The 70,710-nt window shown below is 47.1% G+C and overlaps 2 protein-coding genes and 1 pseudogene across 3 annotated transcripts; 2 read left to right on the plus strand and 1 right to left on the minus strand.

Annotated features, from left to right (window-relative positions):
- The first annotated feature begins 15,580 nt into the window (after window positions 1-15,580).
- On the plus strand, window positions 15,581-30,479 carry Erlin2 (ER lipid raft associated 2). Its single transcript, XM_051169605.1, has 12 exons — window positions 15,581-15,613; window positions 16,752-16,873; window positions 19,174-19,255; window positions 20,946-20,992; window positions 21,417-21,478; window positions 21,614-21,739; window positions 25,249-25,322; window positions 25,468-25,526; window positions 26,104-26,195; window positions 27,327-27,416; window positions 29,831-29,910; window positions 30,264-30,479. Exons 2-12 carry the CDS (start codon window positions 16,767-16,769, stop codon window positions 30,462-30,464), a joined length of 1,020 nt encoding a protein of 339 aa, XP_051025562.1. The 5' UTR covers window positions 15,581-15,613; window positions 16,752-16,766; the 3' UTR covers window positions 30,465-30,479.
- An 8,370-nt stretch (window positions 30,480-38,849) lies between these two features.
- Window positions 38,850-51,685, plus strand: Plpbp (pyridoxal phosphate binding protein). Of its 2 annotated transcripts, none has more exons than XM_051169597.1 (8): window positions 38,850-39,017; window positions 41,450-41,557; window positions 41,636-41,671; window positions 42,171-42,246; window positions 46,058-46,192; window positions 48,308-48,450; window positions 48,858-48,956; window positions 50,995-51,685. In XM_051169597.1, the coding sequence occupies exons 1-8, from the start codon at window positions 38,919-38,921 to the stop codon at window positions 51,124-51,126; spliced, it is 828 nt and encodes a 275-aa protein (XP_051025554.1). In that variant the 5' UTR covers window positions 38,850-38,918; the 3' UTR covers window positions 51,127-51,685. The 2 variants fall into 2 exon arrangements, with proteins under 2 accessions (XP_051025554.1, XP_051025555.1); XM_051169598.1 differs by lacking the exon at window positions 38,850-39,017 and adding an exon at window positions 39,519-39,708.
- A 15,820-nt stretch (window positions 51,686-67,505) lies between these two features.
- LOC127209826 (cofilin-1-like) lies at window positions 67,506-67,972 on the minus strand (annotated as a pseudogene).
- Between the last annotated feature and the right edge of the window lie 2,738 nt (window positions 67,973-70,710).

Consider the following 70,710-nt stretch of genomic DNA (forward strand, 5'->3'; position numbering starts at 1 on the left):
AAATCTAAATGAAGGGCCAGAGAGATGGCTCAGTAGGTAAGAGCTCCATGTCTGTCAAACAGCTTACAACAGCCTCTTCAGGACTCTACTGGCTACCTGCATACACATGGTGCAGATGCACTTACAGAGATGTGCACACACACACACACACACACACACACACACACACACACGATGAGCCTTTTATAAAAATCTAGTGACAATGTATCAGGAAGCCCGATGAACATGCAGTTCACACCTATAACCTCAATACTGAGGAAGCTGAGGCAGGAGCATTCCCCAGAGTTCTAGGCCAGCCTGTGCTATACAGTGAGCTCCAGGTAAGCCTGAGCTACCTCAAGGAGGGGAAAAAAAAAAAAAGAATGTGAGTACTCCAAAAGTCAGATTTCATTAAGTTACCGAAGTTCTGCATGCTTGCAAAAAAAAAAAAAAAAAATGTTAGGGTGTTAGGGACTGGGATTCAACTCAGAGGTAGGGCACTTGCTTAGCATGCATGAGTCCCTGGCAACAGTCTGTAGCATGAGTGTGCATGCATGTACACATGTTCACACACACACACACACACACACACACACACACACACACACACACACACACATAGAGCCTCCCTCACCTATCCTCAATTTAACAGCCAAGGAGAGCATACCACTCACTGGTTAGAAACCTCAGAGTAAAGGCCACAGTCCCCACCGTGGCTTGTGAAGCGATGCTCGAACCAACACCCTGTCCCTTCTCTAACTCCTCTCTCACCATGGTCTCCTTCATTGACTTGGCTCCTGGCTACATGGTCTCCTTACTGCTCCTCAAGCATGCTGGGCATGTTCAGACTTGGGGCCCTTCGCTCTAGCTCCCCCTTCTGGGAAACTTCTCTTCTGAGTCTCCACTTGGCAAATTCTTTATTCCCTTCAAGTCTTTCTTCTCAGCGAGAGCTAGCCTGGCCTCCTATTTGCTCCATCTAGGAATGACCCATTCTACTCCATATGTTCCATTAGCCAGTATGCAGCCACACATCCTCACCTACGTGCTCACGTTACACTACAAAACTTATCCCACTGCTAGCCATTGTGTTACTGTTGCCTCTGTCTCCCTATAAGGATCTATAGGGAGGGCCAGTATCTTGTTCATCTAGTCGACTCACAGAAGCCTAGAATTGGCACATAATGGGCACTAAACAAATATATGCTAAATTGGATTGGCTTGGATTAAATCGGATTCATTTGCACTATATCGAATTGTGTAACACAGTGTATGGTCCCTGCTTTTTAGTTCTTACGCCGCTTATTAAGAGACTAAGGGGCACCTAGTAGTTTCAAGCCCTGTAGGGGCTCCTGAACAGCCTACAACACCTGGCGATGGGGAGTCAGAGTGCTGCTGTGGGCATCCAGGAAGAACTGGTTCAGGATGCAGGAGGAGAAAGGATGTAAGCTGCTCTCAGCCTCATCAACCATACCATCTCCTTGTCCCTAGCATAAGGCCAAACATTCCAGCCTCTGCTCACTTACCATTGCAGTCCCATGGGCTGTGGCACCCTTGCCTGGTTTTGCTCCCTTACCCCAGCTCTACCCACCCACCAGTGCTCAGCCCCACCCCCTCCCTCCACTTAACAGTCCTGGTTTGTTCACTGTTTCTTTTCCCCTCTCAGCTCTGTAGAATCTACACCATTTCAAACTAAGCCTTAAAGTAAAAACACATGGGGAACAAAGGAGGCTATGGGGCTGGAGAGATGGCTCCCTGTAACTCCTGCTCCAAAGGGATTTGACACTTCAGGTCTCTATGGCCACTGGCCCTCACGTACATAATCCCACACACCGACCCTCACACATATGCATTATTAAAAATAATAAAACATAGCTTCTTAATGTGTTTTACTTCCCCAGATAAGATCTATACTTTTTGTTTCTTCTTCTACTATGTAAAGAGAAACAAGCATGCTGTAGACAGTGGCATTGATGAGAAAGAAAAAAAGGAGATATTTCAGATGAGGTGATCCCTAGCATGAGAGAGAGGGAAAGCAGGGAAGGTAAGAGAGAGAGAATTAAATTATGTATGTATGTATGTATGTATGTATGTATGTATGTATGTATGTATGCAGTATGTATGCATGATGGATGTATACATGCATGATGGATGGATGTAGTGTATATGGTGTGTGGATATAGGTGTATATCAGGGGATGGAAATATGGCGAAGGCATTAAGTAGTAAATTTTCAAAGTTCCCCAAAGTGCTTGTGATGTACATCTAGGGTTAAGCACAACCATGGGATTAGGGAAAATGTTAGGGGCAAGAAAAAGGAGACTGTGCAAGGAATTGGGAAATTGGTCTAAGTACTATAGTCTGCCTCACCTTCCTCTCAATTTTTTTTTTTTTTTCTTGTCAGGGGAAGCTGTGGACAGAAGCTACTGGCCTCTTCCAAATGCTCACAGTAGCAAGAAATAAGTTCACAAAGAGAGCAGACAACAGCCTTGTGTGGTGGTGCACGCCTGTAATCCTAGCACTCAGGGAGGCAGAAGCAAGCAGATCACTGTGAGTTCGAGGCCAGCCTGGTCTACAAAGTAAGTGCAGGACAGCCGAGGCTACACAGAGAAACCTTGTCTCAAAAAACCAGGAGAGAGAGAGACAGAGACAGAGAAAGAGAGACAAAGAGAAGAAAGAGACAGAAGAGTAGACAGCACAGACAAACCCAGCCAAGGTCTAGGTCAGTATGAAACTCCAGGACTTGGGAAGGTGTGGGGAAGTGGAGGGCTATTTCCAGCCACTGGAAACTGTATGTTGCAACTTCTCCCCATCCCTGGCATTAGCGGTCAGCTTACTCCTCAATGCCTGCCAGCAGGTCCAGAGCTTGGTTACTACATGAGGTCACTGTTTCAGAACTTGTTGCCCAACCCTCACAGCCCCTCTTCTCTCTACCTGCCATGAGACTGAGCAGAAATCCAGTGTCCGCCTTCCAAGTGCCAACTTGGTCCAAGTGCTCTGAAGCGCCTCCAAGCACCCTGAAGCAGCAGGCAGTCTCCTAGATGGCCTGTGAGGCACCCCACTTTCCTCCTCTGGTGCCTTTCTGTGCATATAACCCAGAGGGATGGAGCAGGCAGCCAAGTTGTGGGTTGACCTGGGGGGCTCCTACACACCTCTATCGCTATCACACACACACCCATTTTCCATCTCACATACCTGACGTCACTCCTCACCATATGCCTCTGAACTAGGCATGAGGCAGGGAACAAAAGGGCCTCTGGAAATGGAAAAGATATGATGGAAAAGATAGAGATAAGGTATTTTCCTGAGAACAGATTCTGCTTATTCAGGAGTGGAGGGTAGGGGCCAAGAAAGGAAGATAAAAGTAAGTATGCTGGCATTCAGTGGCTGAGGAAGAGGAGATGGTGTGCCAGGGAACCAGGGGAAGGTGTGGAAAGGTGGCATAGAGAACTGATGACAAAACGTCCAGATCTCATGGCTGCCAAGGCCACGCCCTGCGTCCACAGTGCACAAGGCAGGCTCTGCAGGCCAACTCCTTTCAATGCTCTCATGCCCTCTGACTCCTGTGTGTAGACTCACTGTCACACATTCAGGCTCTGACCATCCTGTGGCCTCTCTACACCGAAAAAGGCCCTGGAAACGCCATGGGAGAAGAGAGCAGGGCATAGCAGGGGACCGCACATCTACTGGGAGGTAACTCTAAACTCCAGTGGGCCAGGCGAGGGGGGCAAGGCGGCGGTGGGGGGGGGGTGAAGTTTTTCCACTTCCATTCGCAACTGTCAGGCGGGTGATTAATGACCAACAGGTTTGGAATCGCCTTTTATTGCCAGATCAGTATTGTTGCCCGTGACAGCTAATGAGGTTAGACAGGCTTCTCTAGGCTGAGCATTATGGAGACTGCTCCCTCCCCTGCAGAGCTCACAAGCCTTGCCAGCTTTTGTGCACAGGAATGTTCAGGCCCTACACGCCCCCCCCCCTCCTGCCTTCATTCCTTCAGCACCACCTCCCCCAGCTCCCCAACCACCATCTCACCCAGAACCTCGCCCATCCACAAAGGAAGCTGGGTAGTAGAGCGCTGGCTTGCCCCCCCACCCCACCCACTGGAGATACCCATCTGTGACACCTGAGTCTCTTAGGCCTCTCCTCACCCACCCTGGAGCTTGACTAAAAGAAGGAGGAGGAATGGGGACAAGCATCACAGCCTAGGGGACGGAGGCAAGGCAGACATCATCTGAAGGCTTACTTCAGACAGCTGCATCCTGGTCCAACAGCCTTGACAGCAACCCCCCCCACACACCCACTCACCCCTCGTCAGCTGTAAATCTCAGGACTGATTTTACATCCACGCCATGACAGTCTGCGATATGTTAAGGGGGTTGGGATGTAGAAGCAAATATGAGTCAAAAAGAAAGCTTACCACCATCAATAAAGACCGCTGAAGCTGGGGGCCCAGCTCAGCAATTGAGCACTGGCACATGAATAAGTCCTTGAACTGAAGGGGGGGGGGGGACTATTTTAACCCTTACCTTACTCTAGATCTACAAAGCCAGGTTAAGTCCAGAAAGCAGGATGGGCCCTTGTCTGCTGGTTAACATGTTAAGGAACCGCTGGCCTTGTTTTCTCCCCTCTTACAAATAATATTTACCTTCGTGCTAGGCCACATCTTGATACGGTTAAGCACGTGCTTGCCTGTGGTTTAATATTTGAAGGAGTTGGAACAATGTAATAAGCAAACAGCTTAAAAGGCCCAGAAAGACCCCCTCAGCTTAAAAATCTATTACTTTTCGGTGTGATACAAATGCATTTTGCTTCTGCTTAGAGCGATTTCCTAGTTTGCTCTTATTAAACCAGGAGACGGTTTAGCAGAGTTCTTGATTTATGAAACACATACTAGATTCATTAAAACCTTAAAAGATTTAATACATTTTATCAGGACATTAAATCTGTGCAGGCTTTTTAAATCAAATACCTGCCATATTTCATTCCCCACGCCCTCTACACTTACTTAAGAACACTGAAATGTGGACTGACAAACATTATGGGTATTTCAGGCCTGATTTCCAAGTACATTAAAGTCTCCCCTTCCAGGATTTACAGCCCAGCCTCACCCCAGGCTTGATCTTCTCAAGGAACAAGTGATTCCTCTCTTTGGAATTTGGTCCAGCAGAATGGTCTGAGATATGTACTTCCTACATCACATAAATGCCCCGTCTCTCCCATCCCCTGGACCAGCACTTCTCAACCTTCCTAATGCTGTGACCCTTTAATGCAGCTCCTCCCACAGGTCAGAACCCACTGCCTCGACTGGGTTACTGTTCTCCTAGGTTCTATAGAACCTCATGATCCCCATCATCCATCTTCCTCTAGATCTCCTTTGTGGGCTCTGTGGCTTTGGATCTTCAACACACCCCAAAGGCCAGTCACCAGCTTGTGGTGCTACGGGGAGTGAGGAACCCTTTCAGGCATGGGGCCTCGCAGGAATTAGGTCACTAGAGAAGGGATCGTGGAGTGTGTCCTAGAGCCAGGCCCCTCTCCTCTCTCCTCTCTGGCTCCTTCCTAGCCAGCATGAGATACAACAATCTCCTCCCACCACACATCCATCCACGCCATGACATACTATACCTACCAGGCCAAAGGCAATATGGTCCAGACTGAAACCAGAATAACCCTTCACTCTTCGGAGCTCTGTATCTTAGGTGTTTTTACCACAGTGATGGAAAGCAAACGCACTCCTTCCATGAACCCATGGCCACATCTCAGCCATTCTCTTGTGGTATAGCCTGTGCACAGCCACTTCAGCACAACATTTCACACTCGGGGAGCCTGCAAGAAGATGCTGTCTTCTTTTCTTCATTCCTCGCTTCTAAAACTCCCCCAGTGGTGTTTCTCAGCTGGGAAACGCTTGTGACAATACACAGGGGTTGAGATGAACATTTGGCAACACCAGAGACATGCTTGTTGTCACAACTGGTTGAGGCAGAGTGCTACTGGCCCCTAGGGACAGACACCAGAGGTACTGTCCATCTTACATCGCTTAGGACAGCTCCCTCCTCTATACTTGTCAGGATGAGGGTGGGGGGGGATAAAAAGTACCCAGCGTGAAATGCCAACAGTGTGGAGACTAAAAAACTCTACAGTGTTCATCAGATTTCCATTGCTGTGACAAAAAACAAAACAAAACAAACAAACAACAAAAAAAAAAAACACCTGAGATGATCAACTCATAAGGAAGAAAGAATTCTTTATGATCTTGGAGGTTTCCACCCATGGTCACCAGCTCCATGGATCCTAAGCCTCTGCGAAGGTAAAACATCATGGCAAGGAGCAAGCACATGGCGGAGCAAAGCTGCTCAGCTCAGCTCATCACAGTGGTCTGGAAGCAGCAGGTGCTTATAGCAAAGCCAACTCATCTATGACTCTACCAGTGAGCTGAGCCATCGCTTATATCAGAGCCTACATGATCCATTCACCTCCCAAAGGTCCCCACCTCCAAACACATAAACATGGGAGGATGTGAAAGAGCCAAAGACTCGCAGCAGGTATGAGGGGGCTCCTCACTCAACTTAATGTGCTTTCATCGCTTGTTTCAGAACCCATGGGCTCTTTTCCTACACAGTACCATTCACAAATAACCAAACAGTTCTGGAGTAGCCTGGGAACTTTACTCACTGGTCAATGGATAGAGGACTCAGACTCTAAACACAAGCTCTTTCAGAAGTCTAGGACTGGATTTTTGCTAGGAGTAAATTACGAGGGGTGTGGTGCCTATGTTGTTCTCAGAGATTTTCATGGAGAAAAAAAGATTTCCAGGGATCAGGGAACCGCTTCTTCTCTTCCCCAATTCTGAGCATGGTCAAATCTGTTATGCCAATGGCTACGGTATATATGTATATGCATATATATGTGTGTGTATATAGTTATAATTATAGTTATAGTGAAACTACAGTGAGCACAAGATTATGTGCAACAGCATCATGGTACCCAAATCAGATAAAAGCCCTCTGGCTTCACCTGGGCAGTTGGACTAAGTGGTAACTTGCTGGTCATTGGTCTGCGTGGGTGGCTGTTCGCATCCGGCTTTAGCTTTTTCAAGCAAGCAGTATAGCTGACACAGTACCAGGCCATCAGTGGTTTCGAGGCTCAGTCTAGTGTCACAGTCAAATTGTGGCTTGTAGCCAGTGCTTGTTTCAATGAATGTTGGTTGAATTAAACCAGATTTCTATCCCGATGCTGTGACATGTTTCCAAGTTACACGTGTACAGGAGAAAGTATTGGATTTAGGATCGAGTGACTCTGCTCAAAACCCCCCAAGTGTGCCTAAGATGCTTCAGGCATAGAGGAATGTTAGGAAGTGCCATTACAGACAAATAAGAGTCGGCGTAGACACACACAGACACACACACACACACACACACTCACACAGTCACACACTCACACACAAATGTATTGCAAAGGCTGGAGGTGTGGAGAGGGGATCACATTTAAAAGTCTATGTATGAGATAAAAGATTTGGAGCTGTTTTATGGGGAATTTATTATTGCATGTTTAAGCACTAATATATACAGCCAAAGATTAGTTGAGGGCCAGCCTGGTCTAAAGAGTGAGTTCCTGGACAGCCAGGGCACCATAAATACACCCTGTATCAAAATAGAAAAAACAAGCCAGGTAAGGAGGCACACGCCTATAATCCAGCACTCGGGAGGCAGAGGCAGGTGGATCTCTGTGAGTTCGAGGTCAGCCTGGTCTACAGAGTGAATCCAGGACAGCTAAGGCTGCACAGAGAAATCCTGTCTTGAAACCCCAAAAGCAAACAAGCAAGAAAGCAAACAAAAAGATTCTCTGAGGGTCTGGTCTGCAGGTGGAGCTGATGGTAGAATATGTGCCTTACATATGCAGAGCTCTGGGTTGAACTACCTGCACTACAGAAAGCAGCATGAGGTGCAGAGTGAAAGATGATGCGCTGACTTAAACGTGAGAGAACTCTGTCTGTACAAGTGTCTTAGTTTGGGTTTCTATTGCTGCTGCTGCTGCTGCTGCTGCTGCTGCAACAAAAAGAGCATGATCAAAAGGCAGGTTGGGGAGGAAAGGGTTTATTTGGCTTACACTTCCAAGTTGTAGTCTACCATAGATAGAAGCAAGGACAAGAACCCCAACAGGGCAGAAACCTGGAGGCAGAAGCTGATGCAAAGGCCTGATTCCTGGCTTACTCCCTCCTGGCTTGCTCAGCCTGCTTTCCTACAGAACCCAGGACCACCAGCCCAGGGATGGCACCACCCACAATAGACTGGGCCCTCCCCCATTGATCACTAATTGAGAAAATGCCCTACAGCTGGATCTCATGGAGGCATTTCCTCAACCAAGGCTCTTTTGTCTCTGATGACTCCAACTTGTGTCAAGTTCACACACACACACACACACAAACACACAAAGCAGCCAGTACAACAGGTGATTGCAATAACCCAAGGCATGAAGCCTCGGGCTGAAGAGAATCAAAAGCAATTAGAACTCTGTGACTAATTAGAGCAGATTAAGAGAGAGGCTAATAGCTTGGGATGTAGCCCAATGACAGGATGCTTGCTTAGCCCCCATGAAGATCCGGGTTCAAGACCACAGGAAAAAAAAAAACAAAATAAAATAGAGGATGAACATACCTTAGATGTTTGGGCGAACAGTGATGTCTTTCTTGACATGAGTATGGCTGAAGAAAACAAAAGTGAAGTTTTAGATAGGATTCATTAATTTCTGTCCAGCATCCAAATAGCTGTTATTCTAGTCTATGCCTTGTGGGTATCAATATTCCCCCTGGTAAGGCCCTAGATTTAATGCCTACCGCCACCATTTTTTTTTTCTACCATCACTATAGACTCAGAGTTGGGAGTTGGGATGGCTAGAGATGTCAAAGGCCAAGCCAGATTGCTAACTTCCAGGCTCATTAGCATAGAACTTCAGGCTAACAGGATATTGTTTCTCACCAGCTTCAAACTACATTATAGACCATGGCCAAGTCTGATTTCTAGATACTTCTTTTCCTTGTCTGTCTGACTCTCCCTGAATAAAATAAATGGACTAGATTGATATCATGGCAACAGCCTCTAAGCCTAGATAAAATTCTACCCAGCAGTGCTGCCCAAAGGCAGAACAACAAGCCTGTCTCTCAGAATAATTATTCTAGACAAAAGAAATACAAGAATGCCAAGAAATGCAGGAGTGTAGACTGTACAGATTCATTTCTATAAAACTCTAGAAAATACAAGCTAAGATGCAATGAAAGGAGCGATGCAATACACTCTGTGAGTGGCTGGGAGATGAACCAAGCTAACACAGAGAAAAGTAGAGGGAGAGATTGAGAGGCGGCATGAAGAATTACAAGGCACCATGCATATTTTCCTTATCTTGATCACGGTGCTATTCCACAGGCATTCACATGCCAAAGCTGAAATGATACACTTCATGGGCAGCTTATTGTGTGGAAGCAATACCCCAGCATGACCGCAAGAACACATCAGAGTGATCTTAGGTCTTTAGTGATCTTTATCATTTTTTCTTGATACTCTGTGATCCCTTTTCATAAGTAACTTGAAGAAAAGTCACAGTCCCGTGCAAACACCTGTTTGTTCTTGGAACTCACCAATCATGGGTTTTGTAACAAAATGTGGAGAAAAGCAATGCAGTCCAAGAAAGCATCTTCATAATTAGGAATAGCATTTTGCAGTGCCGGGAGGGGACCCAGGGTCTTGTGCACACTAAGCATAGAAACACCCATCTCCAGGCATCCAGATTTTCAGCAACGCTCACCCAAGCCTTGATTTGGAGATCAAATATTCTGAAAAGTGACTTCTACCCTATCTTTTAGAGCCTACAGAATTGAACATGGGTCCTCTGGAAGAGCAGTCAGTGCTCTTAAGTGCTGAGCCATCTCTCCAGCCCCTAGGCATACATTTTAAAGTCAGTTCTTGTTAATGTGAACAGCACAGCAAACTATCACCTTAAGAACAGTAATGGCCTGGCCTCAAGACATCCTCTGTAGACCTTGTAGAACTTATCAGGACATTTTGTGGGTAGGCTTTAAACTTTTATGGGTTTTTTGTGTGTGTGTGTGTGTGTGTGTGTGTTGCTTTGTTTTTGTTTGTTTTTTGTTGGTTTTTTTGTTTTGTTTTTTGTTGTTTTGGGGGGGGTGTTTTGTTTTGCTTTTTTGGTTTCATAGATCCTGAGTGAATGAGTTTACATCGTAGCAAGGGTTTTAGACATATTGATGGCTTTGGATGAGGAGCATCCTTTGTAAACAAAAAATAGCAGGGGAATGTCCTCAGAACTAGAGATCTTTAATGCTGACCTGTGACTGTCGCCTCAGATGGCAAGCCATGCCGTTCATGGTTTTTTTCTCATTAGACATCACTGGGGACTGCCACCTAGTTTGTTTTTCACCATTTTTTAAAAAACATTCAAATGTCTTAACCTTTTTTAATAATGTGAGACCTGATTAACGAACTTGCTATCTGTTGTGAGAAACTTTCCCTCGAGGAAAATTAAACAGTATCTATTTATGAACAATGGCTTTTCTGTACCTGCATAAGTGGAGGCCCCCTTTTGAGTCATGTGTGTGTGTGTGTGTGTGTGTGTGTTTGTATGTATGTGTGTGTGTTTATGTGTTTGTGTGTGCATGTGTGTGTGCGTGTGTGTGTGTGTGTGTGTGTGTGTGTGTGTGTGTATTCATTCCCCCCCCCCAAACTGTGTGGCCCTATGTAACTATACGATTGCCTGAGGTGGCCTTGCTCATTTCTTTCTCCTTCGGAGGATTAATAATATATAACAAATCCAGCTGTGTTCACTTGAGGCAAGCACAGATAAAGGCATGAAGATGGTAGTTGTTAAGCTGAGAAGATACTGTGAAACATCACCTTATTAAAAGAAAGTTGGGCCTGAGTTATATAGGGAAATACAATAAAATAACTTTGCCTGTGAGGAAACTTTGAGTAAGACATGTTTTTGTCTGCAGTGAGTGGGTCAACCCCCATCTCCAGAGGGAGCTTTTTTTCAGCATATGACAACTTAATGACATCATCTAAGACAAAAAGACATTTTTAATAAAACTGAACCCAGTAGTTTATATTGGACAGGATCCTCAGTGTTGAGTCCTGGGACAACTAAAAGGCCCCTCAGCATCTGCCTTCATTGTACTCTGTGTAGCCCAAATGACAATTATGAGTTGGGTCTGATGGAGGTATTGGTGATTTCAGGGTCACCTCTTCCTTCATACTCCTCAGATGAAATCTATTAGGGGGTCCTTTGTGGAAGGCTTCAACCACCTGTGCAAGGGGCAAGCAGTATACAGAAGCTGTTTCTCCCAATGGTCTTTTCTTTCCTTTGGGCAGGTTGAAAGGTTTAATTATAATTCATCCTTTAGTTCCTCAGGCAGGAGGCAGAAGATGTGTTACAGATCGGACATGAAGTCCACTTCCTTCCACTCCTTCTGGTTCTCAGGGTGCTGTTGGAGTCACTCGTCCTGATGGAAACAAAAGGTAGCTACCCTGGCAGTGTGGCTCACTGATTTCTTTATGGGTTGCCCACTCCTTGTAGAGAAAGGTTCTTTTTGTTTGTTTGTTTGTTTGTTTTTTGTTTTTCAAGACAGGGTTTCTTTATGTAACACTGGCTGTCCTGGACTCACTTTGTAGAACAGGCTGGCCTCGAACTCACAGCGATCCGCCTCCTCCGCCTCCTGAGTGCTGGGATTAAAGGCGTGCACCACCACACTTGGTTTCATAAACTCTTCATTCTTTCCCCACCTCCACCACCCCTGATGCATTTTCACTGTCTTCTCCGACTCTTGCTCCTAAGTACTTTTTAGAAAGCGTGGCCTGGCAGGTGGTTGCACCAGGCTCAGGGCCTAACCATGAGTCTGCATTTTCAATATCTTCCTCAGCATTCATAGATGAAAATTTGATGAAACCGGTAGAGGCAACAAGAAAATATTTTGGGACTATGTTTTGGGAATGAGATTCCCCAGACTCTCATACGGCAAACCAAACAGCCAGCAAGGCCTGTGGCTTGAAGACATACAACAAAAAAGAAGGCCAAGGAACCACAACAATACAAGGTCAAAGCATCAGGGCTGGATCCCAGAAGTCTTAAACTTGAGCCGTTCTTGCCCAAGAATCCACCCGCAAAACCGCCCATTCAGCCTGTTGGCTTTGATTTGGTAATTGACAAATAAATGGAGATATAAGAGTCAAGGAAGAAATCAGAGGATGAATATTTGGAATTTCATTCTAGTTGTGGCCCTACTCAGACCTTGGGAGATGTTGTGGGTATTCCATTAAAGAAAGTACCTCTATCTCTGCTGTGTGCAAGCCACCTGCTTTTGTACCAAACGGCATGCTCGCCAGAGAAGAGGACAGCGCACTGGCTGATGGGAGAACTGAAAGAGCAGAAAGCAGCTGCTTGCTTCAGGGCTCACCATCTTTTTCTAGGAGACCTTTGTTCCCCAGAAAGAGAAAAAAAAAAAAAAAAACCAGTTGCTGTTCAGAACCTTTTCAGCTATCCACTGAGAAAAGAACCAGGGAGCAACCAAAGTTCCAAATGAAAATGACTGAGACGGTAGCCCAGAAAATGCAGATAACAGGAAGAAGAGGAAGGGCTATCTGGGCTATGGAAAGAACTAAAGTGCAAAGAAAATCCAATACATGTCTGTGCACCATGTGTATGCAGTGCCTGTGGTGGCCAGAAAAGGACATTAAAGGCCCTGAAACAGGAATTACAGATGTTGGTGACATGCCATGTGGATGCTGGAAATCAAACCATGGTCCTCTGCTAGAGCAGCTGGTGCTCTTAACTGCTGAGCCATCTCTCCACCCCACCTATTTGATGTCTTTAAATCAGTAAAACCACTTCTCTTTAGAAATCTTACAGGGAAATGGTGAATGTGAGGAAGGCCCAGAAACTTTCCAAAGCAAGGCTGTCCTCAAAGGCTTGCTGTGTGACTCTTTGCATCAGAATAGCCTTCCACATTTTGTTAACTTCTCCAGATGCCATCCAAACGTAAATGTTGTATCTTCAGTTGGAGTATTTTTTCCCCCAAAACCTCAGGTAAATTCTTCCTTCCACACAATAATGAGCTTCACATAAAATCCCTTTCAGAGATCTTTATTTAAGGACCAATGAGATGGCTGGGGTTGGGGGATGGGAGTGGGACTTGCTACCTAAGTCTGACAACCTGAGTGTGATCCCCTGAACCTATAGTGGAAGGAGAAGACATAAGGACCCTCTGGCCATTTGCCATTTCATGGCAGACATTTTTGTCGAGGTCTTTCGGGATGTTTGATTGGAACATGACGAATTTAGGCCAGCAATTTTGGTTGCCAAGGGGCTATTAGGGCCAGATCAACATCTAACTTGAGGCCCAATTGTTTGAGAGAAAAAAAAAAAATTTTTTTTTTTTAAAGCAAGCCAAGATTGTCTTTGGGAACAGAAGAGCTATTGCCCATGTTTGTAGGTCTAAACATGGGCCAAGGCCAGTTTCCTGCTCTGGAATGTCCTCCAGAGAGAGAGGTTTCACTGGAATGAAATCCCCAAGAGTGTCCAGAGAGAATAAAAGACTCCTGAAACAGAGTCTAATTCCCAGGGACACTGCTGCAAACAAATGGGCCCTCACCCACTTGCCCGCTGAGCGGGGAACTGGCTGCTGTTGGGTGTAGCTCAGAAATAGCAACAGATGGCCTCATGGGTACTGGAGGTCCCATCGGAGGGTAAGAGCGAGAAAGCTTACCAATTCTGCCAACAAGGACTCCTGACTAAAACCTCCGTTCCACTCATATCAGCGAGGCTGCTGGGAACTGTGGCCCCAGACTGGGTGGAGTCTCCAGCCACGGGGACCTGCGTGCTGCTCAGCATTAAAGATAGAATGGTGCTTGTAAGGCAAAGAAAGCTGAAAGACTAGAGAGAGGGGATAGGGGCCCAATATGTAAAAACAGTTAAGAATTGTCTGGAAGGAGAAACAAAAAGAGATTTCAGATGACTTCAAACAGGCGAGGCGGGCATTATTTAATGCCAAAGAGGTGGCTTCTCACGTTCTGACCACACCCTGGACAGACACAGGAGGCAGGGCCCGGTCACTCAGCGACCAGAGTTCAAGAGAATTCAGATTAGAGTGGGGGTGGTGGGTGGAGCTAAAAATGAGGAAGTGGAAGGGGGTTCCTTAGGGACAGAATGGGGAGTTAGCCAGAACCTTAGACAAGCTGGTTTTGAACTGCACCGCCTGCTCTCTGCTTTTGCTGCCTCTCTGTATCTGGGATTCGGGGCGGCTGCTAGTCTTCGGCTGTCTACACACATCTGGCTTCCCCGATCTTTGAATTCCATTTCAGTGCCTTGGCTTTTTGAGAGAGGACAAAGGGGTTCCTTTGCTTTCCTTTTCCCGAGTCCTAAAAATCGTCCAGCATTGACAACTCGCCATCTACTGTACTGGGGGGGCGGGGGGGGGAAGCTTTTTCATTTACTAAAAGCTTGAATTAAAGTGGGCACTTCCTGGCCTGCAAACAAAATGACCTCAGTGGCTGGCTTAGAAATTTCCAGCTAAGGAAGCAGCTCGGTGAGAGAGTGTGGCCACAAAGCCCTTTAGTTCCACCCCCGGAGACAAAAAGGAGAGAAAAAGTTCGATATGAACGGCCCAATACTCTGCTGCTGCAGGGTGAGGACTTGTGAGGGCCTTAGACTAGGAGACATTAAGTCCAGTTCTCTTCCCGGTCCGCTCTGTCCCAGGGTGCAGATGGCGTTACATACACTCGCTGCAGCAGGTGTTAAGCAAGGCATGAAACTTGAACTATTAAAGAATCGCAAAGGAAGTTTGCAATGACTGTTGCTGGTCACGCCCCTCACAGAATTTAGATTCCGTTCATTAAAATCAGGACAATAATTCCTTGTTAATTACTTTATGTTGCTGTGGGGACCTCAAGGCCAAACAAAGCTCTCAGAAAAGTATAAAGAGCAATTCAGAATAGGGTTGTTGGCAAGCAACGTCACACATAATCTGCACTTTTGGAAGCTTTTTCCTTCTTGGCTGGGAAGGCAGGAAAGCAGCAAGCAGGCGAGGAGCACTGCACCTCACTAGTACCTGCTCGGAAGAAGAAGAAGGAGAAGGAGGAGGAGGAGGAGGAGGAGGAGGAGGAGGAGGAGGAGGAGGAGGAGGAGGAGGAGGAGAAGAAGAAGAAGAAGAAGAAGAAGAAGAAGAAGAAGAAGAAGAAGAAGAAGAAGAAGAAGAAAAGAAACCCAGATCGACCTGAAGCAAAGGAGACTCTCTAGCAATCTCCAAAGGTGATACCAGGGGTCGTGGTGTCCCGAGCCCACTCTGCCTGCACTGGGTACCTGCTCCCTGGGTATCCCCTCAGACCTACAATCCCAAGGCTGTCAGTGCCCGCCGGGCCGGCTCGCGGGCGCCCCCTGGCGGCACCACCGACCACTGCCGCTCGCAGCGCGAGGGGCGGAGCGAGAGGAGGCTCCCGGGGTTGGGGCGGAGTCTCTTTGCGCGGATTGATGATGTCATCAAAGCGACTGGCCCGGAAGGAAGTAGCGTGCTGAGGGGTGTGGCGGTTTCTGCGGTTGCACTTAGGGGGTTCAGACGTGTACGGAGCGCCTGGAGGGACAACTTGGTACGCGGCCCCCGCCCCTCAGTACACGTTCGGCCTCGCTGCGGCTCGGGGTTGGATCAGACCCGCTGAGCTCTGGGGCTCTAGCCGAGACAGCCCCTCAGCCCGCCCACCCGGGAGCAGAAAGAATCCTTGTCTGTCCAGTCCCCCACGGGTCCGAGCGGAAGCTCTTGGGCGATCCTGTTTCGAGGAGGAGGGCGGGGAAAGGGCACGAGGTGGCGTGGGGTAGTAAGTGAGGGCATTTGCAGAGGGGACGCTACTTGCTGCTCGGTAGCTGGAGGCCGCCACGGTAAAAATAAGTTAGACCTGAGAGGTGGAACTCGTTCCCTGTGCCGATTGTGCCAGTCTGTCACCGTAGTTTTTCCAGAACATTCAGTGTTCAGGAAATGCATTTCTAGTGTGATTCTGCCGCGTCTCGGCACCTGGGCGTTTTGGACTTTGCACAAGTCCAGAGTCTCCCAGCCTGTGGCACTCCCAGTTTCCAGTAACCAGTAACCACGGGGTTTGGAAACAGAGAATATGGGAAAATGTGGTTTCAGTCTTGTTAAGAGATCTGTCTCGTTTAAGTCCAAAAGAATAGGAGGAAAAGTGGATGACAGGCAAGAGAATCTTACCTCGGAACGCAATTGCTTGCTGTCTCTCTCTTTTGGATCCCAAGAGAATGACTGGTGGTTTCCCTCTCAATGGCGGGCAGTTAGGAGTGGGAGACCCTGACCAGATACACGTAGCTACAGCTGCCTGCCATTTGACAGCCTCTGTAATTTGGGCCAACACACTGCAGCTGCCTCTATTCCTTCACTAGATTAACTTGTCTCCGATAACAACACATTAATGAGACGTGAAGAGAAGGCTGTGTTTTGAACCCTGCCCACTTGGCGCCGAGTCTCCCTTAGGTATAACAGTATCTGGAGCTGGTGCCTCTTGGCTTCAGTGGGAATTATGCTCCCACAGTTAAGGACCAGAACGTTGACTGAGAACAAGGATGGAAAGAGATGTAGATGTGGCTGGCTAGCACTGTGTCTCTGGTACAAACAGGCTGCCCGTGAATCACTTTTCCTGAGCCACAGCTTGGTGATCTGCCCTGAGCGGTGCAGCTTCTTCTCTCCTGTATGTCAGACCGCACATTGTCCCTTGCCTCTAGGATACAGGTTCACTGATGGCTCAGCTGGGAGCAATTGTGGCTGTGGCTTCCAGTTTCTTTTGCGCATCTCTCTTCTCAGCTGTCCACAAGATAGAAGAGGGACATATCGGAGTATACTACAGGTAAGGCAGAGGCGGTGGCCCATTTCCCTTGTCATTGGCCAGCAGATCCTGGCCAATGTGTTTTATTAAATAGAGGAATCTTTTTCAGGTGGAGCCTCTAAGTCATGGGTAAGGGGTGTGTGTGTGTGTGTGTGTGTGTGTGTGTGTGTGTGTGTGTGTGTGTGTGTGTGTATTTGTAGACTTAAATTTGTCTTTAGTATTTTAAGGTCCTGGTGATATATGTATCTATGGGTTTAAAGACAAAAATCTCAAGGAATCGGTGCACTTTCCGGATCATCTCTGAGAAGAGTTCTCTCTTAAATCCCTTGAAGACTCTTGTCTCCACACTGCACTGCAAGGCTCCCTCTCCAAAAGTTGCCAGAGGCCCAGTTCTTGGTGGCAACTTGAGAAGTGTACTCTGCTAAAAATTGAGACTGTTTTTAAAGTGAATGTTTCAAGGAAGTTTAAAGGCTCTGCAGGCTGATCCGTGTCAATCAAAGCAGCTTTAGGAAAATGACTCTTTAAATGATCTCGAGTCACTTTCTTTCCAGTGGCTTCTGTGACCAAGGTTTTCGTTTTAGGTTTTAGAAGGGAGGGTTGCTCAACTGGTTGTTTGGTTTGTGCTGAGGATTAAACTCAGGCTAATGCATACTGGATAATTGCCCTACTACTGAACTGTACCTCCAGCACTTGCTGTAAGTCTTTATGGCACTGCTGCCCCCTTTGAGACAGGGTCTTGCTGCGTAGCTCTGGCTTGCATGGAATGCCCTGTGTAGACCAGACTGACTCTGCTTCCCCAGTGCTAGGATTAAAGGCGTGCGTTGATGTGTTTAGCTTGACCCCCTTTTTGTATACAGGTCCTATAATGCTTAGCTATGGACTGCCAGTAGCTAATGAGCTAATCCTCATTAGAGTTTAGCTTAGTGGAAGAGCTTCTGACTAACATACTCAAGTCCCTGAATTTAAAAAAAAAAAAAAAAAAAATGCATTCAGGGAGGCAGAGGCAGGTGGATCGCTGTGAGTTCGAGGCCAGCCTGGTCTACAAAGCAAGTGCAGGACAGCCAAGGCTACATGGAGAAACCCTGTCTCAAGGGAAAAATAAATAAATAAAAAGAGAGATGTGAACTTTATTGCATTTCCACTCCTCTTTAGTAATTTGTCTTTACCATCTGCTTTCATGTTCCCCAGAAGCTTTTAATTTTGCCATTCACATGCAACTTGATTAGAAATATGTGAAAATGCATATTATATATTTAATATGTGTTGAAGTGACTTTACCCTTGTACCAAGTACGATGGCTCAACGTGTGTAATTCCACCACTTGGGGGAAGGCCGAAGCAAGTTTACTGTAAGTTTTAAGCCAGCCTGGGCTACATTGCAAGTACTAAGTTAATCAGAGCTATGTAGCAAGATCTGCCTCAAAAATGACGAGACCTCATATGTGCATCCCCAGGAGCTTCCAGGACACGGTCAGGTAAAGGCAAGTGTTTCGCCCTTCTGCTCTCAGTTGTTCTAGAACTTTGAGTCAGAACCTTCAGCCTTCCATCTGTTAACTAAATTCCACTTGCCTCCTCTACCATGGAGTCTGTCACTTCCTACTGAAATATATGGAAGGAGCAGGGTGTAGCTCATTTTGGCAGCGTGCTTTACTAGATAGAGTGTGTGATGCTCTGGGTTCAGCCCTAGCACTGCCCCCCCACCAATGTTGTTTTAATCTCCTGTGTCACTGTGCTCCAACAGTCCTGCTGCTCCTAGAAGCTGGATAGTGCTCTGGTGATGACCACAGGCCCAGCAGCTGTGACAGACTTGTCTCTGATGCTGTGTGTCACCAGGGACTCTGCTCTGTGTTGTACTTAGTCTGTGTGTTTACTCCTTGATGGGAAAAGTGCGACTAATGGTTTGAGGCTTCCTAGAATGTTCAAGTTGAGACAGAAGGGAGAAAGGGAAGACATGTCACTGGCATGTGTCACCCTACATTAAGTTTTTACAGGAGTAGAGAGATGGTTATGCTTGGCCCATAAGTCTTGATCTAAGGCAGTGGCTCTCAACCTTCCTAAAGTTTCGACCGTTTAATAATACAGTTCCTCATGTGTGCTGACCCCCCCACACCAACCATAAAATTATGTCCATTGCTACTTCATATCTGTAATCTTGATGCATTTGTGAGTTGTAATGTAAGTATCCATGTTTTCTGATGATCTTATGCAACTCCCTGTGAAAGGGTTTATTGATCCCATAGGGGTTGTGACCCACAGGTTGAGACTCACTGACCTAAGGGATCTCTCTTGGGTACTGAACCTGCCTTTCTCCCTCCTCTGCAGAGGTGGCGCCCTGCTGACCTCCACCAGTGGCCCCGGCTTCCATCTCATGCTCCCATTCATCACATCCTATAAGTCTGTACAGGTATAAGTGGCTCGTGTGGTGTGCTGGGCTCATTAACAAAGTTGGGTTGTTGACTATACACAGTTTGAAATTAACTGTTAGAGGAATAAAACGCCTTTTCAGAGATTGACTTAAGGTGCTCTCTCTCTAACACACACACACTCTCACACACACACACACACACACACACACACACACTCACACACACACACTCTCACACACACACACTCAGAGAAAGAGACAGAGTCTGAGACTCTTCTAATATTACTTGATCATTGAAATAACTAAATGGAGCCATTGCTTTGCTTTGGCCTATCAGCCCCAAGTGGAAATTGCTTCCTCATCTTTGAAGTGGAGCTAAAGAATTTTTTTTGTTTGTTTGTTTGGTTGGGTTTTTGTTTGTTTGTTTGTTTTTCGAGACAGATTTCTCTATGTAGCCTTGGCCGTCCTGGACTCGCTTTGTAGACCAGGCTGGCCTCGAACTCACAGCGATCCGCCTGCCTCTGCCTCCCGAGTGCTGGGATTAAAGGCGTGCGCCACCACGCCCGGCTGCTGAAGAATTTTTTATGAATGTTTAGAAGAAAAGTCAAATGTGTGTGTGTGTTAAAATCACAGGTTACCAGGTCAGATGGAAATAAAACATGGAACTTTGCTTGTGCTTGTTTGAAATTCAAAACTACAAATCACATTGCATGGGGAGGGAGACTAGTTGGGTAAGGACAAGTGCCACGTAAAATAGGAATAAGATTCCTGTAGCCAACCTCCTGGCTGAGGTAGACTTAGCATCTCTAAATATATCCAACTAAGATGGGGCTAAAGAGATGGCTTGGCAGCTAAGAGTAGTGGCTGCTCTTCCAGAGGACACAGATTCAATTCCCAGCACCCACATGGCAGCTCAGAGCTCACAAATGTCTATAACTCCTATTCTAGAAGATCTGATTCCATCATGCAAGCAAAACACCAATGTAAATAAAATAAAAGTAAATAAGTTTTTAAAGCATATCAACTAAGAAAACGCAGACTTCAAGAATAACTTAAGCCAAGCACAGTGTCGCAGGCCTGTAATCCCAGCACTCTGGGAGGCAGAGAGAGGTGGATCTCTGTGATTTCAAGACCAGCCTGGTCTATAAAGTGAGTCCAGGACAGCCAAGGCTACACAGAGAAACCCTGTTTCAGAAAACCAGAGAGAACCTTTTCAGCCAACTTAATGGACTGGGGGGTGTCACACAAAGATAGAGGCCGACATACACTGGGCTCTGAGCTCAGTTCCCGGGCCAGAAGAGAGGAAAGGAGGTTGACCAGTAGGCTGCCTATCTTCCCTTGTGTGCGCCCTCCCTTTGCCTAGCTGTGCAGAAGTCTCAGTGCTTTGGGTACGTTTTCTTACAAGTCTCGCCATCGTGCCGAGCAGGCACTCTGTTCTGAGACAGCTCAGAAGGGCGTCTGCTGCTTCAGCAGTGACGTACACGCTCCAGGCCCCAGACTCAGTTGCTTTCCGTGTGATCCGTGCTTCACATATGGTGACACAAGAGTGGGCACTTTTGCTTGGTTTCAAGGCGCAGCCTTTAAAGGGGTTTAGTCATGTTTAGCAAGAGCGAAGCGCAGTCCAAACAAGCAACCAGTTCCAAAGACAAAGGCTTCAGGGATTCCAAATAGTAGGTTGGCTTTTTGTCAGGGCCCATTTTACATAATTTGATGTTTCCTCTGTCTCCAGACGACTCTCCAAACAGATGAAGTAAAGAACGTACCATGTGGGACCAGGTAAGGTACCCTGAGTAGAGCTGGTGAGCCCCAGCCAGTACGAGGAGAGCCTGGCTGCCCGTGGCTGCAGTGAAGGCTCCTGTGAGGGAAGGCAGCGCCACGCGGAAGTGATAGTGAGGCCAGGCAGAGGAGCAAGCTTCCAGGCACCCGGTGCGCTCTGAACCTATTAATCCCTTCTATCCCTTCCCATCTAGTCATTTGCTTTGGTCAAAAGATAGGGACTACGCTTTCCTGAGGATGCAAAGGTCTTGCTGTGTCCTTGGGGAGGTTAAAAGCTCTGCAGGTCTCAGGCATAAGCTGCCTCACATTCCATGAACACTGTGCTCCTGCTCTTACAGTCACATGTCTTAAGCCAGCTCTTTAGGGGAGGTCACCAGATCCCAGGACGCACTGGTAACCTCTTTGTCACTTCTCCCTCCAACAGTGGGGGTGTGATGATCTACTTTGACAGAATTGAAGTGGTGAACTTCCTGGTCCCAAATGCAGGTACGTCTTCCCGCTTGTCCGTACACGCATGCGCACTCCATTTGGGCACCAAAAGCCCTGAGTGCAGCCGCTGAGAAAGTTCTGAGAAGCGTGGCGCCATGGCTTTTTCTTACGCCGAGCTCCCCTTGCTCACAGTGTATGACATAGTGAAGAACTATACGGCAGACTACGACAAGGCCCTCATCTTCAACAAGATCCACCATGAGCTCAACCAGTTCTGCAGCGTTCACACTCTCCAGGAAGTCTACATCGAGCTGTTCGGTGAGAATGGGGTCACGGGTGTGGCTGCCGCCTCACGCCCTCCCTGAGGCATGGTAGGCTCCAGCAGCCCTGTGTGTGTCTGCTCCTGGGCCACCACCCTATGGGGAGGACTCCATAGACGGGGCGCACGCCAGTCACCAAGAGAGTTCCAGCTAATACCGAGCCCGGCCAAGCAGAGGGGTCTATACCTACACAGCAATCCCAGCACTCAGGAGACTAAGGCAGGAGGAGAGCAAGTTCAGGGCCAGCTATGGCTGTAAAGAAAGACTTTTTCTAAATAAATAGCCCCCCCAAAAAGAAAAAAATAAGATGTTAGGAACAGTGGGAGGATCCTTAGAGCAGCCAGACATAAGCACTGCGGTGAGAGTGGAAGAGACAGTCACTGCTGCCCGAGCAGAGCACCGGAGCAGAGACGTTGGCGCGGCCCCGGGAGTACTACTCTATATGAGGACAGTGGTTCCTAGAATAATCTCACAAGGCCATGTAGCCCAACATACCCGTGCAATTCTTCTCTCATCCTGTCCATAGCTTCCCCTCCCTCCCCACCCCCGCCTCTCCTCTCCCTTATGTCCACTTAACACCCTCACAGGCCTCCCGGGGACATCAACCAAGCATGGCACAGCAAGATACACAGGCACAACCCTTCACTGGGGCAAGGACAAGAAAATGAGAGAGCTGTGGCTAGCAGACAGCAGAGCTGCAAGCAGACCTTCCCTCCTCCCTCTGTCACTTGAGTGTTTGTCCCACTGAGTGCAGGGCAGCCAGTGTTGTACAGTGAGATGCTCAGTTCCAGAAGTAAGGGAAGAAGTGCAGCTCTGGACACTTCCTAGAACCTCTGTGGCATCCCTTCCCCCCCACTTCCGCCCTCTCCCCCTACCCCCTAGAGATGAATAGGAAACACTGAGTTAAAAGGATCCACATGCTTAGGTGCACACCTTCTGTCTTTTTCACCTGGCCTTGATTTTCGCAGCAGAAACATCCCAGTCAGTCAGTGTCATAGCTCCCTCATGGCAGAAACATCCCAGTCAGTCAGTGTCATGGCTCCCTCATGGCATTCTGTCTACATCCACTTCTGGACATCTTCTAGTAGCCATTGCTGAAAGCAGATGACCGCTTCTTGACACGTGGAATTTTTCCAGAAACATTCATAAAACAGCTTTTTTTGTCAATGCTGGGAATGGAAGCCATGTCCCTGGAGCATGCTAGGCAAGTAGTCTACCACCCAACTGCTCCTCATCCAGAGAGATGCAGGAAAGGAAGGAAAAGGAAATTATATTCAAGTTGGCAGTGATAATAATTAACCAAGTCACCGGGCATGGTGACACAGCAGGAGCTGAAGCAGAGACCATGGTGGAGGGCTGCACACTGCCTGCCTTTCCGAGCTTCTCTGCACTTGCATTTTATATGTGCCCTGGCGTGCTGTGGCACCCAGTGGCCTGGGCCTCCTCCTCAGTCATAGTCAAGGAAATGCCCCACAGTGTGCCCTTCGGTTCTTCAGTTGAGTTTCCCTTTTTCCTATAGTTTCTAGTTTACGCTAAAAAACAAACCAGTGAGGCATTTATTTCTTCTTAACCCGTATCAGATGCTAATTTTATGCCTTCTTCCCTCAACACTACAAGGCTTCTGAGAACATTTTCACATAGAAAAACATCACAAATCCTTGCCCACTGATAGGACGGATAAGAATATAGGGGTCTTTTGGTTTGGTTTTGAGTAGTTTTTTAGTTTTGGTTTGGTTTGGTTTTCTCGAAACAGGGTTTCTCTGTGTAGCCTTGGCTGTCACTTTGTAGACCAGGCTGGCCTTGAACTGACATCGATCCACCTGCCTCTGCCTCCCTAGTGCTAGGATTAAAGGTATTCACCACCACACTCAGCAAGAATATAGTTTTAACATTGTAACAATCAAACATAGTAATTAAGCAGGTATTTCTCTCTTCTCTGCTCCTCTGTATGTCTGTCTGTCTGTCTGTCTCTCTCTCTCTCTCTCTCTCTCTCTCTCTCTCTCTCTCTCGTGTGTGTGTGTGTGTGTGTGTGTGTGTGTGTGTGTGTGTGTGTGTGTGTTGCTAGATGGAATCCAGGGCCCAGGTTACACATGTCCAGCAAGCGCTCTCTACCCGTGTGCCACTTCTCATCCCACCCCCAAACCAAATGACTCTTGTTTTAGCTGCTGGCTAGTTTCCATCAGCCTCAGTGTGCACATCTATAAAAGAAGGGAGACTTGCTGTTCTGGAGAAGCTATTGCTTGGGCAGGCTGACTAAAGCAGATGGCATCTGACAATGGCAGTAGTGATTCTGCTCAGATATCCCAGCCTGCTTCTGTTGACCCCTTTGTCCAGGATCTCAGTGAGGTCTCTCTAATAGAAGGTAAGGAAGAGAAGGCCCAGGCCAGAGAGGTGCTGGGATTAAAGGCATGGACCTGCATGTACACACATATGTGCACATGTACTCAACCCACATACAAAAAGACATGGGTTGATTTTCAGAAGAGTAAATTTAATTTTCCCCTTGGGCTGTTGATAGAATACATAGTGAAAGCAACATAGGCTCTCCTGGACATTAGGATAGGGTTTCTGTTTTGTTTTCTTTTTTAGTGTGTCCATATGTCTCTGTCTGTCTCTGACTCTGACTCTACATGAGTGTGAGCAAGTAGGTGCTAAGTATGTTGGGTGGGAAAGTGTCTACAGAGGCCAAAGATGATATTAGATCCTTTGGAGCAGGACTTTCAGGGGACTTTGAGTGGTCCGAGGGCTGGTAACTGAACTTGGATCGTCTGGAAGAGCAGCAAATAGTGTTTGTTTTGCTATCACTGTCACTCAGGCTGGCTCCGAATTCACTATGCAACCCAAACTGGTCACAAATTTATGATACTCCGGCTTCAGCGTCCTAAATGCTGGCGTTACACACATGAGCCCCCCCATACCTCCAAAATGAATTCTTGCTTTGATGATATCTATAATAGTGCATCAAGTGCTCTTAACCAGTGAGCCATCTCTCAGCCCCTCTTTTTTTTTTTTTTTTTAACAAAATTACTAGATTTAAAATGCCTACCTTTTGGTGACAAGACTTCATTGTGTAGCCTAGGCTAACCCTAGTTCTCCTCCTGCAGTTTCCCAGTACTGAGTTATAGACATGTCCTTCCATGCCCAGCTTTCCTTGCTTCTTTTCTGAAAACCTGACATAGCCATTCTATCTTCTCTTGGGCCTGCCTTCTCCTGATGCCAGTTGAGAAAGACGAATGTTTCAAATTGTTTTTTGTTGTTGTTGTTGTTGTTGTTTGTTTGTTTGTTTAAGCTTAGGCCCCCTGAAAGGTATAGTTGATGTTTTAAACTGTGAGGGGGTTTTATTTTGAAGGCCCAGTGACTGCTGCGGGCTCTTAGCTCTCTAGCTTGGTGTGTACACGGTGTTGGAAAGACTAGTCAGCAAGCCAGTGTTTTGCTGGTGCTTTTCCCACATTCTCCTCTCCTCACCTAGACAGTTAACAGCTCCGTTTGTGTCTTTCTCAATTCCAGATCAAATTGATGAAAACCTCAAATTGGCTTTGCAACAGGACCTGACCTCCATGGCCCCTGGGCTTGTTATCCAAGTAAGCATTGCCTCAATGGGAAGTCCACTGCATGCTGTCTCTCACGGGGTGCTCTTTTAGCACAGGGACACTTCGAGCCCTTTGCATCTTATGTCCCTGACCGTTTTCATTTTTCCCATCAGTTGTTGTTTGTGCCCTTCTCCAGGCTGTACGCGTCACAAAGCCCAATATACCTGAGGCAATCCGCAGGAACTATGAGCTGATGTGAGTACGCCCTGTGCCTAAGCTGGCCCCGTGAGCTCCCCCTCTACCCATCCCAGAGCTACAGGCTCGGATTTTTTTCTCCCTTCACTTAGCATTTGTTAGTCTGTTGAACTATAAGGTTGGGCAGACATGTCAGCACTCAGGACCACAGAGGAGCCCTGGAGAGCAGTGATGCTCTTAAAAGTGAGAGGATCATAGCCATGGGTGATAACAGGGACACACAAGGTTGCTGGTGGGTCTATTTTATTAAAGTGGTTTGTTTTTCTGCTTTATTTTGCTCTGAGAGAGGTTCTTGTTAAGTGCCCAGGCTAGCCCCAAGCTCGTGCTTAAGCTATCCTCCTTCCTCAGCTTCCTGAGTAGCTGGGACTACAGGCATACACCCAGGCACTGTTTTATTTCTCACAAAGGAAAGCCGTATGTTGTATGCAACAGATCAGTAAAGGCTGAGCCACTGACCAACCTTGCATGGGAGAACAAAGATGCCCGAGGGTGCATCTGCTCAGCCAGAGCTGGGTTTCCGCAGGGAGAACTGAACTTCCCGGCCTCCAGCCTCACAGCTCCATGTTTTCCCTTCTAGGGAGAGTGAGAAGACAAAGCTTCTTATTGCAGCCCAGAAACAGAAGGTGGTGGAAAAGGAGGCGGAAACAGAGAGGAAGAAGGCCCTCATTGGTCTGCGCATGTTTCTCTAACCCTCTCTCGGGGAGGAAGGTTGGGGAGGTGGGAAGATATAAGGAAGGGCATGCAGGGCATGGTAAACTCCTCCAAAATGCTTCCCGGGGTGAGGGTGGGGGTAGCATTCATATCCCCAGGAGCCACATGGAAATTGTCAGATTGTAGGCACAGGCAGTGAGTCGTGAGGTCTTATATTTCTGAAGTGGAAGGAGCCCTTTTCTTAACAGGAATGACTACCATTTCCTGAGAAGGTCATGTGTGAAGTGACTCAGTTGTCATAGCACCAGAGAGGGAAGTTCTGTCACTGCTTAGACTTTTTGTTCATTTGGTTTCTTAAATATTATTTTATTTATTACTCAGAGAGAGGGAGAGGGAGAGAGAGAGCGCACTGTGCCTCTAAGTAGGAGTTCAGGCACAGTTGTGGAGGTCAGAGAACAACTTTGAGGGTGGCTGGCTCGTCCCACTGTGTACTGAGGTTGCCAGACTTGCCTGGCAAGCCCTTGTACCCACTCAGCCATCATGAGATGATAGCTCTGTTTCTCTGAGCTCAGATTTGTAAACATATCTAAAGCCATGTGGCAAGTAAGAGGAAGGCCTGGAGCTCTGGTCAACCCAAACTGTTTCCTAAAGAGAAGTGTCAGGGAGAACTTACTCTTTAAAAGGTTGATTTGGGAGAGAAGTTAGGTTGTGTCCCTGACTGCCCAGAAGCATACTTCTCTCCCCGGGTCGGCTCCTTAGGCTGCTATTTCATACTGATGCTGTGCGCCTGTGCTCACTGGGACGTTCATCTCTGCTCAGGTGTGCCTATTGGAGCTGCCCTCTGTGGACTTGGCTCTATCTGAGCAAACCCATTCAGGTATTAGGGCACTGAGATCAGGGGAAAGGATGAGTCAATCCAGGCCTTTTGTTTTTACATTTATTATTTGTGTGTAAGTGTATGGGCACATGCATGCCATGGTGCTTCTTTGGCGCTAGCAGATAACCTGTGGGAATCAGTTCTTTCCTTGCACCATGTGGGTCCTGGAACTGAACTTGCATCATCAGGCTTGGCAGCTCGCACCCTGACCCACTGAGCCGTCTCCCCACGCTAGCCAAGCTCTAAATCCTATCTCAACTTCGTTTATGCAGAGGCAGAAAAAGTGGCTCAGGTTGCAGAAATTACCTACGGACAAAAGGTAATGGAAAAGGAGACAGAGAAGAAGATTTCAGAAATTGAGGGTGAGTAGACATTATGTCGTGCCTAAGAGAGCACGGGTGACTGGGTCACTTCTGTGCCCTTTTGTCTCTGCTCAGGGTGTTATAATGTCTCTGAAGTACTAGCTCTTCTCTGCCTAGACTTGGGTTTAGAGCTTTCAGCCAGTGTTGCACAGCAAGCGGATCTCATGGAACGTTCACTCAGCAGGTGTTGGCTGTGTTGATTATGCCCTGGGCATTTTGTTAGGACTAGAAAAGAGAAAGCAAGGGCTGAGGAAGTGGCTGGTGGGTGAAAGTGCTCCAAACCTGAGGACCTGAGATGATAGCCCGCAGCCCTCAGGGAGGAAAGAGAACCAACTCCTGAAAGTTGTCATCTGACCTCTATGCACTCACCGTGGCATGCTTAAGTGCACACACACACATAAATGTTTGTAAGTAAATAAATGGGGCTGGGAGCAAGGCCGTCAGTCCAGGCACGGTAACATATTCCTATAGTCTCAGTACTTGGGATAAAGGCAGAAGTGGGTGGTGATTCAGGACATCCTGGGCTACAGAGCAAGACCCTGTCTCAAAAAAAAAAAAAAAAAAAAAAAAGGAAAGAAAGAGAGGAAGGGAAAGAAAGAGACACAACAAGCCCTGCTGATCTGGAGCTCAGTCCAGCAGCTATTTCTGAGCACTGGGTATTAACTCCGACACTGGACCCAAACCACAGCTCTCCCCGCCTTTGCTACCTCTTCTTCAAAAGTCCCCCAGAGCCAGGTGTGTTGGTACACACCTGTCACCCATAGCAAGCGCCTGTTAGAGGAGGAGGGACTCAGTTGCTTGCATTGTTTTCGTCTCAGAGTTTGTTCTCCAGGTCCATGCAGACACTAAGTTGTTCTTGATGAAGACCCTTTCAGCACCAGCAGCTCCGGAGCAGCTCTGCTCACCTCTGCTTCCCCTCCCCAGCCCTCACTTCCTGCCACCTTACCCTCTCTTGCTTCATGCAGTTCCTTCTGTCAAGTGGGTTCCAGGACAAAGGTGGATCCTCATGGAAGCTTCAGGCCAGTGTTCTGTGTAATTATACTCTCACTGTGGAGCCTGCAGGTTCTGCAGGACCCACTCATGAGCTGATTAGAATGTCACAGATCCGTGAGCCTCACCAGGGAAACGGTGCTTTCGTTTCCTGAAAGTACTTGCCATGGAGCTGAGAGGCACAGCAGCTGAGAGAGTGCATTGCTCTTGGAGAGTAACTGAATCAGTTCCCAATGCCCACAGATCACACCTACCTATAAATCTGTCTCCGGAAGGACTTGACACCTCTGGGTTCCATGGGCATCTGCACTTATATGCACATAATCACACACAGATACACATAATTAAAAATGAATCTTTTGTAAAACGGGTCATGCTGGGGTGACACCTGCAATCCCACTACTTAGGAGGTAGGTAGAGCAGGAGGATTCAGTGTTCTAAGCCAGCTTGGGTCACACAGAAAAACTGTCTCAAAACACCAGCAACAGGCCGGCGAGATGGCCCAGCAGTGAGAGCATGTGCTGCCGAGCCTCACAGCCTGAGTTCAGTCATGGCAGCTAGAGAGAAGTGATTTCCCCAGGTTGTCTTCTGACCACACACATGCCATGGTATGCATGCCGCACCCCTACTCCACTAAATAAACAAATGTAATCATTTCAATTTTTCGAAGAGGGGGGTGAGGAACAGCAGTGACCACACAACAGCACCCCCAAAGAGTGACCTTTGTCCCTGAGTATTTTGTTACAAATGTGACTGGGATGAGGCTGCCCTTTCCCTAGGCATGGGGCTCAATGTTGAGCTGCACCATCGCTGGGCAGGGAGGTCACTACTAAGTGATGGGATAGGCAGGTCTGAATCCAGTGTTCCTTTAAACCAGCATACATAAGTCAGAACCAGCCAGCCTAACCAGTGTCAGAAACTCTGAGAAAATGAAGTGGCAAAGGGACCTGAGCTGTTTTACATGTGTGGTATTCAGTCTTGGGGCAGACATATGACAGGCATGGCAGTGTGTGCAATGCAGCACTGAAAAGGCTGACTCAGAAGGATGCCATAGTAGGTCCTCCTTTTTGTCTTAAACTGGAACTCTTGCTACTCAGTTCTAAGATCTAAGGTGACCTTCTTTTAGAGAAGTGGCTTCTCTGTACTATCAGGAAGACTGCATAGCCCAGGGCTAGCCTGAGCACAAGGTGAGACCATTTCAAAAACAAAACACACACAAAGCCATCTCTCCAAGGTCATGGAGACCAGAAAATGCCTTTGTTGGTTTTGCGCTTTCTGCAGTGCCAGGAATGGAACCTGGGGCTTTGTGTATGCTGGGCAAATGCTTACCACTGAGCTATAATTGCCAGTCCCGGAGCACAGGCTTCTGGGCCTTCCCATGGTTTTTGTACTTGATCTAGCTCCCTGCACCCTTCACCCCTTAGATGCTGCGTTCTTGGCCCGGGAGAAGGCGAAGGCCGATGCTGAGTGCTACACTGCTCTGAAGATAGCAGAAGCAAATAAGGTAAAGGCCTGACCACCAGACTGAGGGTGTGTTTGCCTCACTGCTTCCTACCCAGAGCCCTCATGGCAGAACTGAGGAGCCCTGCACTGTGAGGCAGGCACTTCTCTTAGCTGGCAAGCCTCAGGAGAAGTTCATTCTTATATTAAACACCAGACTCTTGAAACTGTTGCTACCCTGTCATAGAACCCCAGATTGCTGCCTCTCAGAGAAGTGGTTTCTGGGTAGCAGGGAGGCCGTGAAATGTAGAAGGAGCATATCCGCTTGACAGAGACCCTCTCCAGATCAAAGTTGAAAGGGTGCCACCAAATTGTCCCTGTCATCCCTCCTAAGCTCTCTGCACTTTTATGTCACAGCTCAAGCTGACTCCAGAATATCTGCAGCTGATGAAGTACAAGGCCATTGCTTCCAACAGCAAGATCTACTTTGGCAAAGACATCCCCAACATGTTTATGGACTCTGCAGGTGGTCTGCGCAAGCAGTTTGAGGGGCTGACTGACAAGCTGGGCTTCAGCTTAGAAGATGAGCCCCTAGAGGCAACCATGAAGGATAATTGAAAAAAAAAAAAAAAAAAAAAGTATACAACCTCTGATTGTGCCGCTTAGAGAGAGCTTTATTTTTTAAGATGAAACAGAATGCTCCTCCTTCCCACACTACCTTCTGTGACTCTTCCAGAGACTGTGGTGAACAAGGAAGCAATGGACATAAATCTACCCCCTTCTGGGAAGGGAGAGCACATGGAGAATTGTTTTTGGTTTTATTTTTGATCCAGGTAAGTGGGTTATATGACTTCTGATGAGGTGTGCACAGCACAGATTTGACCTCTAACCTGCAGGCACCACCGCTGTCCCTTTGAAGCTGGCTTAACTATAGATACTGTCAACACCGAAGCAGGAGACATGTGGCTGCTGCCTCTCTGTGATTTTATTCCTTTCAAGGAAGACTGCATTCCACACTTCTCTCCCTTGGCGAGGTCTGCGTGTTGGGCTCCAACATAGGGGGCATCTGCTATGGAACATCAGCTGCAGAGAACATTGGCCTGCCGGGCTGTCTGTGAGTGTGTTAGTCTAGAGTTAAGCTGTGTTGAGCCCTCCTTAGGAAGAACCTGGTGCTAGGTTTTGCAAGGTTTTCTACACCCTGTACTCGGGCCCTTGTGTTTCCTGACTACATCTCACTGCAGCAGGGCTCAGTCAGCACCACACACTCCTTTTCAAATCACCTCGTCTATGATTTGATTTCTTCTGGGATAATCTATCCATTAGTTTCCTCAGCATTAAGATGGGAGCTGATGAAGTAGGCTCCTTATACCTTTTAGCACTGTAGTACTAGTTGACTAATTATGTGTATACTTTTGAAACCAAATGTCTTTATCATTACGGAGATTCTTCATTGAAGAACTCTTGACACATAGAAGGAGAAAGGGTAGCCAGTAGACATCCAAGTAGTAGTGCCTACGACCTGTGCTGGGGCTTGTCTGACATGCTGATAAAGGGAGCTTTTAGATCCAGAGAGCAGGCTGGGAGTCAGCTCTGAGCAGCTGCATGGATGTAAGTCAGAGTTCGTGCCCGTGCCCCATGGCCTGCCTTGAATCCCCATGGTTTGTTTTTCATTGCTGGTTAGGAAAGCAGTGAGTCACCCTAGGAGATTCAGAATGAAAAAAACAAATGGGAAGGGAAGGTCTTAGATCCTGAAATTAGGCTGGGGGCAGGGCGCCACTGTAGCCTGTGAGTGCTGCACCGAGTGCCTCTGTGGAGGGCAGCTGTGCAGTTAGTTTGCAGACATGGCAATACCCTTGTGTAACCATGACCAGCTCCAGCTTAGGACTTGACTGCAGCCCAACCCCACCCTCCCCCACACCAAGTACCTACTGGTACCTTTTAGGTGACTACCGTAAATGATGTATTCTGGCATCAATCCCCACCTCATTTTTGGTTCTGTAAGTCAGGCCAGCTTGCTCCTAAGTGGCGCCAGGATTGCCAGGTTTTTAAGTAGCATTTGGCCTGCCTAGAAGGAGGCAAAGTTGATTCTGCTTGCTTTAGATGTTGCCCTTGTCTCTTCTAACTCCTCACGCCAAGCTCTCGCATGCCACTGGTCCTGGGCACACTTTGTACAAACTGCAAAATGTTCCCAGCAAGTCAGCTTCTCAAAAGTTCTTGCAAAAGTGGTTTTTCCCCCTGAGGCCAACTCATCTTCCTCCCATTGCTGCTGTTAGCCATTTGTTAAGTGTGACATGCTGTCCCCAGCACCCCTCTTCCACCATAGCCTCAGATAACACTACTTCACTGGAGTCCACGCAAGAGTGAGGCTGTCTCACCAAATGTCACCCTCGCATCTTGAAAGTCTCTCTGCTTCTAAAATTCTGAGAGCTCCTCCCTTGGTCACAAAGAGCCACCATAAAGTCCTGCTGCAACTACTGTCCCCTCCCCCCTTTAAGCATATAAATGTAGCCATGTGTGGTGGTGCATGCCTGCAATCCCAGCACTCAGGGCAGACAGATCTCTGAGTTCAAGACCAGCCTGTTCTACAAACCAGAACAGTGAAAGCTACACAGAAAAACCCTGTCTCAAAATAACAAAAGGAAAAAAAATAATACCATAAATGTTCCCATGTCATAAACATAAATCAGTTGTTGGTGGTGTCTGTCACAGCAGTAAAATCATGGAATTCATCTGTCTTTTTTAGCATGGGCTACCTCGCCCATCTGTCTTTGTGATTTTGGGTTTTTGTAATACTAGAAAATTTGATCATAAAGCATTTGAATTGTAAACATATAAAATGTGATAAGCCTGCAGTTTTGTAGGCAGTGAAGTCATGGCTGCTATTTTTAAGTAGAACTTCTATCAAAGTAATTGTTTTGTAAAGTTGAGGTTTTTGTAGGCTTTCCCAAGGCACAGCAACCTTGGGGGAATGTTTCTCGCTAAACTCTGCAAATACATTTCAGATCCAGTGCAGTTTTTAATCACTTTTCAATTTATTGTCAGTGTGTCTGTAAGGAAGCCGAAGCTTAATAATTTTTATATCACTAAAAAGAGATGTGGAAGAATCCGTGGGGTTTCTGAGTTGAGGGAACCACTGAATGAGCCTGAAATAAAAGTGCTCTAAAAAGGGAGGTGTTTGATAAGTGATCTGTGGGTCCGCGTGTGTCGTGTGCTGGTAAGACAGGCATGCTTACTGAGCTGCACTACCGTATGTTGGAGCTAGATACCCTGTACCTTGTCTGTAAACCGCACTTGTCTTCAGTGGGATTCCAGCCACTGCTTGTTTCCTTATAAAAGCTGAAATGGGCAGTGTTGGGTTCGTATTTCCATCCCTTTACTTCTGCGTAGGCTGGTGATTGAATAGTCAAAGCAGTTTCTCAATGTGCCCCAAGGGCATTAATAAGCCTTGATAACTGAAAAATGGCTCTATTATATTAATCATTCCAGAAATAATACTGCTAGGTTAATTACCGTGGGTTAATAGCTCCAGGAATTGTTTCAGACAACACAAAAGATCTCATGTGAATATACTTGCATCTTGGATATAATTTCAGTCTTGCTAAATAAAACATCTTTGTCTTTACTTTTGTGATTAAAGTAGAATTTCCCAATAGATACTAGGATAGGTGATAGAAGTAAACCATCCATCTTAGGCTTTCCCTAAAATGTATCCAGGTGATATATTCTTAGCAGCGTGGTGGTGCCACCTTCAGCCTCAGCACTCAAGCAGAAGCAGGAGGATCTGTTTGAGGCCAGCCTGACCTGTGTACTGACACCTTGTCACAAAAACACAATTAACACATTGCTGCATTTCTTTAAGAGATAAAGGCTTTCCCAGTTGACCCCAAACTCAAGTGATACCAGCTTAAGTAGGAACTCTTAGACAAGCTCTGGCAACTGCCTAGCCCTGTGTCTCCAGGTAAACTATATACCATCCTTAATATTGCACAAAACCTACTTTTATAGAAATGTTTACTCTTTATCGGAAATTCACATTTCACAAGGTATTTTCTTTTCTTTTCTTTTCTTTTCTTTTTTTTTTTTTTTTTTTGGTTTTGGTTTTTCAAGACAGGGTTTCTCTGTGTAGCCTTGGCCATCCTGGACTCACTTTATTTTCTTTTTAATCACAAGCTTGGATTTTTTTTAATGTGTATAGTGTAGGGTGTTTTGCCTGCATGTGTCTGTCTGCCTACTACATTCATGCCTGGTCCCTAAGGAGGCCAAAAGAGGGTAGATTCCCTAGACTGGAGTTAATGGGCAGTTGTAAGCTGCCACGTGCCTGCTGGGAATCAAATAGGGTTCTCCTGAAGAGAGCAGCCAGTGTTCTTAACCTCTCAACTCCAGCTCCCCACACCTTTAGTATTTTCATTATTGTTTCTTTACGTCAAACTGTTTTGTTTCTTTTTGAAAATGGTTCACAATTTGATCATACCGCCACACACATTGTCACTTAATCTCTTGCACGTCCACCAAACCTTTTCACCCCAACAAATTTCCATCCTGCTGCTGCTAGAGAAGGGAGCTTATATGAGCCTGGGTGGTGAGTTTCTTGGGCAACTTCATAGTAGCAACACCACTGAGGAGAAAGACTCCCCTCCCTAAGTCACCACAACTGCCTCAGGCTCCCCAGAGACTGGTGGGGCCTCATGTGCTGCTTCCTGCTCCATGATGGAATGTTGATGAACCCAGTCTTGTACCAGTGACCACTGTTGCTGTGGTAACGGGGGCAAGAGCCATGGCATCCCCAGGAGATGATAATGTTCCACAGCACTCCTCCCTATCTTCTGACTTTTACATTTTTTTCACCATCCCCCTCTTCCAAGACTTTCTTTGGTAAATATATATTTGTTTGGTTTTAGAATAAATTTATGGGATCTGAGGGATGGTTCAGAAGGTAAAATGCTGTGCAAGCCTGATGGCCTGAGCTTGAGCCTTGCAATGTTTAATTTACTTACCTGCTTTATATTCTTCTGTTCCCTGGACCACATTAAAATTTCTCATGCCCAAAGAAGTCATGGAGCAGTTAAGAGGGCCTGCACTTGGGGCTTGTGCTAGTTAGGATTTTTGTCAACTTGACACACGCCAGGGGTCATTTGGGAAAAAGGAGCCTCCGTTGAAAAAAATGCCCCTGTGGTGGTTTGAATGAAAATGACTTCTGTTGGCCTGGAGAGATGGCTCAGAGATTAAGAGCACTGGCTTCCAGAGGACCTGAGTTCAAACCACACAGTGGCTCATGACCATCTGTAATGAGATCTAGTGACCCCTTCTGGCCTGCAGGCACAATACTGTAAACGTAGTAAATAAATCTTTATTTTTTTAACTTTTTATTATTAATTTATTCAAATTACATCTCAATTGTTATCCCCTTGTCTCCTCCCGTTCCTCCCTCCCTCCCTTCCTCTTTCACCCTATTCCTGTCCCCTAGGTCTGTGACAGAAGAGGACCTCTTCCCCGACCATATGGTGACAGCCTATCAAGTTTCATCTTGGTAGCCTGCCTATTCTTTCTCTGAGTGCCACTAGGACTTCCCACCATGGGGAAATGGTCAAATATGGGGCACCAGAGTTCATATCAGAGTCAGTCCCCACTCTCCACATAACTGTGGAGAATGTCCTGTCCATTGGCTAGAGGTTCAATGTTTACTGCATGTAACAGTTGGTGCAGTAGTTTGAGCAGAAACCCCTGGGTTCAGATCCACCCATCATGATGTTCTTCTTGTAGGTTTCTAGGACCCTCTAGATCCCTCTATTTCTCCATTCTTTCATACTTCTCTCACCTAAAAATGAATCTTTAAAAAAAGAAAATGACAAGCCAGGCATAGTGGTGCACGCCTTTAATCCCAGCACTTGGGAGGCAGAGGCAGGTGGATTGCTGTGAGTTTGAGGCCAGCCTGGTCTGCAAAGTTACTCCAGGACAGCCAAGGCTAACACAGAGAGACCTTGTCTGGAAAAATAAAAACAAGACAAAAATGACTTCTGTAAGTTCCTATCTTTGAATACCTTATCTCCAATAAGTGGAACTGTTTGAGAAGGATTAAGAATCATGGCCTTGTTGGGGGAAGTGTGTTAACTGTTGGGCAGGCTCAGGTTTTATACCAGTCAGGCATCCCAGTGTCTGCCTCAGCCTGTGGTTGTGGATCAAGCTGTGAACTCCCAGCTGTTCCTTCACTGTGCCATCATGGACGCTTTCTGAAACCATAAGCTAAATTAAACACTTTCTATTGTAAATCCCCTTGGTTATGGTCACAGCAATAGAAAAGTAACTGAGACAGCCTCCAGCTAATTAGCCCATAGTCAAGTATTTGAGACATTTTCTTGATTAATGATTGGTGTGCAAGGGCCTGGCTTTCTGTGGGTGGTGCCACTCCTGAGAGGTGGTCCTGAGTTATATAAAGAAAAAAAAAAAAAAAAAAAAAAGGAGCAAGCCATAAGGAGCAAGCTAGTAAGCAGTTAGTAAGCAGTGTTTATCTGTGCTCTCTGCTTCAGTTCCTGCCTCCAGGTTTCTCCCCTGCTTAAGTGCTGCCCTCAGTGATGGACCATGATGGGGAAGTGTAAGCCGAATAAAATATTTCCCCCCCCCCAAGTTGTTTTTGGTCAAGGTGTTTCATCGGAGCAATAAAAAGCAAACTAGGACAGGGCTAGAAAGATGGTGTGCTGGCTAGTTTCATGTCACATTGGCACAGCTAGAGTCAAAGAAGAGGGAGCCTCAGTGAGAAAATGCCTCCATAAGATGGCCCTAGAGGGGCTGGAGAGATGGCTCAGAGGTTAAGAGCACTGGCTGTTCTTCCAAAGGTCCTGGGTTCAATTCCCACCAACCACATGGTGGCTCACAGCCATCTATAGTGAGATCTGGTGCCCTCTTCTGGCATGCAGGCATATAGGGTTTCTCTGTGTAGCCTTAGCTCTCCATCCTGGACTCGCTTTGTAGACCAGACTGGCCTCAAACTCACAGAGATCTGCCTGCCTCTGCCTCCCAGTGCTAGGATTAAAGGCGTGCACCACCAGGCCTGGCTCAATGGGGACCGTTTCTATTCAAACCTCCACGCCTCTCCAAGTTGCTTTTGGTCATGGTGTTTCATCACAGCAATAGTAACCCTAAGACAGATGGTTCAGTGGATAAATATTCCCATGCAATCATAAAAATCTGAGTTTAGATCCCCAACAAACATCTATAATCCTGGAAAGACAGAACCCTAGGCTTTCTGGCCATCCAGTCTAGCCAAACTGGCAATCTCAAGCTCAGTCATAGACTCCTGACATTGATGTACATCTTCTAGTCACAAGAGGGAGGGAGGGAGGGAGGGAGGGAGGCAGAGACAGGGACAGGCAGACAGAGGGAGAAGGGAGGGAAGAGGGAGGGGGTTGCCCTATATGTGATATATATAGACCTCAGTTTTTTTACATGTGTGTGTGTTTATGTGTTTATGTATGTATGTATGTATCCTTGTGCATGCTTACATGCTCAAGCGCCCTGGCATTCATGTGGAGATCAGAGGACAGTTTGTTGGGAGTCTGCTCCCTTCTTCTACTATGAGTTGCAAGGATCAAACGCAGATCACCAGATTTAGTGGCAAGCACCCTGACTCCTGCGTCATCTTACCGCCTTCAGTATGTTTTTGGAAACAGCATGTCTCTTAAATTTCATGTTCGTCTCACCCTTCATGACTCCTTTTAGCCTGACCCATTAATCATTAATCCTTGCCGCTGACTCGCTCCTTCTAACTGTAGCTCTACAGCGAATTCTCATTACACTCACTCTGTAACAGGCTTCTAGTCCCTTTTAATGTTCTCTAAGGACAGTAACAACAGGTCAGGAAGCATTTTCCTTGCATATATTTACTCCTAATGTCTGGGATGGCGAGACAGCACTTGTTGCTCTTGGAGGGGTTCAGATCCCAAGACAGACATGTCTGCTCACTCTAACTCCAGTTCCAAGGGGGTCTGATGCCCTCCTCTGACCTCTGTGGGCATTTCACGCGCACACACACACACACACACACACACTTCCATGCAAGGAAAATACCCACACACATAAAAATATATCTACCTTCAAATTTTAAAGTGGGGAGCCAGGCACCAGGATTCTGTTGCCAGACACACATGGTATCTCACAACCATCTCTAACTCCAGGCCCAGGAGATCCAAAATTCTATTCTGGCCACAGCATCACAGACATTTTTGTTTTGGTTTGGTTTTCGTATTTTGAAACAAGGTTTCTCTGTTTTAGTTCTAGCTATCCTGGAACTTGATTTGTTTTCAGGTTTGTTTTGTTTTGTTGGGTTTTTTGTTTTGGTTTGGTTTGGTTTGGTTTTTGTTTTAAGATTTGTAATTTATACAGTATTCTGCCCATGTGTGCCTACACACCAGAAGAGGGCACCAGATCTCATTATAGATGGTTGTGAGCCACCATGAAGTTGCTGGGAACTGAACACAGGACCTTTGGAAGAACAGACAGTGCTCTTAACCTCTGAACCATGTCTCCAGCTCCATCTATAGCCCAGACTGGCCTCGAACTCGTGGTCCTCCGGCCTCTGCCTCCTTCAGCAAATCCTACCAGCAAGCGCCACGTGGAACTGACCCTGTAGAGCAGGCTGCACTTAACTCAGAGATTTGCCTGACTTTGCCTCATGAGTGGTGGTATTAAAGGCGTATGCCACCACCACCCTGCTCTAAAAAGTTCTTCTTAATGTCTTTGTTTATTTGTAATCCCGTCCCTCCCATAAAACAGACAGGCAAACAAACAGGTCTTTTTTAAATGTGTATATATATATATACACACATACATACATACATACATACACACACACACATTTTTTAAAAGTTACTCCTACTGTCTTTGTTTATAGAAATTCTGGTCCGCCTCGCCGCTCCCGCCACTCTCGCGGACCTCCCCAAGATGGCGCCCGCCTCGGCCTCCAGCCTCCATTGGGGGAAGTGGCCGGATGGTGAGCAGTGATTGGGCCTCGCATGTAGAGGGCGGGACCGGAAGGTAGTCTTGGTGGATCCCAGGTCCTCGGCCGGCGTCCTCTAGGGAATGTTGAGGGCTGGCAGCATGTCTGCAGAGCTGGGTGTCGGGTTCGCCCTGCGGACCGTGAACGAGCGCGTTCAGCAGAGTGTGGCGCGGCGGCCGCGGGTGAGGACAGGTCGCAGGGGACTGGGGCGGGCGGAGGCGGGGGGGGGGGGGGGGGACACGACACCTGCGTAGGGCCAGGTGTCATGGTGACGCAGAAGGGGCTCCCGGAGGGGCGGGGCTGCAGGGGCTTGCGAGGTTTCCTCAGAGGTCTGGGCTGGAGGCTCGGGACTTCTTGCAGGTTGGCCTGGTTGGAGAGAAGATGCTCGCTTAGGGAAAGTGACTCGTGTCCAGGTGTCTCGCCATTTGTCATTTCCTGTCACCACGGTACTGGAGCCCTCAGAGGGCCTAGTCCACCCGCGATCACGTGGCGGTGGCGACCCTTGGCCAAGAGTTGAGTGAAGGACCAGGTTTTACCGACACAGAGCAGCAGAAGGGAGCTGTCAGGTGCCCAGTCACAAGCATTTTCTCCCTATTGGTTATTTTGTCCGCTATTGGACTTGGTATTAGAGCAGAGTCCGTGTAATTAAGCTACGTTAGCTGATGTCTGAAGATCACCTTAAACAAGTCCTGTCGACTGTTCTAGCCCTGTTTTCTCGTAGCTGAAGGAAATGAGAGTTCACCTCCTTCCTAGTACCAGTGTTCTATCTCTTCAGAGAAAAATCCTGGGATTTCCCTAAAGCACCTCACTCTGGGATTTAGGCCTGCTTGTACCACTTTGTGTCTGGAGGCCTTCAGTTCGGGAGACCCTGTGGTAATTTATGTGACTTCTCCAAATCCTTGAGAGTATCATGATTCTGTGAGAGGCTCAGAAATGGTGGGATACATGAGGAGAGCTATGTGAGGATTTGGCTGCAGCTGAAAGCGGGGAAACTCTGCATTTTTTGTTTGTTTTGTTTTTTGAGACAGGATGTCTCTGTGTAGCTGTGGCTGTGCTGGACTCACTTTGTAGACCAGGCTGCCATGGAACACAGAGATCCACCTGCCTCTGCCTCCTAGCGCTGGGATTACAGGTGAGCCCACCACGCTGGGCTTGAACCCCTGCACTTTATGTAATGGCCATGGGGAAGAGTTTGGATGAAGCTAATGGTGAATACGGAATTGTGTCCCATTGCCAGCACTTCAGCATTGTCATTTGTTGGCTGAAGCATAGACTGAGCAATGCATTGTGTGCCTTTATCCCAGTCGAGCCTCTTTCGGAGTGAATAGAAGCATTATTAATTGTGACAACAGGGCCAGAATGGAATGAGTCTCTAAACTGTTTACCTTCAGCCATCAGAATTGGAAGTGACCTACCTGCTAAATAGGATGCTGCCTTCCCTTAGTGAAGTTATGCTGTTGGGGTTTGTCTTATCATTTGTTTGTATGGTTTTGTTTTGTTTTGGTGCTGGGGATACAACTCAGAACTTCACAAATGCTAAGCAGACCCTCTGCCACTGTTACTGTACCCTTGACCCAGTAAGGTGATGTGTGTGTGTGTGAGATGTGTGTATGTATGTATGTACAAGTCCATACCCATGTATGTGTGTATGTGTGTGTGTGCTTACACACGCATATATTCCTGTGTGTATAAGTGCACATGTCCGTGCATGCATGTGTGGAAGCCAGAAGCCAGTGTCAGTCATCTTTCTCTGCCACTCTCCACTTTATATTTTAAGACCCTAAAGCTGGAGCTGGCTAGCCAGCAAACACCCCAGCCCTGGGATGACAGACAGCTGGTACCACATCTGCCTTTTATATGGGTGTTTGTCTGGTCTAAACTCAGGCCCTCCTGCTCGTATGGCTAGCGTTTTACCACTGAGCCGTCTTTTCTGCCCCAAATCCTTAAACCTCCAGATGTGAATCATCTGGAACACTTGTTCAAAAGGAAGTTAGCAGGCAAGGTTGTAGCTCCATGGTAGAGTGTTTACCTGGCGTTCCCAAAATCCAGGGCTCTATGTCCATACCACAAAAACAAAAGAATCAGAGGTGCAGGGCCGGGGGGTAGGGCGTGGGGGGTGGCGGGGGTGCGTCCAGGCAGTGGTGAGGCACATGTCTAATCCTAGAATCCAAGTGGAAGAGGCAGGTGGATCTCCATGAGTTCGAGGCCAGCCTACAAAATGAGTTCCAGAACAGCCAGGGTACACAGAGAACTCTGTCTCCAAAAAAAAAAAAAAAAAAAAAAGCAAACAACAAACAAACAATCATAAAAGCGGGGGGGGGGGGGGGGGATCTTACATTGCCAAGTCGAGATGTACATCAGTCTATTTTACAAGGTATATCATTTTGTTTCAGTTTTGTTTTTCAAACCAGGGTTTCCCTGTTTAGTCCTGGCTGCCCTGGAACTCACTTTGTATGTAGATGAGGCTGGCCTTGAACTCATAGAGATCCACCTGCCTCTGCTTCCAGAGTGCTGGGATTAAAGGTGTGTGCCACCTCCACTGGGCACTACAAGGTGTATCTTATTGGAGCAAAATTCCACATATTCGCTCATGTGACTCTTTCTTTCTTGACAGAATCTTCCAGCCATCCAACCCCGGCTAGTAGCAGTCAGCAAAACTAAACCTGCAGGCATGGTGATTGAGGCCTATGGTCATGGGCAGCGCACTTTTGGAGAGAACTATGTAAGATTCTTCTTATAAGAACCCTCGGAAGAGTTGTGCCTACCAGGCTTCTGACTCGCTCTGTTCTTGCTCTTTTAGGTTCAGGAACTACTAGAGAAAGCATCAAACCCTACGGTACGTAGACACGGGAAGTGTTGACTCTGTGTAGAAGTCTTACCTCGTGGCTGAGAGTTAGACCTGTGTTGGTGATGGAGTTTTAGAACAGAAAGCTAGGCCAGGGATAGAAATTGTCCACATTTCCCTTGTGCCCTAAATAATTCTTCACAGAGTTTCTCTGTCTTTATCTAGACTTTAATATTCTCTTTTGTGGCTGTTGGTGACTAGTGAGTGATTTTAGAAGCAGAGCCTTTAGAGATTTGAAAATGTAAATGAAAGGGTATGGGGTGCAGCTCAATGGCAGTGTGCCTGGAAAACTAAGTCATTTTTGTCTTTAATAGGTAATATCTGAAAAAATACAGAGAGGGTTACGAGTAAGGGAAGGAAACAGTGGGAGACCGGCTAGAGAGAGTGGTGGTGGGTCATCACTCAGCAGAGATAGCATGGGAGTGAAGGGTGCTTGAGCTGACCAAACCGCCATGACATCTGCATCAAGTGGTTCCCTTTCTCTCTCCAGATTCTGTCTTCATGCCCTGAGATCAAATGGCACTTCATTGGCCATTTACAGAAACAGAATGTCAACAAATTGATGGGTAAGACACAACTCTAAGTGTGAAGACAGGCCTTCTCTGTGACTGTATGGCTTCCACCACCGCCTGAGGAAGCAGCTTTGAGGCCATCCCCAGCTCACCATTTGTGCTGTGGGATTGGCTCAAATAAGTCACAGTAAAGTAAAAATAAGGTTGGAGGGTGTGGCTTAGCAATAGAATTGCTTGCCTGGCATTTACAAGGCCCTAGGTCAGTCCCCAGCACCATAAAAAATAGTTACTAACTACAGGAAGATTTAAGCATGTGACATGCGAGGACCTCAAGTAATGGTGCTTACATCTCTCCAGGTAGCAAAACTGAAGAAACCTGTATGTTTTTCTTCTTCTGGGGGAGGGGCGGTTATAGAGCAAGACAGGCTGTGTGTCTAGAGGTCAGAGGACAACACAGAGGAGTTGGGTCTCTCTCTTCAAATGTGGGTCCCGGGGATTGAACCCAGGTTGTCAGGCTTGGCAGCAGGCACCTTTACACACTGAACCTCTTGACTCCCCTAGTATTTATTTTTCTTAACACCCTTTTCAGGGGCCAGTTGAGAACAAGCTTAGGCAACTACAATAAATTGCACAGATTGAAAGTGTCTGATTTGATTAATTTTGACACAGGATTACAACTGTGAAACTATTACAATAATTAAAATAGCAGGCACCCATCACCCCAGAGGCTCCTTCCTGTCATCTTTGTTGTCCATTTTGTTGTTGTAAATTCCGTATTTTAGAATTACAAAAAAAAAAAAAAGTATCTTCTGTCAGTCCTCATCAAGCGTTGACCTTTAGCATGTTTATGTGGTGCTTTCATCATCTTATTCAGTAGTGTCTCACTTTATAAACATCACAGTTTTTCTGTTGACACTGATGGCCATTTAGGTTACTTCCAGTTTTGGAGTACTACAAATAAGCTACTGTGCCAGATGTGGTGGCACATGTAGAGGAATTTTAATCCAGAAACATGGCTGCTGTGGCAAGGGATCACATCCAAAGACCTTCTGGGTCTGTGTTATCCAGCCGGAATACAACCAGACAGACCTTTCATCCCAGGAGATAGAACAGATCTAAGTTCAAGGCCAGCCTGGTATAGAGCAAGTTTCAGATAAAGAAAAGCTCAGATCTAGGCATGGTGGTGCACGCCTTTAATCCCAGCTCTCAGGAGACATAGGCAGGGAGAGCTCTGAGCTCCAGTCATTTCCATTGAGTCAGTGAGTTGAGAGGCTTACTCAGCCTACTGTCTTTTTTTTTTTTTTTAAGATTTATTTATTTAATGTATGAATGTGATGTACATCCACAGGCCAGAAGAGGGCATCAGATCACATTATAGATGGTTGTGAGCCACTATGTGGTTGCTGGGAATTGAACTCAGGACCTTTGGAAGAGCAGTTGGTGCTCTTAACCACTGAGCCATCTCTCTAGCCCTTTTTTTTTTTTTCAATTCACTTTACATCCTAATTGTAGCTCCTTTCCTCCTCTCTTCCTGGCCCCTCCCTCCCACCCTCTGCCCCCTCCCCTTCTCCTCAGAAAAGGGGGGCCTCACCCCAGCACATTAAGTCGCATCAGGACTGAGCTTATCTGCTGAGGCCAGGCAAGGCAGCCCCACCAAGAGGAAATGATTGAAAGCAGGCAACAGAGTCCATGTCATAGGCAGCACCCACTCAACTCACTAGGGGACCCACATGAAGATCAAACTGCCCATCTGTTACACATGTGTAGAGGGCCTAGGTCCAGTCCGTGCATGGTCCTTGGTTGGTGCTTCTGTTTCCTCAAGCCCCCATGGGTCTGGGTTAGTTGTTTCTCTTGGTCCTCTTCTGGCATCCCTGTCCCCTCCAGGTCCTTCCATCCTCCCCCTCACTCTCCCACAAGACTTCTTGAGCTCTGCCTACTGTCTTATACAATCCCAGACCACCTGCTCAAGGGTGCCACAACTTGTCAAAGGCCAGTTTGGACACCCCAGGGTAAACTGAGGCTGGCGTAGAGTCCACATGCCTCCCCCAACAACAACTCACAGTGAGCTGTGCCTTCCCATATCAGTTATTAATGATGGAGAAATGCCCACAGGCTTTTGCCCACAGGCCAGAGTTCTGGAGACATTTTCTCAATTGAAGTTTGCTTTTCTCAGATGACCCTGGCTTGTCTAAAGTTGACATTAAAAAAAAAAAAAAAAAAAAAACTAACCCCCACAACTGGCCTTGCCACTCTGAGTAATTTCATGCCTAATGTATCAACTCTCAGAGTTTGTATCTGATACATTGTAGTTTAGCGGGTGGGGTGTTTGTTTTAGCCGGAAGTGTGAGTCTTTGTAAATACATGGAAGAGATAACCTAACACCTATCTACTAATTCTTGCATCTCCTCACTTTTGAGTCAGTGTCAGTTCATTATCATCCCATGAATAGTTGCTTTATACATTGCTGGTTTCGTTTGTCTTTATTTATTTGTTTTGTTTTGTTTTGTTTTTGAGACAGAGTCTGACTCTAACCCAGGCTGGCCTGGAACTTGTGGTGATCCTCCTGTCTCAGCCTCCTAAATGCTGGAATTGCAGGCATGAGGCACCATCTCTCCCAACAGCATGCCAGACAGTTTTGTTTAGATTTCAGACGTGAAGTTTGACATGTTCAGCTCCAGCTATTTTTATATTCCTATAAATATTCTGCTGCTGCTTTGTTCTGGAACATAGTTTACATCTTATTGGAACAATTTTATCCTTTTAAGGTTTTGGATTTTTGTTTGGTTGGTTGGTTGGTTCACTTTTCGTGACAAGAGTTTCTCTGTGTAGCTTTGGCTGTCCTGGAATCACTCACTTTGTAGACCAGGCTGATCTTAAACTCAGATCCACCTGCCTCTGCCTCCCAGTGCTAGGATTAAAGGTGTGCCCCATCACTGCCCAGCTTTAGGTTCTTGTTAATTCTCTTGGTGTATAACAGACCAGAGTGGAATTTAGAATTAATTGTTTACACTATTACTAGTGTCTCCGTCCCAATCCATATTCCACATCCTTTGTGAACCTCAGAAGGCATGCCCCCCTAACCTGTTAAGGCCTGCAGTGACTTCCTCTGTGCACTGGTCAGTGACCAGCTGGACACTCTAGCCCATTAAGACCTGTACAATGCATGCAGCTCTGTCCTCGCTCACATTCCACACCCAGGAAACAAGTGAAGAGAGATCAGGAAGTACGAAGAGGCTCAGTCTTCTCCATGGTAGAGGAAAAAAGAGAAAAGAGGCATGAAAGGCAGGGAAAATAGTTAGCCAACTGCCTGGAAGATTTCTGTACTCAGTACGAGCAAGCTGGTGGGACCGTATCACTGTCCTTTATCTCTGGCAAGAGTCATAGTTTATCTTGATGACCTCACTGTCTAACTGAGCATCCAGGATGAGCTGGTCTGGTATCATTGTCAAACAAGACCCATCCCTGATAGTGATGGTGTCTGTCCAGGCTAGCGTGTTTGCTTCTGGATAGGCTCTGCTCTGTTGTTTGACCTGTTGCCCTTGGCTTGAACTGAGGTATGACTAGATGAGGCCTGCTGCTCAGAATCTCAGCTACCAGCTTCCTAAATGCATCTCTCTACACATGCTGCCTGATTGTGGAACGTGAGCGGTTCCCTTATCCATCTTTGCTGGTGCAATGGGCTTGTGTGCCTTTGGACTTCATATCTAGAAACTGTCATGCTGGTTTTCTTGGCTGATCAGAAGGTTTCGCTGTCCTGTTCTTTTGCTGTGACACTCCTCCCTCTACCAGATCAAAGGTTTGTCACACGTGTCCTCTTGACAGCAGGGAAAACAAAGACCGCTACCTTCCCTTTTTCTCATTACAGCTGTCCCCAACCTCTTTATGCTGGAAACCATAGACTCTGTGAAGTTGGCAGACAAGGTGAACAGTTCCTGGCAGAAGAAAGGTTCTACTGAACAACTAAAGGTTATGGTCCAGATTAACACCAGTGGAGAGGAGAGTAAGTGACTGGATGAGAACCGTAGGTGTTTGATCGCGTGCATGGCTGAAGCTCAGGTAGAGTGGTGGGTGTCAGCATCCAGTAAGGAGAATGTGGGGGAGAAGCTCCAACCTTTTAGCAAGCTGCTTTGTCACGACTGAGCAGTGTGGTGATCCCATATAATTCATTAATATATTATGGCTTGTTAGGCATTGATTTTAAGGAATTAGAACCCTGATGTCCTGGAAATCCTCTCCTGAAAGCGATTGAGAATTGCACTCATAATACTCCTTAGGTGTGGAAGGAAATTAGCCAGGGCTTCCCTGGGCAAGGAGAAGAGAGAAACTGTTGAACCCCTGCGAGTATCTATCTCATGGGGCCTGGCTTATCAGTGTAACAGTGAGTTACAGAGGAGTGTGGAGTTTGACACCAGACAGACATCTGCTTGAACTCCACCTCCTGTCAGTCGCCTAAGCTCTCTGTACTGAGTTTCCATATGTGGCAGTGGGTACTCCCCCCGATGGCGTTGGGGGAGTGCCCACTGCCAACGGTGTGGCGAGGAGTCAGCGCAGTGACGCAGAACCCTGGACAGCTCGCTTGCTTGCTTTTTGTTAAGAGTGAGTGCCAGGCATTTGCATGGAGCCATCTGAGCAGTCACGTGCAGCAGTTCTTGGAGTAGGCATCTGTTTTCCAGATGTGCCCTGGAGTCGGGCTGCCTGGGCTCACAGTTCTTGTCAGATGTCCATAGAAAAGGACTTAGCCTCCCTGCCTCAGTTTCCTCTGAAGACTGGTGCTATAAGAACCCTTAGAGTTACTGTATGCAATGAGAAGTCTTGGGGCTGGCCCAGTGTTCAGTAGACCTTAATAGTTTTCATTATTATGTTATACGCATGCTCCCTGACTATGGTTACATTGCATATAAGTAGATACAAGACCAACTCCAGAGTGTCTTTACTGAATTTCTTGACAATTAGCTGTGATTTGTCCTAATTAAATAACAGTGAAAGGGCTGGAGAGATGGCTCAGAGGTTTAAGAGCGCTGATTGTTCTTCCAGAGGTCCCGAGTTCAATTCCCAGCAACCACATGGTGGCTCACAATCATCTGTAATGTGATCTAATGCTCGCTTCTGCCATGCAGGCAGAGCACTGTATACATAATAAATAAATAAATAAATAACAGTGAAAGTACCTGCCTACTCCATTTAATAATGGGACAAAGGCAAAGCATTGCCGATAGTCTTTAAAAGACATAACAAATATCAATTGCTCTAACTCCTCCAGCCATTCTTAAGTGTAAGTTAAACTTTGCAAATATATAGTTCCAACTTTATTATGCGTATATGATTTGTCTTTTGCAGTTCTATTAATAAATTGGTTTTTTAAAAAAACAACATAAAAATGTCAGGTTTAGAAAAAAGTTCTGAGATTCATCTAGGACTTTGGCAGTGTGACCCTCCCTAGTGCCCCAAGACACTACCCTCTCCTATTTCTGTGATAAAACACCATGGCCAGGGCAACTCACAGGTGGAAGACTCTGTTTGCCTTACGGTTCCAGGGGATAAAGGTCCGAGGTAGGGGAACATGGCAGCTGGAGAGAAGCCCGGGGCTCACACCTGTCACTACAAGCATGGAGGGGAGGGGAGGACTGGAGCCTGGGAATGATGGAGTGCTGCACTGCTTTGCAGCTTCACAGCCGGCACCCACCTCCAGCAAGGCAACATCTCCTAGGCCTGTCCAAACAGCGCCAGCAGCTGGGAACAAAGCGTTCACACATAGGAGCCTATGGGGGACATTGTCATTCATACCACAGCGTACTATGTCTTTTCCGTCTCCCCTGTTGGAGGGTGGCTTAGTGGCAGTGCCTTGTGTATGCAGAGGCATGGGTTCAGTTTCTGGCACTGAAAAAAATTAAGTAGAACCCTGAGATGGAGTAAAGAGAATTAATCTTGAGAAACCTGTGTGGAACAGGGGCAGCATGAAGGACCTCAGATACACTGTCATTCTTTAGGGTTAGGGTAAGTGACTTCATCAGGTTTTCATCTGAGAGTCTCCTCCATCCTCAGGAAGAGATGAAAATGGAGTCTTCTGGCAGGTTAAGATGTGTTGGCATACACATATTCTGTTTCTTTTGTGAAGGTAAACACGGCCTTCCTCCTTCAGAGACCATAGCCTTGGTGGAACACATAAAGGCCCGGTGTCCCAGCCTGGAGTTCGTGGGGCTCATGACCATAGGAAGCTTTGGGCATGATCTTAGTCAAGGACCAAACCCAGACTTCCAGGTACTGGGGTCGGCATGATGCCCTTGTGCCAAGGAAGCATCGTGGGGCCGTGAGTGTGGCCTGCCAGCAGGATGTCTCTAGAATGTGCAGCGGTCATGCTGGACGGCTCGGGTGGGGATGCAACATGAGGAACAAAATCACCAGAAGTGTTTGGGGGTTGGGAGCTTTCCTTTTGTTTTCATTTTGGTGGGTTTGTTTTTCTTCTGTTTGGTTTGGTTTGGTTTGGCTTGCTTTGTTTTGGAGACAAGTTCACCACCCTGTATAGCCCAGGCTGGTGCTGAATTCAGGATTCTCCTGCCTGTTCCTGAGCATTATAGGCAAGCACCGCTATGCTATGCAGATTTGGCCACCTTTTGACGTCACTGGAAACCACAGAGATATGATGGTAACACTTGTATTTGGGTCAGGTGTTACTGTCCCTGCGGCGGGAGCTGTGTGAGAAGCTAAACATCCCTGCGGAGCAGGTGGAGCTGAGCATGGGCATGTCCACAGACTTCCAGCATGCCGTAAGTGTCCTTCCGGGGGCAGGGCGGGGGGGGGCGGGCCCTGGGGTGGGGTTTGATGTGGGGGTCTTTTAAGTGCCTCATCCTAGTGATAAAGCAGACAGACACAGTGACTCAGTTGTCCTAACATTCACACATACATACACACACACACATACACACACACACACATACACACACACACACACACACACACACACACTGCTCCTTTTTTGGAGTGAAATTATAGGAATTACAATGAAATTCTTAAAACTCAACATAATCCACTACATGTAGTCAAAAAAAGCTGGGGTGTAATTTAGGGTTTAATGACTGTGTCAGACCTGGGTTTGGTTTCGCAGAACCAAAAAAGAAGTTTTAAGCTGAGTTTTAAATACACTTCATACATAAGTCCTAGGTTAGTAGCTATGTGACAGTAAGTATGAACTGAAATAAAGCAACTCACAAACATGAATTTCTAAGATAATAAATCATAGCTGGGTGCTCTGCACTTGGGAAACAGAGTCAAGATGGATTGCTGGTGAGTTTCAAGCCAGCCTGGTCTACACCACAAGTTCCATGCAACCCAAGACTGCATAGTGAGATGCCTTAAAAATAAATAAATATCCTCAAGACCCAGCTATTCCACTCCTTGGAATATACCCAGAAGATGCTCCAGCACACAACAAGAAAATTTGCTCAACCATGTTCATAGAAGCTTTATTCATAATAGCCAGAACATGGAAACAGCCTAAGTGTCCCTCAGTAGAAGAATGGATAAAGAAACTGTGGTACATATACACTATGGAATACTACTCAGCTATTAAAAACAAGGAATTCCAGAAATTTGTGGACAAATGGATTGAGCTAGAAATGATCATAATGAGTGAGTTAACCCAGAAGCAGAAAGAGTCAAATGGTATCTACTCACTTATATCTGCATACTAGCCCAAGGGGCATGTCCCACGAAAGCCTTCACTTACCAGGAAACTGGGACAGAGGGGAAGACATCCTATTGGGACTCTAGATGAGAGAAGCATGGGAGAATAGCAAAGTAGAAGGATCCAGAGGGTCCTAGAAACTTACAAGTAGAACATTATGATAGGCAGATTTGGGCCCAGGGGTCCCACTCAAACTAAGGCACCAGCCAAGGACAATACAGGCGGTAAACTTTAAACCCCTACCCAAATCTAGCCAATGGTCAGAACATTCTCCACAGTTGAGTAGAGAGTGGGGTATGACTTTCTCATGTACTCTGGTGCCTCATTTGTCCATGTCCCCTGGAGGGGGAGACCTGGTGGCACTCAGAGGAAGGACAGCAGGTTGTCAAGAAGAGACTTGATACCCTATGAGCATATACAGGGGGAGGTAATCCCCCTCAGGAACAGTCATAGGGGAGGGGAGTAATGGGAAAATGGGAGGGAGGGAAGAATGGGGAGGATACAAGGGATGGGATAACCATTGAGATGTAACAAGAATAAATTAATAATAAAAAATTTTTTTAAATAAATAAATAATAACAAAGTTCTAAATATCAAAGTGTAAAGTTCCATTTTCAGAATACCACATATGTTAAAACAGTGTCAAGATTCTAAAATGGAGTTTGATTTTATGCTCAGATAGCTACAGGTTTTTTCTGCTTGGCTGGCCATACCCTTTGATCATTAGCTTCAGGGCAGCTTTCTCCTATGCTGTGCTGTCGCACACTCACACACCTGGATCTCTACCGTCCCTCATCCTTACATCCTTAAATGCCACTGAAGTCCCCTAGCACTGTACAAGCTGAGGCCATCACCTGTCTTTTGAAGGCTACCTGAGATGTATGTGGTTCTGCTGTGGGCCCACCAGCCTCTGGGGGGAGAGAGAGAGAGAGAGAGAGAGAGAGAGAGAGGGGAGGGAGGGAGGGGGAGGGAGGGAGGGAGAGGGAGGGAGGGAGGAGGAGGGAGGGAGAGAGAGAGAGAGAGAGAGAGAGAGAGAGAGAGAGAGAGAGAGAGAGACTGAGAGACTGAGAGACTGAGAGACTCAGTGCCAATTGCCTTCCTGTTTGAACTCTGTCCTGCAGATTGAAGTAGGATCTACAAATGTCCGGATAGGAAGCACCATTTTCGGAGAGCGAGATTACTCAAAGAAACCTGCCCAAGAGAAGACTACAACAGACCCGAAGGCCACAGCACCACTGGCACAAGAACAGTGAGACCCGGACATCTGAGAGGGTCAACTGTGCACCAGCCGAGGTTTTCATTTTGGTGTTCCGCATGTTCCCATCCCCACTCTCCTGTGGCTGTACAGAGCACTGAGATTACATGTGCTGATGGAGGCCTCCTGTGTGTGGCCTCTGCCCTAGGAGGAGTTCTGAGACTTCAGAGTGACACCCAATCCGGAACTGACATCCACTGAACACTGCCCAGGACCACCCAGCCCTCTGTGAATGCCTTTTCCCTGGTATCTTTTGAGTTGCTGGTGTCTATAATCAAAAAACAAAAAACTCAGAGGGATTCCCATTTGCCCTTCCACCAAACTGGAGTGCCCCACAGTTGTGTTTACAAGTCCCCAGCGAACAGTCCCATCACTACTCTGGAACAGGGTGATCTCTGCTCCCAGTTTGCACCCTGGCCAGTGGATGTCTCTAGTCACAGCTCCTCTGTGGCACTGAACTTCCAGGGTAACTTGTAAGTGCACTTGGGCCTTGCTGACATCATGTTGAGAAGGTGATACATGGAGCCTTTTCCTTGGGGACCACAGTGATGGAAAGTGAGTGACAACATTTCTTCCCCATCACAATCCTTTTCTGGGTTTTAGACTGTCCCTCTTGGAGACGACAGCCCTTCAGAACCTGTTTTGGTCCGTGCATAGGTTCAGCAAGGCCTCACTCACTTTTTCTTGTCTGGGAAAGTATCTCCCAGGTGTACTTATAGCCACCCCAATGCACACACTGTATTTATAAGCCAGAATTTTGCAGCTCTTGATTGATCATGACATAATGAGAACCTCACAAATGAGGACGCAGCTGGGCATAGCAGCACGTGCTTGTAATTCTGGCATTTGAAAGGTGCAGGCAGGGAGATTGAGAGTTCAACAACAGACAGAGGCTCAATGAGACCCTTAGCTAAAACACAAATAAAATAAACCAGAAAGCACAATTCTGTAGCACCCACAACAGCTTCAGTGTGGGCTGCTTCTTTCCTGATAGCTTTTCCTCATTTACTCCAGCCCTCCTTTGTTTAACAATAACTTCTGAACCTGCTGCTGCTGCTGCTGCTGGAATGTAATTTCATAAACTTAGACCACTCTGGTTCTTGTTCTGTTTCAGTCAAAGCTAGCGTGGCATTTCAGAGTCTGTCAACTATAAATGTGAGCTTGAATTATACCATCTGTGCCAACTATAAAGCAATTAAAGATTTATTTTTATGACCTGGTGTAATGAGTGAATTAACAAAGGGGGCATTGGCGCTGATAGGAGGCAGCCTGCCTGGCTCTGGAGAGGCCCTTCCTGGGGTCAGAGATGCCACCGAAGCCACGCCATACATATATGCAAGAAGGGTTCTGAATGTCCAGAGCAAGGAAATGTCTTCGATAAGTGAGTATTAGCCCAACATGGATGTCGTCTGAGAGTCTTCACTCAGCAAGGGATCAGGACAGATGCTTGGCCTCAATATTGGACTCTAGGTGAGAGGGGTATGGAAGAATGGGGAGATGTAAGGACCCAGAGGGTCCAGGAGCCCCACAAGAAGACCATCAAGGATGGTGGATCTGGCCCCAGGGCCTGCACAAGCTGCTATACCAACCAAGGACAATGCATGTGCAGTAATCCTAGACACCACCACCCCCTTCAGATCTAGTCAATGGACAGCTCATTGTCCACAGTTGTGGGGAGGGCGGGGACTGCCTCTGACATGAACTCTGGTGCCCTCGATTTGACCACTTCCCCTTGGTAGGGAGGCCTGGTGGCACTCAGAGGAAGGGGAAGCAGGCTACCCCAATGAAACCTGATAGGCTGTGGTCACATGGTGGGGGAGGAGGTTCCCTTCTGTCACAGGTCCAGGGGAAGGGAATAGGATGGAAGAGGGAGGGAGGGTGGGAATGGGAAGAGACAAGTGAGGGGATAACAATCTGTGATGTAATCTGAAAATGAAGTGTTGGTTGCCATTGTCAGGAATTGGAAAGGCGCCTGCTCCCTGCTATATGAAGCTCTTTGGATTGCCTCTAGATGGCGACATTGGCTGCCCTGAGGCACATGCAAACTTCAACATTGACTCACCTGAAGAGCGCATTCTGGGCCCATCGGTCAGCAGTAGGGCCTATTCAGTCTTCCTCCATAAGTGACGTGGACCTGCAGGCTCATGGGTACTTTTGGCAATCTCACGTCTTTCCCTTTTTCTTTTCTTTGTTTTGTTTTGCTTTGCTTTGCTTTTGCTTTTTGAGACAGGGTTTCTCTGTGTAACCCTGGCTATTCTGGACTCACTTTGTAGTCTGAGTTGTCTTTGAACTCACAAAGATCCGCCTGCTTCTGCTTCCCAGTGCTGGGATTACAGGCACGAGCCACCGCACACAGGCGCTCATCTCACTTCTGTGCTGACTTGGTTGAGGGATCTGAGGGTGACTGGGCGCTTCGGAAAAAGTAAAATGGTTAAACAATAAAAGATCTGCCTGGCTTGTGCCTGGAAATGAAGAACACAGTGGAGACGAAGCCAGGAGAGGCATTAGTCCAGATGCCTGGAGGAAGCCAAACCATAGCCAGCGCATCCTCAGCAGGGTGACTCTCTTGAGAAAATTTGGCCAGGCTATGAGACTGTCTTTTGTTTCATTTGAGGCAGCTGCTTGGGCTACTCCCAGGTTTTTATAGCAGCAGTGACAGCATTGAGGCAAGTTTAGAGTCAGACCCACCCATCCACTCATGCAGAATTAGCCATCTCTCCCTGACAACCCATCCCTGGGGTGGGGGTTGTGCATGCATCCCCTGTATTAGGATTCTCTAAGGAATGACAGATACAGTGGAATATATATGAGATTTGTTAGAGTGGCTTATGCACTGTGGTCCAAATAGTCCAACAACAGATGCCTCCTGCTGCAAAGACCAAGGATCCGATAGTTGCTCAGTCTGCAAGACTGGAATCTCGGCAGTGCAGGTGTCCCAGCAAGATCCTAGAGAGCTGCCACTTTTCAATCCCCATTGGAATCCCAAAAAGAAGCAGGTTCTAACATCAGCTGAGGAATGGCTCAGGATAAATAAGCTGGCCAGAGAGAGTGGGGGGCAGGCAGACAGACAGCACAAGCTCCCCTCTTCCATGTCCTTGTGTGTGGGCCACCACCACATTAAAGGGTGCATGCTTTTAATCCCAGTACTCAGGGAGGCAGAAGCAGGAGGATAGCTGTGAGTTCAGGGCCAGCCTGGTCTACAAAGTGAGTCCAGGACAGCCAAGGCTACACAGAGAAACCCTGTCTCGAAAAGCAAAACAAAACAAAAACCCTCACAGGTGTGCCCAGCTGCTTGGGTTTTAGTTACTTCCAAATGTTGTCAAGCAAGCACAGGAGGCCCCTGGTAATCTGTCAAGGCTTTGGTCTCTGGGGGAGAGACCATCTGCACAGAAACATACCTATGGCACTGGTGGTGGGAGCCCCAGAACACCCAGGGAAGTACAGAACCATGAAGCTGCACCCTAACCCTTACCACATTTCCTTATTTTTCCAAGCATTAATTATACAAAATGACAGGCTTCATTGTGCAATCGCCCTCTCTTGGCCCCTCCCACGCCTGCTCATCCCTCACTCCTCCCAAACAGTCCCTGCTACCTTCATAGCTTTTGTTCCAATCACTGTTTCTTCTTCTTCTTCTTCTTCTTCTTCTTCTTCTTCTTCTTCTTCTTCTTCTTTCTTCTTCTTCTTCTTTATCTCTCCTTCTTCTTCTTCTTCTTCTTCTTCCTCTCCTCCTCCTCTTCTTCTTTTTTGGTTTTTTTGAGACAGAGTTTCTCTGTGTAACAGCCTTGTCCTGGACTCTCTTTATAGACCAGGCTGGCCTCGAACTCACAGGGATCCACCTGTTTCTGCTTCCCTAGTGCTGGGATTAAAGGCGTGCACCACCATGCAGCCCCCCTCACTACATTTCTTAAAACAAACTGTTCCACCCCACTCCCCTTTTTTAAACCTTTGTGGTCTGAAAGTCCTCTCCTCTGAATTCTTTCTCTTTAAAAATAAAAGATTTAAGCTTTTTTTTTTAATGTGTGTGGATCTTTTGCTTGAATGTGTGCATGTGCACCACATGTGTGCCTGGTGCTCATGGAGGTCAGAAGAGGTCAGATCACTGGAGTTATGGATGATTGTGAGCCACCATGTGGGTGCTGGAAAGTGAACTTGGGTCCTCTGAGAGAACAGCAGATGCTCTTAACTGCTGAGCCATCTCTCCGGCCTCCACCCTTTTAAAAATATTTATCTTAACCACTCGGCTGTGGCACATGCCTTTAATCCCAGCAGTCAGGAAGCAGAGGCCAGCCTGGTCTACAGAGTGAGTTCCAGGACAACCAGTGCTACACAGAGAAACCCTGTCTCAAAAAATCATATATGTGTGTATTTTGCCTACATGTGCATTAGTGCAAAGCATTTGTGCAGTGCTGGAGAGACCAGAAAGAATCTCAGATCCTCTGGACCTGGAGTTACAGATGGTTGTTAACCAGCATGTGGGTGCTGGGATTCAAACCTGTGTTCTCTGATAGAGTAGCTACTGCTCTTAACTGTGAGCCAGCTCTCCAGCTCCCCTTCCTCTTTCTAATTTGCAGGTGCCTACATTCTTGCAAGTGTGTGGGGGCATGCCCTTGCCACTGCAAGAGGACAGCCTCAGGTGTGTGGGAAGGGCCACCGCGTTGTTCACAGCTGTGTATACCAGGCTAGCTGACCCACAAGCTTCCATGGATCTTCCAGTCTCTGCATCCCATCTTGCACCAGAAGTACTGGGGTTGCAAATGAATGCTGCCATGCCTAGCTTTTACGTGGGTTTTGGGGATTTGAACTCAGGTCTTTGTGCTTGCATAGTAAGTACTTTATCCACTAAGCCATCTCCCCAGCTCTGTGTTCTCTCATGACAGTTCATCAAGTATTTAGGAAACCTGTAAGTATCTCCTTCCCCGTCCCCCTCTCACTGTTACACAGAGCCCTGGCTGTCCTGCACTCTCTTTGTAGACCAGGGTGATGTAAGTACCCCCTTTTTTGATCCAGCACTGAGGCTAGGAATGGATACACACACACACACACACACACACACACACACACACACACACACCTTGTCTACGGACAGGAAAAATTGGCGGCAGGGCAAGAAGTAAATTCAAGACTAATATGACTATCATTGGCTGTATTCTTGTTGTTGTTATTCTTGTTGTTATTTGGCCAGGCTAAGACTGGCACCCTGGGGTTTTTCTGCAGGCAGTCTACCACCAAGTCACACTTAGCCTCCATTGCTAGCTTTAATCAGCGATAAGCAGTATATTGGATTTGCAGCTATAGCCTCAGAAAGCCATATTGCTGTGAAAGAAATGCACATTTTTTCAGTCCCTTGTGCTAGTTGAGAACTGATGTAGTTTAATACAGAACAAACTCTGAAACCACAAGCAGAGGCCATGAGAAGGAAGGGGAATTAAGCCCAGACACGAGGAGAATCCACCTGCCCCCATTCCTTTTCCTGACATTTAGAATCAGCCTGCCGTCATCCCCCTTCCCTGGCTCCCACACTCCTCCTCCAGAGCCATTCTCACACAGGCTACAGGGCTCACAGTGTACAAACTTCCCCCTGAGTTGGAGCAGCAGTGAGCTCTGTTACCCAAAATGGGCTCCACCAGGACATTCACTTTCTGCTTGGGAAGCCAAATGACTCTTAGGCTTCCCACCAAAGAAAGCTTCGGGAGAAGGGCAGACCCTGAAAAGGGGCTGTGCGGGGTGTTGCCAGGGTGCACTTGGAAATGGTTTGCTGAGAACTGTGACTGTCCTTACCATGAAATCAGTTGGATGCTCTTACATCATACTTATGACTAAGGGCCAAGGAATCCAAACTACCGCCATCCTCCCAAATGTTTTACTAATCTGCCTTCTTTGGAGGAGCACAAAGGAAGGGGATTTTTGGTTTTGTTTTACATTGTTCTGGGATCTAACCCAGGCCCTAGCACATGCTAAGCAAGGACACTACCACTGAACCACATTCCCAGCCCAAGAAAACGGTGCTCTTTCCCAACTGTTTTCTATCTGCTTGTGCACACCATGGTTCTGTATGTTTGAATAGACATTTTTTTTAATATTTATAGTTACAGTGTGTGTGCATATGGAGCTCAGAGAATGACTTGCTGGAGTCAAACGCTCTCCTTCTGCCCCTCCAGGGATCGAACTCAGGTCTTAATGCTTGCACAGCAAACACTTCTTCCCACTGAGCCATTCCAACAGCCCTTGAGTAAGCATTTACAAGGTCTTTAAACGTCAGTTCTCCTTAAATGACTTATTCATCCCAAGGGGGCCTCAGATCCAACATTTCCTTTCCTATAAAGTATTGCACAGGTCAACTGGAGGTGCTTTCAGAATGAACAAGAGCAGTTCCTTCCTTCCTTGGAACTCCTATATGTGAACTCTGAGAGACTCAGCAGCAGATGGCGCAATTTGGGTAAAGAAGTGCTTCTCAAGTCTTAATGAGTTGGGCAGCTCTGTGCCAGTTGCACGCTAGATTTGCCCCCATCACCGTCCCAACAGTGGCCTTGTTCTGCAGCCTCGGAGCTCAGCTTCAAGTAGGCTGCCAATTTTGAAAATAAAATCAACGTGTGACCTTATTCAGCAGATGTACCAAAGAAACAAGCACAGACCGGGGCCAATTTTGAAGCCAAAAAGGGAAGATGAGAAGAGGGAGAGAGAGAGGGAGAGAAAGAGGAGGGGAGAGAAAATTGGCTGGACATGAAAGATGTCTTGTCCGTCTGTTCCCCATTAGGCGCAATTCTCTCTCAATCTGCAGCCTCAACATAATTCTCTTGACCAGAAACTCTCCAGAGAGATAGTGTCGGAGAGAAAAACAAACAGCGGCGGTGTATCTTCTGACAGCAAAGTCACTTAAAAACCTATTTGGGGGCAGGGAGAAGAGAGGAGGCCATGTCAGCATATCAGGGGAGGGCACTCTCCACAGCTAGCTATATGGATCTGCCCAGAGAGTGGGCAGGACAGGAAGAGGGGCCTAGGGAAAGCTGATGAGGGAGAGCCAGGCTGTCCCTGGAAGCTAGCCCCCAAGTCTTTTTACCCTGCTGTCCACCCTGATGCCTTTTCTGGGCCTAGACTCAACACTAAATTCGCATGAGGGCTGAGACTAGCTTGGCGGTGATATAGTACTTTACCTGGCACAAGTCTGTGGGTTCCATCCCCAGCAGTGCAAAACAAACCAAAAAAAAAAAAAAAAAAAAAAAGTAAAGAAACAGCATGGAGCCTTTTTCACCCTCCTGAAACATGAAGAACTCCAGACTGTTTGGAAGAAAGGGGCCTCCACCTGTGATAACTCAGCTTTCCCTTTTCCAACAGCACCAGCAGCCAAAGGCCAAGAACTCGGCTCTCCCTGGAAACCACTGCCAGTTCCTCAGACGTATGGCTAAGGCCCCCTCTCTCCAAGCCCCTTTGACTTGCCTTAGAACTAAACAGCCTAACATTAAAGAAAACAGAGCCCACCCCACCCATTGGAGCCCAGGGGAAGGTTCTGGGTCAACAGGGGTAATACAGGGCAGGGCAGGGCCAGACTGGGCCACCTTCTATGCTCAAGTTTCTAGGGCAGGCATCCTGTTATAGGAGAGGTCCTTTTTAAAGGAAGAAAAACTAATCAGCAGAAAGGAGCAAGGCTCTCCCCCTGCCTTTAGGACTTGTTTATTAGTAGGATATCTGATTTCAGCAAAGGAAGCCAGCTCCGAAGCAAGGTTTTTATTGGCCATGAGCAAGAGGAATTCAGGATTTGCTTTTGATTTGGCTTCCCCTGAACTCAAAGCACTGAAGGGTTCTGCTTTTGATGGGACAGCTTGGCTGGGGGTGGCGAGGAGTTAGCAACTCACTATTGCAAACAGCATCCACAATAATTTCTCCTTCAGAAGATGACTTTTGTAAAGTGAGGCTCCAAAAGGAAAGCTGGCCTCGGAAGATTTCAGAGACAGTCAGCAGTGCGTGCACAAGGCCTGCATCTGGAGCAGAGCGCAGGCCTGCCCCTCTTCCCTGTTGAGTGGGGAATGCGGGAGACCCATGTTCTTTGGATGAAATCACAGTGTTTTGAGAGACTACCCAACTGCGAGGCCTCTGCCTGATGGTTTCAATGTGTTGGGAAGATGACGCGGGAGATTGGAGACAGCCTCTGCCAACTGCACTCCTCAAGTAGGGTCAGCTAGGTGCAGGGGAGGAGGTTCCTGCTGGGCCACAGACTCCCCAGACTATAGAGAGCTGCAGGGTCTGCAACACCAGACACCTTCATCTCGTCCTAGCCCTGAATCGTCATGTTGCTTCCTGAGTCTTCATAGAAAACACTGTGGAGAAAACTGGGAAGTGCCTCACCACTTTGGCGGCCTTGGAGGAACCTAGCTACCTCTTCCTCCTCCTCTGTGTCCTCTTCCTCCTCCTCTGTGTCCTCTTCCTCCTCCCCTGTGTCCTCTTCCTCTGCCTCTGTGTCCTCTTCTTCCTCCTCCTCCGTTTCCTCCCATCTCTACTGCCCCCTCAGTCTGCTCTTCTCTCTGATTCCCATGGCTTCCCTTCTCCCACAGCTCACAGAAGACAGCTGACTTCCGAGAGACCATAGCAAACACAGGTTCTGGTATCGCTCCACCACTTTGACCAGCACCTCTGAATGAGGCAGGAAATGGCCAGCACCGTGAGGCTGCTGCTGGAACTTGGGCCTCAGACTGAGATCATGATGGGCAGCCCCTTGTTTAAGGGAATGGTTTTGACTGCCTCTGGCTCCCTTCTTGTTCTAAGTCTGTGACTGGAAGTGGAGACGGCCACTCCTTCCCTCTTGAGATAAGTGTGGTGTCCTTCCAGGCTCACTGTGGGCCTCCTTATGTCTACCCACAGGTGGTCTCTTATCTTGGAGATGAAGTAAGTGCCCTGTGCTGGTGTTTGCTGTCTATAGCTCAGTAATCACCAGTGAGGCCCAGGGACACCTTGGCAGCCAGTGGGCCATTTAGCCCTCTAACCTGAGGCCCAGAGCCTGGGGCAGGGGGTGAGGAGAAGAGGAACAGGGCCCTCACTGTGTTCCCTTTAAGGGGCCCAGTCACCAAAAGGACTTTGTTCGCTAAGCTAGAGAGCACACTCCAAGAGGAGCTACAGGAATAGAAGAGGCAGCCTTGCCAAGTGGGGAGTTGCTATACACACATGCTCAGTCCATGCTCAGACATGCACATACAACCATGCCATGTATGCATACAACCACAAGCACACTATAGCACACACACATACATATATATGAATACAGGCGTGGACACTTGTGCATGCACAGCCATACACATGTATAGCCATAAATAAGCGCATAAAATATATACCCTCAAACACATACACCCAGACACACATATATACACACACATACATATGCTATCACAAATATACAGATACACATGCACACATACATACATACGTACATACATACATACATACGTACATACGTGTGCATACAGCTACACACATACACGCAAACACAGTCACAGACACAAGTCACAATGATTGCTGGAAGACTGAGTTTGAACAGAAAATCTGTTCTTTACCAACCAAATAACTTTAGGCTAAATTCTTACTGACAAGTGGGATTTAATGTCCTTATCTCTAAGTAGGGGGCGAATGTCCCAAGCAACATGACATTGCTGTGACAATGACATGTGACCAGATCCTGGTATGTACTGGAAGGCAAGGTGGCATGTATCCTGCTGTCTCAGCAGCCTTGTCCTCCCTCCTTGGGATCTGCAAGGAGTAATAGAAGGAGAGCTTTGATGGGAAGAGCAGATAAGGACCTCCGGAATATGGCTGGCTGCCTGTTTGCCTGCCTTCAGAAGTGAAACCTGAAACTGTAAGGCAGGGAGAGAAAGCAGCAAAAGCCCCACATTCTGAACAGTCTCCCAGTGCGGGTCACTCGTGGATGACCACTGACATAGCCAGCTGGGACGAGGGGGATGGAAAAGCTCCGAGTCTGCTTAGTTGCTGCCCAAATATGGGCATCCAAACCTTCCCTTTGGTCCCTCCAGCTTAAAGCAGACAGCCCTAACTACTGGGACACAGGGCTGGTAGTGTAGTTCAGTGGCAAAGCAGTTGTTCAGCACAAAGCATTTGTCCGTGCTTGACACTGCAAAACAAAGTCAACAAAAAGCCTTACCAAGTGGGAAATATAAACATCAAAATCACCCTGGCGCAAAACACATTATGAGATGCTAGACTCCAGCAAACACTCAGACCCTTTCATTCCAGTGCCCAGGCTAGGGAGAGAAGCGCCATTAGGTTCCACGTGGGGCACGGATTTTCACAAGCTCCTGGGCTGCCAACCAACTTGGACTGTGTATTAATGGAGGTGTTTGTCTGAGCCCCATGCACGATATTGACAAATAGCTGTAATGACTCAGCTCTGAGAGAGTGTAGCCTGGTGGGATGCTGAGACCTGAAAGCTAGATTTGGAAATAACGACCACCAGACAGACAGTGTCCTGACTAGTTTTATGTCAGCTTCATACAAGCTAAAGTCATCTGAGAGCAGGGAACTCAAATTGAGAAAACGCCTCCGTAAGATGGGGCTGTAGGCAAGACTGTAGGGCACTTTCTTAATTAGTGATTGATGAGGGAGGACTCAGCCCATTTTGGTGCCACTCCTGGGCTGGTGGTCCTGGCTTCTTTAAAACAGGCTGATGATCTACAGAGCAAGCTCCAAGACAGCCAAGGCTACCCAGAGAAACCCTGTATCAAAAAAAGAAAAGAAAAAGAAGGAAGGAAGGAAAGAAAGAAAAAAGAAAGGAAGGAAGAAAAGAAAGAAAAGAAAGAAAAAGAAAGGAAGAAAGAAATCCGGCTGAGCCAGTCATGGGGAACAAGCCAGTAAGCAGAACCCCTCCATGGCCTCTGCTTCAGCTCCTGCCTCCAGGTTCCTGCCCTGTTTGAGTTCCTGTCCAGACTTCCTTCAACCATGAGCAGTGATATGAAAATGTAAGCCAAATAAACCCTTTTCTCCACACCTTGCTTTTTGGTCACGGTGTTTCATCACAGTAATAGAAAGGTAACTAAGACAGACAGGTATCTGGATCTCTCTAGCACTAAACCTTGTCCCTTTAGTGTCGCTTTCAACAAAGAGCAGAGACTGCTCTGACTGTCAGTCTCTGGGGAGCACAATGGAGAGGGGACTGTGGCTTTCAACCACAAGCCAGAAGCAGGCTTAGCACTAGACAGGTTTTTCAGATTTGCATCAAATCTGTGTGCCTCAGCTTGGAACACCCTTCGCAAATCGAAATCATGCCTCACTCTTCCTAGCCCCTACCTGGGCTAATGTCCCACCCAGAACACCCTCAGGCACCCTAGGCTGTTCTTCTCCCCAACCTCCTGTCTGAGATAAAGCCTACAGCTTTCTCCACTGTTGTGTGACTTTCCCTAGAAAGACTGAAGAGATCTTCAACCACCCCAGATGGGACACTGACGGCTCATCCCAAGGCTAAGTTAGTGAACTGGTGAGTTTATTGGAGAAGCACAGGCAGCTGCAGCACCCAAAAACCTACCCCAGCATGGGTGATGACTCCTGAACGCTGGGTACCTAGAGTTCCCTAACAACTTGGAGGCAACTCTACCACTCTTCCTCAGGGTGCCGGCTGATTCTTGTCAATGTAACACGAGTTAGAGTTACTTGAGAAGAGGGAACAGTTGAGAAAATGCCTTGTAACATTTGCCAGTGGGCAAGCCTATGGGGTATTGGGTATATGGGTATAGGGCGCAGTCCGTTGCAGTGGGGATGCCACCCTTGGGCAGGTGGTCCTGGGTGGTATTAGAAAGAAGGCTGAAAAAGCCATGGGGAGTATAGGTAAAGTAGCTAAGTTAATGTGATCACGAAGTTACACTTTGCATTCTGTAATTTTCAGACTCTGTTTTATGAAGTTGTCATTGTTTTACTTCAGCAGGTGCTTTTCTATCGTGCTGCTCTCCTGGTATCCGCATGGTATGTGCTGAGCTTATAAGGAAACTCCAGGTAAGATTAAAGACAGGGGTGCTGTGCCTGGTAGTGAGAAGAGCCTGGGATAGGGTGGGGCCACAGTATCTGGATATCAAGTGCAAGGGGTTTTGTTGTTGTTGTTTTGTTTTTTTGTTTTTAGGTTTATTTATTTACTTTTGGTTTTTTTCGAGACAAGGTTTCTCTGTGTAGCCTTGACTATCCTGGACTTGTGTTGTAGACCAGGCTGGCCTTGAACTCACAACGATCTGCTTGCCTCTGCCTCCCAAGTGCTGGGATTAAAGGCGCGCACCACCACTGCCCGCCTAGATTTATTTATTTATTTTTATGTATATGAGTTCTCTATCTGCACATACACTTGCAGGCCAGAAGACGGCATCAGATCCCAGTTTAGATGGCTGTGAGCCACAGTGTGGTTGCTGGGAATTGAACTCAGGACCTCTGGAAAAGCTGACAGTGCTTTTAACCACTGAGCCATCTCTCTAGCCCCAGGAACAAGATTTTAATTTGATGTTTGGCAAGCTTTGTAGTAAAATTTTAGCTGGAAACAAAAAGCTGAAAATAAAGAGTTGCTTTGATTAGAAAGAAAGAAAGAAAAAAAGAGGAAAAAAAGCAAGCCACGGGGACCAGCACTCCCCGCAGTCTCTGCTTCAGTTTCTACCTCCAGGTGCTTGTCCTGGCTTCTGCCCTGAGGGACAGTCACCTGGAAACCCAAGATGAAATAAGCCCTTTCCTCCCCAAGTTGCTTTTGGTCATGATGTTTTATCCCAACAATGGACCTCCTGGCCCAGCCACTATTTACCTCCTACATGATCTCAAGGAACAGATGGCTTCATGAGTCTTGGACCTTTCTGGGCTTCTGGAGCCTTGTTAGTTTTGTGTGCCTTCTGGGTCTAAGACTTCTTTCTCCCTCAGGAAGGGACTATTTCAACTCTCGGGAAGTTGTTGCACAATCTACTAAGCAGCGTTTTGTTGTTTTTGTTTTTGTTTTTTTAATCCATTATACATAGAGGAGGTTAGCCTAAAAATCATGATCCTCCTGCCCCAACCCCCCTAAGTGTTTTTTGTTTGTTTGTTCTTTGTGGTATGTGTGTGGAAGTGTAAAATAGAAGGTCTCGCATGCTAGGCAGGCACGCTAATCCTGAGCAAACCCCCAGCTCTCTCTCACTTAGTGTTGCCTCTGCTCTCCCCTGGTGTGAGGCTTTAGGATGCTCAGCTCTGGGGCAAGGATACCAGGCTGTGTGTGTATATATATGTCCACACTCAATACCAAAGTGTAGGCAACATACATGTTAAGAGAAACAGCTTGGGCCTTCACTACTGCTCAACCCTGTTTAAATCAGAAAGCAGCCCCCAAAGAAAGATAAACCCCTCTACACCAATGCATGCAAATACTTGAACACACACACACACACACACACACACACACACACGGCCTCTAAGTTCCAGTGACAGAGTAACAAACCCTAATAGTGTGGAGTGTTCAATAAAACCTATGTATGCAACTTTATGCTTATTAGCTATTTTTTCTTATTGCTGTGACCAAATGCCTGATAAGCAGTAACTTGAGGGAGGTAGGTTTGTTTTGGCACACAGGTCAGGAAGCAGAGAAGGTGTGGCTACTTGGATACATGTCCATTGACCAGGAAGCAGAGAAGCAGAACACCTGTACTTGGCTGCCTTCTACTCCACCTCCCTTTTCAGTACAGGACTATGGGATGGTGATGCTCATTCAGGATGGGTTTTCTCCCCCCTCCCCCGGGTAATACTGTCTGAGGATACCCTCACAGAGACACCCAAAGTTGTGCTTCATTAGTGCCTTGGTTGATTTTTTTTAATTAGCCTTTTTTTTGTATCTTTTTAAAACACACTATCTTTATTGGTTATTTGAGAACTTTGAGAAGATACACTTTCCCCCATTCCTCCTGTAACTCTTTCAACTCTCCCATCCCTTCTGAATGAAAATGAGGACATGACCACTCCTAGGTATGGTTGAGAAGAGTTTTATTATAGATATGAGAGAAAAAGCAGCCAGAAGCATCTGGAAGAGTCCAGACTGAACATGGCCAGCAGACTAGACCTGGTAATGAGAGGAGTAGTGGAAGCAGGAGAGAAAGAGATAGAGAGAGGGGAGAAGGGGCCAAGAGGACCAAGAGTGAGCCAGGAGACCAAGAAAGCACTTAGACAAAATGGCTGAGTTATGTAGGAGTCCAAAGCTGAGGAAATGGAAGCACAGGCTCTGGGATGGAGAGGTTTACAGTAGGGAATGAGGTGAGAAGTGCTGGGAGGAGCCACAGGTGCAGAGTGAGACTTGTCCCTGGTTTCTTTGGGACCTGACACTTACCCACCTAACTTGGGCTTTCTTCTTTTTATCTCCATCAAGTCTAGTGTTGTGTTGGCCAGTCAGTCTTGGAAGTGGGCCTGCCCTGGATGTGATTGACCTACCAGGGTCATATGATCAAAGAAAACTGATTTTTCTCCTCCCCAGTGGCTATCCATGCTAATAGCTCCTCAGCCAGTATGTGCTTTCATGATGACCCCACCCCCTCTACGCTGGTATTTTATCTGGCTTCAGCCTTCGTAGGTAGGTAGGTAGGTCTTGGGCATGCTGTCACAACTGCTATAAGTTCATATGTGCAACTGCACTATTATGTTCAGAAAACACTTTTTCTTTGATGTTACCTTCCACCTATGATCTAATAATCTTTCTGCTGCCTCTTCTGTGAAGATCCCTGAGCATTAAGGGAAGGGATGTCATATGTGTGTCCCTTTTAGAGCTGAGCTCTCTACAGTCTCTTATCTTCTGCATGTTGACAGTTGAGGGTCTTTATGTTAATCACCATCTACTATAAGGAGAAGCTTCTCTGGTGAGGGTTAAGGATGCTCTAATCTATGGCTATAGCAATATATCAATAGGAGTCATTTTAATTCTATGTCCATTTCCAGAATAATAGCATTGGGTTCTCGCATTGACCCTATGGCTACTCTAGCCACAGATTCTTGGCCTTTTTAGTATGCCAGGAAAATCTGGGTATGGTAGCATGTGCCTTTAATCCCAGCACTTCAGAGGCAGAGGCAAGTGGATCTCTAAATTGAGGCCAGTCTGGTCAACATAATGAATTTCAGGGAAAACAGGGCTGCACAGAGAACCCTTATCTCAAAGAAAATTAAAGAAAAGAAAAAAATGATATCAGTGCCACCTTATGAAGTGAGCCTTAGATCCAACCAGAAAGTGAATAGTTACACCTGTAACATTTATGCTACTATTGCACCAGCAGGTATATATTGTGAGGCCAGTTATTGTTGTAGCTTTCAGGGTTCACGGCTAAATAAGATCAGTGATTTCTTTTCTCATCTGGTAACAACCATGGCAACTTCCAGTACCGTGAAAGCTAGCCTATAGGAATGAAACTCACAGGTAGGTGAGTACAGCTTGATCTCTCCATGTGCTTTGACTCAAGTATCACTTATTGGTCCTGCTTCCAAAAGTGTCCAAGACCATGAGGAAAGGGAGAGCAACCAGCTGGTGTAGAAGGAATAGCATCCACAAACATCCTATTCACACAGAGAACTAAACAGATAAGGATAGAGTCACTATTTCAAATAGAAGTTAGTAGCATAAGATGGAGAGAGACAGATAAGGAGAAGGAGGGGTCATTTTTAAAAAATACATGCTTCCCTTAGATGGAGTACCTGCTATATGTGTGGTTGTTGTGGAAGTTTAACAACTCAGTTATGTAAACATGTTTTTGTCTTAATCCCAAGTATGGGATAAGGGACTGCCTTGGTTTATCCACAGCTAATAACAGCCTCATGTGGGGCATGCTCTTTGCCAGCTAGAGATATTTTTAACTCTGAGGACTTGGAGAGGATATAAATATGAGAGCCCAGAGAGAGAAGGTTTCAAGGGTTTTGAGGAGATGGACAGAGGAGGAAGAAGGCTGCTTGTTCATCCTTCTGTGTTTGCCATTGCTGGACTGCTATATCTCCTGATGGCTGAGATTGGTATTTTCCCAAAGAACTCAATGACCCTAACCAGCTGGAAGTAAGTCTAAAGAGGTCTAGGTCCCTTTTCCTTTCTAACATTCTTTCTCTCCTACCTAGGGTTGGGGGTTTGGAAGGGAGATAGAGACATTTAGGACCCAACAGAATAGATTTAAAAACACATGCTACATGTGGTGGTGGGGTACTTGGTCTGCTTCAACCTAAGAGGAAATAGAAAGTCAAAAACCATTTGGGAAAGCCAGAACCATCAGGGATAAACAGTCGGCGGGTGAGGGTGGGGACTAGGCAACTCCTCATTCTGGGGTTTCCCCCCAGCCTCTCAGCATACCAGGAAAGGGGCAGCCTGCAACACCCAAAAGCATGTCTGGGGCTTCTAGATGCTCCATGCAAAAGGCAAGAGGTGGCTCAAAAAGGCTTGCCCTCCAGGGAGAGGACAGTAATGCCACCTGGTTTTTCTGCCCTGGTGCAGCTGTCCTTGACCTCCTCTTTGCAGTTTGCTTACAAATAATGCTTGATCCCTGTCATCTTCTTCTTGGTGGCCTCTGTAGAGCTGGCATAGAAAACTTTGCTCGTAAGGGTGCACTCTTGGGGGCCCAGAAGATGCGTACCAGTTCCTCTTTCTTGCTGGTGTAGATTGCATCACAGAGAACATTATAGTAGCCTTGACAAGGGTGGTGGTCATCTACAGTTTGCCCCATATCACCTACCAGGGTCCCCTTGCCCACCTGCAGGATTATGATTTTCCTGCCCTCGCTCAGGCAGGAAAGCATTGTCTTCTTGCATCTCACTTTCTCGGGCACGGACGACTTGAACACCTTCATATCATTAAACGACTTGATCTCATCATCAGAGACAGTCATGCCAGAGGCCATGCATCTAGAAGTGAGAGAGAGGGGGAGATGAGAGCATAGAAGAGCTGAGCTTCAGGAGCTGTAGCTGGGTTCTGTCTGAACCACACTCCCATCTGCTATCCATCTCTTCTTCTTCTTCTCCTCCTCCTCCTCCTCCTTCTTCCTTTGGTTTTTCAAGACAGGGTCTCTCTGTGTTAGGCTTGACTGTCCTGGACTCCCTTTGTAGACCAGGCTGGCCTCGAACTCACAGCAATCCTCCTGCCTCTGCCTCTGGAGTGCTGGGATTAAAGACATGCACCACCATGCCCAGCCCTGGTGCTTCTTGAAGTAATCAAACTGATACTCACAATGAACATCACTGAACCCTAACCCCACCCACCAAGGTAGCTCACGTTCTCTTCCTCTGTCTTCCACAACCTTGATGCCTCAAGACCATCTGGCTGATAAAAATTGTAGCCTCCAGCTTTTGGTTCGCCTCTTGGCTACAGTTGCTTCTCCTTCAGGGCCCTAAGTGATCTGCATGCACTGAGGCTGGGAAGAAGGCCATTTGCCCTTCGCTGGGCCTCTTTACTGTCTGGGGGAGAAAAGCCTGAAACAGATCACAGGCTTCTCAAAGCAGATGGAAAATTAGTTCCCTGTGGGCACAGCACCTCTGTCCTCCAGAAAAGGCCTTCTTCCGTGACCTCACAAGGCCATGGAGGAGGAAGGAGCATCTTCAGGCCTTCCTCACACCTACACTTACTCGGCCTTTACTTTGTGCCCTCTGCTCTCTGGAACCTAGCTCTTCCCTACAAGGCACTGTGCTCTTCCTGCTCAGAGGCAGGAGAAACTCCCGAAGCTCACAGACTGCCAAAGATAAAGTTGTCTTTTTAGTCATCTTAACGTATTACTTCCTGGGACTCTTCCTTTTGGGCCACCAAGGAAACCGGTAGCCTTCTGCTCCGGTCTTTCCTCTGAATCTCCCTCTTCCCTCTTCCTTTAAAGCATTTGCCACCAATTCTAACTGGGACCTTCCATGCCCTTCTCCACTGAGTAACTGCTCTCCTACTAGTCTGTCAACTCCATTAAATCAGTGACCTTTTTTTTTTTTTTTTCACTTGCTTAGCAGAGTGAAGAGGCAAACTTCATTTGTTCCCCAGAACTTATCCCCCACTGTTTTGTTCTTGTTGTTGTTATGTTTGTTTGTTTTGTTTTTTCTTGTTTGGGATGACTGTGGAAGAAGTGGGGAGCAGAGGCAATCTTCCTATGTTACCCAGGCCATCTCAGCTGCTCGAATGCTGTGATTATAACCACAGCACACCAACTGGCCTTAGGGAGCTGTTTTTTTGTTTGTTTTGTTTCTTCTTTCTCTTGTTTGTTTGCATGTAGCCCAGGCTATCCCCGGACTCCCCAGTCCTTCCTAGCTCCACCTTCCAAAGGCTAGGATTAAAGGCAGGTGTGGCCATGCCTGGCTCCCATCTGATTGTGGAGGTCAGCCCAAGTCCCAGGTGTGCTTCTGACAACTGGCTATAAATTTGCATTTCCCAACTGGGGCTTGCTAGAGCTGCTCAGAGACCTCAGGAGACTGTTTATCCGCATTTGCTGACTTGATGAAAAGATGTAGTGGATGAGATATCACGGAAGGGCAGAGAACTGTGACCTATGTGCTCAATGACTTGGAAGCCTGACTAACCCATCCCTTTGGGGTTTTACTTCCTGGGAGATTGGTGGGCAGGACAGATCCAGGCCACAAATCCTTGTCCTGGTCTTTCCTCCATCCTATCTCCTCTAGGAGCTGTCAACTGATTAGCATACAAAGATACTCTTATTTCAGAGACTCCAAGGATTTGAGAGTCTATGCCAGGAAATGGGAACAAGACCAAATATTTACATCATGGTGTCACTGAGCTCCACTTTCTTTACAAACATCTCAGTTCCCTGACCCTCTCCCTCTCTCTTCCCCTACCCCTCTCTGAGACAGGGTCTCTCTGTAGCCCTGGGCATCCTGGTACTCTTTGTGTAGACCAGGCTGACCTTGAACTCAGAAATACACCTCCCAAGCGTACCATTATGCGTGGCTTGGGTTCAGTCTCTCTTGACCACTTGCAGCACGTTCTGTGTCTAAGACTGATTTCTCAGCTGCGTTGTAGGGCCACTTACCTTTTTGTCCCCTGTGAGTTCCACTTCCTCTGCTCCCATTGGTTCGCCACAAGAGGATCGATTTAAATATACCTCACAACCCAGAGTGGTTGCCCCATACATCTAATTCCATCACTCAATGGATCAGTGGGAAAATGACAAACTCGATCCCCAGAGCAAACCTGGAATAAGCAGAGAAACTGCTCCCAAAGTTGTCCTCTGACCTCCACATGCACACCACGGGACACACACCCCTTTCCCATTTGAGCATAGCTTTAAAAGCAGAAGCTGAGCCAAAGGATCCTGAGTATGAGGCCAATCTGTGCTACACAGTAAGATAGCCCATAGTGAGAACTTGTCTCAAGATAAACGGGGCTGGGGACATAGCTTGGTGGTAGAGGATCTCCCTGGAATGTAGTTCAATCCCTAATAATGTTCTCTCTCTCTCTCTCTCTCTCTTTCCCCCTGTCTCTCTCTCTCTCTGTCTCTCTGTCTCCCTCTCTCTCCCTCTGTTTCCTTCTGTCTGTCTGTCTGTCTGTCTCTCTGTCTCTCTGTCTCCCTTTCTCTCCCTCTGTTTCCTTCTGTCTGTCTCTCTGTCTCTCTCTCTCTGTCTCTCTGTCTCCCTCTCTCTCCCTCTGTTT

Source organism: Acomys russatus, chromosome 27, assembly GCF_903995435.1.
Source record: "Acomys russatus chromosome 27, mAcoRus1.1, whole genome shotgun sequence".
NCBI classification, from domain to species: Eukaryota; Metazoa; Chordata; class Mammalia; order Rodentia; family Muridae; genus Acomys; species Acomys russatus.

Coding starts and splice junctions, on each gene's coding strand:
- Erlin2 (XM_051169605.1), top strand. CDS start 16,767: ATGGCTCAGCTGGGAGCAATTGTGGCTGTGGCTTCCAGTTTCTTTTGC. Junction 19,256..20,945: donor CATCCTATAAGTCTGTACAG/GTATAAGTGGCT, acceptor CTCTGTCTCCAG/ACGACTCTCCAAACAGATGA. Junction 21,479..21,613: donor CTTCCTGGTCCCAAATGCAG/GTACGTCTTCCC, acceptor CCTTGCTCACAG/TGTATGACATAGTGAAGAAC.
- Plpbp (XM_051169597.1), top strand. CDS start 38,919: ATGTTGAGGGCTGGCAGCATGTCTGCAGAGCTGGGTGTCGGGTTCGCC. Junction 41,672..42,170: donor AGAAAGCATCAAACCCTACG/GTACGTAGACAC, acceptor TTCTCTCTCCAG/ATTCTGTCTTCATGCCCTGA. Junction 46,193..48,307: donor TAACACCAGTGGAGAGGAGA/GTAAGTGACTGG, acceptor TCTTTTGTGAAG/GTAAACACGGCCTTCCTCCT.